Below are 68,220 nucleotides of genomic sequence, written 5' to 3'. Positions count from 1 at the left end.
CCCTCCCCCCCCCAAGATCCCTTGGGTGCCCCCCCCCTCAAAATGTTGGGGTCCCCTGGATGACACCTGGGTCCCCTGTGCCACCCCTGTGCCCCCCCAGGACTCCTGGGTGCCCCCCCCCAACTTCTGGGTGCCCCCCCTCACTCCTGGCCCCCCCCCCAGACACCCCGGGTGCCCTCCCACCCCACTCCTGGGTGTCCCCCCCCAGACACCTAGCCCCCCCCCCCCCCCAACTCCTGGGTGCCCCCCCACCCCTGGGTGCCCCCCCACCAGGTGGCTGTAGGCACGGAAGGAGCCCGCGCAGGGTCCCGTCGAAGGCATCCCACAGGTGCACAGGGTTGTCCCGGCTGCTGGCTGCCACCCCTGCCCAGTACAGACCAGTAAGGACCAGTAACCTCCCAGTAACATCCCAGTAACCTCCCAGCGCTCCCAGAACATCCCTCCCCTGCAGCTCCCCCCCCTCCCCCAGTGTCTCCCAATAACACCCAGTGACCACCCCAAGCCCTTCCCGGGATCCCCCTCTAAAACCCCAGGCTCTCCCAATTCCTGCCAGTAAGAACCAGTGATCTCCCAGTAATCCCCAAGCTGCCTCCCCAGTGTTTCCCAGTAACACTCAGTAACAACCACTGCCGGCCAGTACCCACCCCAGTCCCTCCCAGTATCCCCCAGCCCCCTCCCAGTACCCTCCAGCCCCCTCAGCCCCCTCCCAGTGCCCTCCAGTCCCTCCCAGCCCCCTAGCAATGCCCCCAGTCCCCCTCCCAGCACCTCCCAGTACCCTCTTAGTGCTCTCAGTCTCCCTCCCAGCCCCCTCCCAGTCCCCCCAGTCCCTCCCAGTGCCCTCACAGGCAGGTGGGGGGCTGACTCGAGTCCATCAGGGGGAACCAGGTGAAGTCGTAGATGGTGTCGCCCTCCGGCACCCGCAGCGCCGGCACCTGCACCCGTAGTCACCCCCACGCACCCCATGGGTGACCCATAGTGACCCCCGGCTGCCCCATAGCCACCCCCAGCCCCCCAAAACCCCCCAAGACCTCTGCACAGACCCCCTTGTGCCCCATAGCGACCCCACAGGCCCCCCCAAATACCCCTGAGACCCCCATAGCAACCCCCCCGCTGCCCCATGGGTGCCCCATAGCCACCCCCAAGGACCCTATGGGTGCCCCATAGCCACCCCCGGCCCCCCGAACCCCCCCAACACCTCCATAGAGACCCCCAAGACCCCCATCTGCCTCATGGGTGCCCCATAGGAGCCCCATAGTGACCCCCAGCTGCCCCACAGCCACCCCCAAGCACCCTACGGGTGCCCTATAGACACCCCTGTCCCCCCAAAACCCCCCAACACCTCCATAGAGACCCCCAAATGCCCCATAGTGACCCCCCAGGCCCCCCCAAATACCCCCAAGACCCCCATAGAGACCCCCAGGCACCCCATGGGTACCCCATAGCAACCCCTGGCTGCCCCATAGCCACCCCCAAGCACCCTATGAGTGCCCCATAGCCACCCCCGGCCCCCCAACCCCCCCAACCCCTCCATAGACACCCCCATGTGCCCCATAGCACCCCCCAGGCCCCCCCAAATACCCCCAAGACTCCCATAGCAACCCCCAGCTGCCCCATAGCCCCCCCACAGCCACCCAACACTCCCCCCCCACCCCATCACGCACCAGCTGAGGAAGGGGCAGCCCCGGGGGGGGTCCCGGGGGGGGCGGGAGGTCGAAGATCCGCAGGGTGTTGTCGTCGCTGCAGGTCAGGACGCAGGAGCCGTCGGGGGCCCTGAGGGGAGGGGGGGGAACACCCAGGCATCCGAGTCAGGGTGGGGGGGCATGGTCAGGCACGGGCCCCCCCCAAACCCCTCCCCAAGGGGACCCAGGTGTCTGGGACCCCCAACACCCCCCCCCAAAAAACCCCCAGAGGGACCCAGGTGTCTGGGGAGGGGGTGTGAGGGGGGGGGGGAAGGAAAAGGGGGGGTGAGGGGGAAAGGGGGGGAGGTGGGGGGCGGGAAGGGGGGGTCAGTGGGGGGGTGGGAAGCGGGGGAGGTCGTTCTGGGGGGGGTCTTCCTCTCACCACTTGCAGCCCCGCAGGAAGTTGTGGGGCCGGTGGGCGAACTCCTCCCGCGCCCCCCACACCGGCCGGGGGGGGCGGCCCAGCTCGTAGGGGGGGCAGCCTGGGGTGAGACGGGGAGGGGTGGGGGGGTCAGGGACCCCCAACGACACCCCCCCCCCCCCCCCCCAGGCGTCTGGTCACTCACTCCAAGGCCTCCAGCTCCTGCGGGGGGGGCTCCGCGTCGGGGGGGGGCTCGGAGGGGGGAGGGGCCCCCTGGGGGGCTGGGGGGGGAGGGGGGAGGTCAGCACTGGGGGGGGAGGGGAACGACCCCCCCCAATTCGTCCGCCCCCCCCCCATTCGCACCTTCCACCATGGGCGCCGCCATGACAGCGCTCGAGCTCCGCCCCTTCCCGGCCTGCACCGCGCGAGGAGAGGGGCGGAGAGGGAGGCGGGGGCACGGGTGACCCCGCCCACTTGTGGCGGGATCTCGGAGTTTCACTCGGGGGCGGGGCGTGGGCGGGGCATGCGGGGGTCCGGGCTCCGCCCCCAGAGTGGAGCCGGGCGTCCCGGGCTCCCCCCCCGCACCCCGGTAGCGTGGCCGAGCGGTCTAAGGCGCTGGATTTAGGCTCCAGTCCCCGCGCGGGACGTGGGTTCGAATCCCACCGCTGCCAGCGGGGCCCCCATTCCCCCCCCCCAAATTTTTTGGTATCCGCTGTCCTCCCCCGCACCCAGCACCCACGGGTGCCACGCGAGGCAGGTTTTTGGGGGTGTGGGGGGGGTTATCCGGTCGCCTATGGGGGGGAATGGGGGTTACTTGGGTCCGCTATGGGAGAACCCCAAATACCTGAGTTCCTTATAACAAGGGGGGGGAGCGGACGCCTGGGTGCCCCCAAGGAGGGGAAGGGTCCCCCCCCCGCCTCCCCTCCCCCAATCACAGACGGAGCCAGAACTGAAAATCAGTAAAATTTTTATTTCCCCCAAAAAACGAAATTCCAGCCAGTTCCCCTCCCGAAAGTACATGAAAACACCAAAATAAAGGCGGAGAGGAGGGGCAAAGGACCCCCCCCCCCCCCAAAACCGCCACCAGCAAGTAACCCATCTCCCCCCCCCCCCCCAAGTTTACCCCCCCTTGTCCCCCCCCATCCTCATTAACTAACACCACCCATAAATTACACCTTACCAAGAGCCACCGTCACCCTCAGGGCGGGTGACGTGTCCCCAACACCCCAAAACAGGGGGGAGTCCTCCCCTGCCTGCCCCTCCCCACCCCAACTTGGGGGTCACCCCCCAATTTAAGGGGTCACCTCCAAATCAGAGATTCCCACCCCACCCCCCAACTTGGGGGTCAACCCCAACTTAGGGGTTACCCCCAAACTTAAGGGTCAGCCCCCCAATTTGGGGGTCAGCCCCCCAATTTAGAGATCACCCCCCCACAACTGAAGGGTCACCCTCCAACTTAGGGGTCACCCCCTAACTTGAGGGTCACCCCCAGCTTAAGTCAACCCCCAACTTAGGGGTCACCCCCCCAACTTGTGGCCGATACCCCAATTTAAGGGTCAACCCCAACTTAGGGGTCACCCCCCAACTTAGCTGTCACCCCCCCGACTTTGGGGCTCACTCCCCAACTTGGGGGTCAGCCGCCCCCCCAATTTGAGGGGGGGGTAACGCCTAATTTGGGGGTCACCCCCACAGCCTGCAGGGGTTTTTGGGGGTGCCTCTCCCCGGCTCAGTTGTCCTCGTCGCTGTCGTCGGGGCTGATGGCCGGGCTGGTGAGGCTGTAGGTGGGTGACGTGGGGCTGTAGCCGGGCGATGTGGGGCTGTAGGTGGATCCCTTGGGGCTGGTGGGGCTGTAGGTGGGCGACGTGGGGCTGTATTTGGGGCTGGTGGGGCTGTAAGTCGGGGAGGTGGGGCTGTATTTGGGGCTGGTGGGGGTGTAGACGGGAGAGGTGGGGCTGTAGGTGGGGGAGGTGGGGCTGTACTTGGGGGTGGTGGGGCTGTAGGTGGGAGATGTGGGGCTGTATTTGGGGCTGGTGGGGCTGTACTTGGGGGAGGTGGGGCTGTACTTGGGGCTGGTGGGGGTGTACTCGGGGGAGCTGGGGCTGTAGCTGGGGCTGGTCGGGGTGTACTTGGGGGAGGTGGGGCTGTAGCTGGGGCTGCTGGGGCTGTAACTGGGGCTGCTGGGGGTGTAGGTGGGCGACTGGGGGGGTGTAGCGGGGGGCTGGAGGGCGAGTAACTGGGAGAGGTGGGGCTGTAACTGGGGGAGGTAGGGCTGTAACTGGGGGAGGTGGGGCTGTAGTTGGGGGAGGTCGGGGTGTAGTTGGGGCTGGTGGGGCTGTAACTGGGAGAAGTGGGGCTGTAACTGGGAGAAGTTGGGGTATAGTTGGGGCTGGTGGGGCTGTAGTTGGGGCTGGTGGGGCTGTAACTGGGAGAAGTTGGGCTGTAACTGGGAGAGGTTGGGCTGTAACTGGGGGAAGTCGGGCTGTAACTGGGAGATGTCGGGCTGTAACTGGGAGATGTCGGGCTGTAGCTGGGTGATGTCGGGCTGTAGCTGGGCGAGGTGGGGCTGTAACTGGGCGAGGTGGGGCTGTAACTGGGAGAGGTCGGACTGTAACTGGGGGGAAGTCGGGCTGTAGCTGGGTGATGTTGGGCTGTAACTGGGTGAGGTCGGGCTGTAGCTGGGTGAGGTCGGGCTGTAGCTGGGTGAGGTCGGGCTGTAGCTGGGTGACGTTGGGCTGTAGTTGGGTGACGTCGGGCTGTAGCTGGGTGACGTCGGGCTGTAGCTGGGTGACGTCGGGCTGTAACTGGGGCTCTGCGGGGTGTAGCCCCCAGGTGAGCGCGGCTCGTAGGCAGGTGATGTCGGGCTGTAGCTGGGTGACATGGCGCCGCCTGCAGAGAGGACACAGCGGGGGTGACGGGAGGCCCCCCACACAGGTGTTGTGGGGCGTTATGGGGTGTTGTAGGGGTATTGTGTGGCACTGTGGGCTGTTGTGGGGCGTTGTGGGGGGTATTGTAGGGTATTCGGGGTGTTGGGGGGGCTGTTGGAAGCATTGGGGGTGTTATACCAGGTGTTGTGGGGTTCTGTGCAGGCATTGTAGGGTGTTCGGAGTGTTGTTGGGGGTGTTTGGGGGGGCACTGGGCTGTTGTCCAGGGTTATAGTATCTTGTGGGGCATTGTAGGGTGTTGGGGGAGTGTTTTGGGGGCGCTGGGGTGTTGTGGGGTGGGTTGTGGGGGTGTTGTCAGGTGGTGTTGGGTTTTGTAGGGGATTGGGGGGTGTTGGGGGCATGTGGTGGTGGTGGTGGCGTGGGGATGTTGCAGCGTGTTGTTGGGGCGTTGGGGTGTTGTAGGGGTGTTGAGAGGGGATTGAAGGGCACTGTAGGGTGTTGTGGAGTCAGGGGGGTGTTGTGGGGCATGGGGTGTTGGGGTGTTGTGGAGGGGTTGCGCGGGCATTGTAGGGGTGTTGTGAGGTCTGGTAAAGCATCGTAGGGCATTTTGGGGTGGTTTTGGGGTGTTGTGGGGAGTCTTGTAGGGCATCGTAGGGTGTTGTGGGGGTGGTGTTGGGGCGTCAGGGTGTTGTAGTGTGTTGTTGGGGCGTTGTGGGGGGGTTGCAGGGCATTGTAGGGGTGTTGTGGGGGTCCTGTAGAGCGTTGCAGGGTGTTTTGGGGCACTGGGAAGTGTTTTGGGGTGTTGTACTCACCTGGGGAGGGGATGTAGGGGCTGGAGGGCCCCGGGGAGCCAGGGGAGCCGGGGGTGGGCGACCATGCCGGGGAGTAGCCGGGGCTGAAGCCGCTGGCATCGGAGGCGGCGCTGGGGGAGAAGCCGGCACCCCCCGGGGTCATGCCGCTACCTGGGGGGGAGGGGGGGGTGGTGTGTCAAAAATGGGGGGTCAGGACCCCCAAAACTGCCCTAGAGACAAGGACACCCCCCCCCCTTCCGTTGGCCTCCAGGACCCCAAATCCACCTCAGGTGCCCCCCAGTCTGCCCCAGGGACCCCAGTCTGCCCCCCCCACCTGCTCCTGGGACCCCAAAACTGCCCCTAGGACCCCAAAACTGCCCCAGGGACCACCAATTTTCCCTCCAGTCTACCCCAGGGACCCCGTTCTGTCCCAAAGCCCCCCCAGCAGTCTCCCAGTCCACCTCAGTCCCTCTTAACAGCCCCCCAAAACTCTCTAACCCACCTCAGAGCCCCCCCAAAACACCCCAGCCCCCCTCAACAGCCCCCCAGTCTACCCCAGGGACCCCAAATCTGCTTCAAGGACCCCCAGTTTGCCCCCCAGTCTACCCCAATGACCCCCCCAGTCTGCCCCATGCCACCCCAATCCCACCCCCAGCCATCCCATCGACCCCCATTGTACCCCAGAACTCCCCCCAACTCCCCTAACCCACCCCAACAGCCCCCCAAAACACCCCCAAGCCGCCCCAATCTGGCCCCCCAGTTCGTCCCAGTACCGCGCCCCCCCTTCCCCACTCACCTACGCTGGGGGACCAGGCCCCGTAGGCGGGGGTGGCACCCTGGTTCCACGGCGTCATGGCGGGGGACATCCCCCCCATGGGGCTGGGGGGCCGACCCGAAGAACATCCCTGTGGCTGTGGAGAAAGGAGGGGGACACGTTAGTGGGGACCGAGGTGTCTGGGGGGGGACCCAGGCGACCAGGGCTGGGTGGTGGCCATGAGCCCCACGATGTCTTCATGCCACCACCCTTGCGGTGTGTCCCCCTCGTCCCTCACGGGACTCAGGCACCCGGGTCCTCGAGGGACCCCGGTACCCCCCACCCCATCTCCTGCCCCCACGGTGGGGGACCCAGGACTTACGCCCCCCGACACCCAGCCCCGGGAGGGCGCTGGGGATCTCCATTCCGTGTTTGCATTTCTCGGCGTCGAGGAGGAGATCGAAGCAGCCGGTGCCGGCGGGCGCCAGTTGACCCAACATGATGTTCTCCGACACCCCCTTCATGGGGTCGCTCTCCCCGTGAGCCGCTGCCTCCATCAGAACGTCCACCTGCGTGACGGAGTGGGGGGGGACACCCCCAAATTCAGGTTGAGGGGTAGACCCTCCCAAACTTCTTCCTATTACCTCAAACCCCGACTTCCAGCCCCCCATCGAACCCCTTCGATACCCCCAAACTCCTCCAATACCCTCCAAAACCCCACTTCCATCCCGCAAACCCCTCCGACACCCCCTAAAACCTTTGTCCCAGCTCCCCAAACCCCATTTTCAGCCCCTCCAATACCCCAAAACCCCTCCAACACCCCCCAGAACTCATTCCCAGTCCCTCAAACCCCAACGCCCCAAAATCCCCCTCCCAGCCCCATTTCCAGCTCCCCAAAGCCCTCCAACACCCCCCTAAACTCTCCAGAACTCCCAAACCCCCCTCGCAGCCCCCCAACTACCCCCAAAACCTCCCTCCCAGCCCCCCAAACCTTTCCAACACCCTCAACCCCCTCTCCGAGCCCCACTTCCAGCCCCTCCAAGCCCTTCTAATGCCCCCCAACCCCCCTCTCCCAGCCCCCCCCCAAAACCCCCCTTGTCCACCCACCGTCTCCTCGAAGGAGCACTTCATGAGCGGCCCGGTGTCCTGGCGGTTGACGCCGTGACGGGTGATGGCCATCAGGTGCCCACGGGAGGTCATGGTGTCACAGAGCAGGGCCAGGTGACGGTAGTTGACGTAGGAACCGTCGAAGGAGATGACGTGGTAGAGCTCCCGCTCCAGCGCCTTCCGCACCGCCTCGATCCCCAGCACCTGCGGGACAGGCGGATGACGACGGCTGTTGGGGACCCAGGTGTCTGGGCACCCCAGGAGCCAGGCCATCTGGGAAGCCCACCACCCAAAGACCCAGGTGTCCAGGCACCCCACCACCCAGGTGTCTGGGAACCTTGGGGACCCAGATGTCCATCAAATCCCACCACCCCAGGAACCCAGGGCTCCCTAGGACCCAGGCATCTGGGAACCCCACCATCCAGGGACCCAGGTGTCCAGGAACCCCACTACCTTGGGAACCCAGAAACCCTGGAGACACCAGCATCTTGGAAGCCCACCACCCAGGGACCCAGGGGTCCGGGCACCCAACCCAACTCACGGTGAAGATCTCGACGATGTCATTGGAGGTGGTGCGGACGGGGTCCACGTCCTTCTCGCTCAGCACGCGCATGAGGCTGACGCCGTCGGTCTCCAGGATCCACTCCTGAAGAGCCTTGAACTCCCCGTCCTCCGTGATGATGATCTTCTTCTTGTTGTCCGTCTGTGGTAGGTGCATGTACACCTGGGGGGGGAAGGGAAGAGGGGGTTAGCGGCACCCGTGGGTGCTCCTCGGGTGGCTGGGGGGACGCCCCAGGCAGCCATGGACCTACAAAACCATCTACAACTATCACCATGGGCATCCTGGGCCTCGTAACATGCACATGGAGAATGCCACGTGCTTCTCAAGACCCACCAGGAACCTGGGCACCCACATGAGCACCCACGGGTGCTACCCAGCTGCCTGGGAGGGACACCCTGACCACTTGTAAGGACACTCTAGGCACCCAGACACCTTCACACGTGTCCACGAGTATCACCATGGGTATCCCGGACCACCTAAAGGTCACCACGGAGAACTTCCAGGATCCACCAGGAGCTCTGGCACACACATAAGCACCCGTGGGTGCTGCCTGGGCACCTGGGGAGACACTCCAGGCAGCCATGGACCCTCTTAGGCACCGACGGGTGTCATCGTGGGTGTCCCTGACCTCCTAAAGGTCTCCATGGAGACCTCCACATGCTCCTCAGGACCCACCAGGAACCCTGGCACCCCCATGAGCACCCACGGGTGCCCCCGTCCCCCCACCTTGCTGATCTGCTCGATGCCCTGGAGCGTCATGTCCGTCAGCATGTTGGACTCAATACAGCGCAAGAAGACGTCGTCATCCATTTTGTCCACCACCTCTTCCTCCTGGGGACACCGAGAGGGACAGGGGGGTGACACCCAGCCCGGATCGTGTCCCCACCACCACCCATGGGTGCCACCGGCCCCGTCCCCACCTCCTGCATCTTGTTCTCGTCGCTGTTCATGATGCGGATCCGCAGCACCAGCTTCTCCGCGTTGTCATCGTTGAAGATGCAGTTGAGGTCGTCCCCAAAGCCTGGGGGGGGGACATGGGATACGGGGGTGGCACCCCGGTCACCTCCCCACCCTGCCAGCCACCCAAAGGCCCTCCATGCTCACTCAGGACCCCCCAAAGCTCCCCAGGACACCCCAAAGGCCCTCATGCTCACCCAGGATCCCCTGAAGGTCAGCATGGAGCGTGGTGGGTTATCCAGGACCCCCAAGTCTTCCTTAGTGCCCTTCATGCTCACCAAGGACCCCCAAAAGCTCCCCAGATGCCCTCAAGGGTCACCCAGGACCCCCCAAAGACCCTCCATGCTCACCCACGTCCCCCAAAAGGTCCCCCAGATGCCCTCCATGCTCACCCAAGACCCCCCAAAGACCCCCCCAGCGTGCCCCCTGGACCCACCAGCATTGATCTTCTCAGCGATTTGCTCCATGGTGAGCTTGCGGTCAGTCATGTGCTTGCGGTCGAGCTCGATGCGGAGCAGCCAGGGCGAGATGCGGCTGACATCAAAGTCGGGCATCTCGTAGTAGACGTTGACCCACTCCTGGTCCTCGGCCACCACCGTGCCTTGAGGGTTGGGGTCGTAGTAGATGGCGGTGTTGGCCGTCACCTTCCGCAGCGTGGTGTGCTCCAGGCGGCACAGGATGTCCTGGGGGGGTGACACGGAGTCAACGCGGAGACGGCATGGGGATATGGGAGATGGCATGGGGATCCAGGGATGGAGGACACAGAGATGACGTGGAGGACATGAGAGATGACATGGGGATCCAGGGATGGAGAACATGGGGATGACATGGAGGACATGGGGTTGTGGGAGATGGTATGGGGACCACCACAGGGCCATGAAATCATGAAGTCATGGGGCCACCACAGCACTGTGGAGGGACAGAGTGGTGAGATGAAGCCATGGGGACGTAGAGGCATGGGGCCACCGTGGGAAGATGAAGCCATGGGGCCACCATGGGGCTGCGTGGACACGGCAGGGACACAATGAAGCCATGGGACCGCCCCAGGGCTGTGTGGACACCCTGGGGCTGTGGGGCCACCATGGGGCCACCCCAGGACAGGACCTCCACCCAACGCAGGACAAGGGAACCACAGGACCCAGGTTCCCGCTGCTCCCCCCCATCCATGATGTCCCAGGTCCCCATCCCCATCGTGTCCCCTGTCCCCACAGTGTCCCCCATCCCCGCAGTGTCCCAACCTTGGCCCGCTCGGCATCGCGGGCGCTCTGGCCCAGCAGGAAGACGGTGAGTGAGGGTGTCTTGGGCTTCTTGGAGATGTTGATGAGCTCCTTCAGGCGGGGGACGCCCAGGGTGACGTTCTTGGCCGAGACCCCGGCGTAGTGGAAGGTGTTGAGGGTCATCTGGGTGGCTGGTTCTCCCAGCGACTGGGCTGCCAGTGCCCCCACCATCTCCCCAGGGTGGGCCTGAGAGGGGGAAAAGGGGTGTCATGGGGGCCCGAAAAATGTCCCAAAGCTGGATCCAAAGCCCTCCTAGATGTGGCTCCAAAAACATCCCAGATCTGGACTCAAAATTGCCCTAAATCTGGACCAAAGAATTTCCCAAAACTAGTCCTAAACCCACAGATCTGACCCCACCATCTCCCCGGGGGCACATGGGGTCTCAGGGGGGCCCCAAAACCATCCCAGGTCTGGACCAAAACCCCTCCTAGATGTGGCTCCAAGAATATCATTAATCTAGACTGAAAATTGCCCCGTATCTGCCCCCAAACCCCCGTATCTGCCCCCTAAAACCCTCAGATGTCCCCCAAAATGCCTGGATCTGCCCCCAGACCCCTAAATTTGCCCCCCTCCCCACTCACAATGGCCTGATTGAACTTGGACTCAATCTCCCCCAGCAGCCGGTCAAAGGCACCCCAGGACCCCTCAGATCTGCCCCCTAAACCCCCTGATCTGACCTCCAGAGCACTCCAAAACCCCCAAAGCTGACCTTAAAGCTCCATATCTGCTCCCTAAACCCCAAGATGTGCCCCCTAAATCCCCTGATCTGACCCCCCGAGTCCCCCATCTGCTCCCTAAACCCCTAGATCTGACCCCAAACCATGAGATCTCCTCCCTAAACCTCCTCATTTTCACCCCCAGAGCCCTGGATCTGCCGCCGGCCCCACTCACGATCGCCTGGTTGAACTTGGACTCGATCTCCCCCAGCAGCCAGTCGAAGGCCTCCCCGCTGAGCCGGAACTCTTCCACCATGCGGCGGCTGCAGAGGGTGGAGCGGAGGTGGATGTTGAAGAGCAGCGTGGCGTTTTCCTGTGCCTGCCGGCTCAGCGGGTCGTCCCCGTTCACGATCACCAGCTTACGGCTCAGCTCCTTCACCCCTGATAAAAATGAGGGGGTTAAGGGGGGGCTGCGAGGGGGGTGGAAGGTTCCTGGAGGACCCCAAGTCCCACAGCATCTTCCTGGGGGTTCTCAAGTCCCCCCAGAACCTTCTTGGAAGTCCTGCACGTTCCCCCCAACACCTTCCAGGGGCACATCAAGTCCCACAACAACTTCCTGGGGGACATCGGAGTCCTCCAAGTCCCCTGATACTTTTCTGAGGGTCCTCAAGTCCCCTGGAACCTTCCCGGGGATCGTGGAAGTGCCATGAGTCTCCCAGCACCTTCCTAGGGATCACTGGGGTCCTTAAAGTCCCCTGGTGTCTTCCTGGGCATTGTTGGGGTCCTCCAGGTCCCCCAGTACCTTCCTGGGGGTCCTCAAGTCCCCCAGCACCTTCCTGGGGACCATGGAGGGTCCTGAAAGTCCCCCAAGACCTTCTTAAAGGGGTCACAAGGGTCCCCAGATCCTCTGACACCCTCCTGGTGATACCGGGGCTCCCCCCAGCTCCCCCAACACATCCTTCTGGGCTCCGGATCCTGCTCGATTTGAGCCCCCCCCAACTTACCCTCCACCACCTTGACAGGGTGCAGGTCAGAGGGGAGGCGCGAGTTGATGTGGAAAATTTTTTGGGCGTTCCAGATCATCCGCAGCAGGTTACAGGGGAGCACAACCTGGGTGGGCGGGGAGAAACAGGGGGTCAGCATCCCAAAATGGGGAGTCAGCACCCCAAAATCAGGGCTGTGGTGGGTGAACACGCTCAAAAAACGGGTATTTTGGGTGTTTCCCCAAATTTGGGCCACGGAGAGTGCCAAAACCCTAAAAAGGGCGGGCCCAGAAGCAGGGGCAGCACCCCAAAAACAGCACCTACAAGACAAGGGGCATTCAAGGCTTCCTGCTACACCCCAAAAAGGGGGTCAGCACCCCAAAATGGGGAGCTGTAAAGAAAAGAGGATTCACAGCTTCTTGCTACACCCCAAAAAGGGGGCCAGGAAGGGGGGCAGCACCCCAAAAAGGGCACTCGCAAAGAAAGGGGGGTTTACTGCTTCATACTACATCACAAAAAGGGGGGCCAGAGTGGGGACAACACCCCAAACCAGGGGTGATGACTGGTTGCACATCCAGCATCCCCAAGAAGGGGTGGTGGCACCACCAGGGACGTCCCCATGGGGGTTCAGAGCCCCCCCAGGGTGCCGGATCAGGGTATGGGTGCTCTTGGTGGGTTTGGGGGTGCCCCCCGGGGGGTTCACCTTGCTGTCACCAGTGGGGAAGATGACCCGCAGGACCTCACGGTCCTCCCGCATCTTCTCGAACTCCCGCTCGAGCTCGTTCTGGATGTGGGCGTTGGAGAGGATGTCCTTGACCAGCTCCTCCTGCAGCGTCCGCCGCAGCGCCCGCTCGTTGGTGTAATCGAACTTGAACCTGGGGGTGGGGACACACACGGTAGATGGCAGGGGGGGGACAGGGACACCGGGGATGAGGGGACGCCGGCGCGGGGGGCTCGGATGTGGAGAAGACGCTTGTGCGGGGAGGAGCAGGCTGGGGACAGAGCATGGGTACACCTTGGTGAGGAGCAGTTTGACGTCACCAAAACATGACCCACGTTGGGGAGAAGCAGCTTGGGGACACCAATATGAGTGCAGCTTTGGTGAGGAGCAGCTTGGGGACACCAGCATGGGTCCCACGTTGGTGAGCAGCTTAGGGACACCAGTATGGGTCCAGCTTTGGTGAGGAGCAGCTTGGGGACACCAACATGGGCTCCAACTTGTCGAGGAACAGCTTGGTGACACAAACATGGTCCCCAACTTTGGGGAGGAGCAGCTTGGGGACGTCAAAATGGCCTCTAACCTGGGGAGAATCGTCTTGGGGACACTAATATGCTCCCACCTCTGGGCAGCAGCTTAGGAACACCATCATGGGCCCCATTTTGCGAAGGAACAGCTTGGGAGACCCCAAAATGTGCCGAATTTGGGGAGGAGCACCTTGGGGACACAAAAATGGGTCCAGCTTTGGGAAGGAGTAGCTTGGGGACCCCAGGATGTGCTCTGCTCTAGGGAGGAGCAGCTTGGGGACACCAAAACAAAGCCCAGCCTGGGGAGAAGCAGCTTGGGGACACAAACATGGGCCCCAGTTTGGGGAGGAAAAGCTTGGAGACCCCAAAATAAGCCCCAGTTTGGAGAGGAGCAGTCTGGGGACATCAGTGTGGGTCCACCTTCAGAGAGAAGCAGCATGGGGACTCCAAAATGGTTCCCACTCTGGGGAGAAGCAGCTTGGGGACCCCAAGATGGGTCCAGCTCTTGGAAGGAACAGCTCAGGCACCCCCCAAGATGGGCTCAGCTCTAGAGCAGCAAGCCGCTGGCTCCCCCTCCAGGACTGCAACCCGCTCTGGGACATTCCCCCCACCCAAAAAAAAAAAAAAAAAAGCGTCCCGCCGCAGGCAGGTGGCCCCTCACTTCTTCTCGAAAGCCTTGTTGGAGGGCTTGAGGGTGGCCAGGTTCTGGAACTCGACGCTCTCGCCCGCCAGCCCGTCCTCCCCATAGCGCAGCTGCACCACCTGGTTGATGGAGTTACGGACTGTCGCGTCGTACTTCACCATCACCGACTCCATCGACTTGATCAGCCGCCGCTGGATGTACCCTACGAGGGGGATGGGGGAAGCATGTTGTCACCCCTGGGTGGGGGAACTGGGTGTCCTGGAGGACTTTGGGAGGTCCTCAGGAGGCATCTGAGGAGGGCTTGGGGGTCCCTGGGGAGCTCCAGAGAGGAAAGGTTGGGGCACAAGGATCCCTGGGGTAAGTCTGAGAGTCCCTGGGGGGCATAGATGGGGCCACAGGGGGCTCTGGGGAGGGGTTGGGGGTCTTGAAGGGCTTCAGAGGGCCCCAGCAGGCATCCGGGGAGGGTTTGGAGGTCCCTGCGTGGCTCCAGGGAAGAAACGTGGGGACACAGGGGGATCTGGGGAGGGTTTGGGGGTCCTGGAGCACTTTGGGAGGCATCTGGGAGCCCCTGAGTGACTCCAGGGAGGAAAGGTGGGGTCACATGGATCCCTGGGGTAAGTCTGAGAGTCCCTGGGGGGCATAGATGGGGCCCCCAGGAGGATCTGGGGAGGGGTTGGGGGTCCTGGAGGGCTTCAGGAGACCCCAGGAAGCATCTGGGGAGGGTTTAGGGGGGCCCCAAGAGGCTCCAGAGAGGAAAGGTGGGGACACAGGGATCCTTGGGGGGCATGTGGAGGGCATAAATGGGGCCACAGGGGGATCTGGGGAACCTGGAGAGCTTTGGGGGCATCTGGAAAGGGCTTAGGGGTCCCTGGGGAGGAAAGGTGGGGACACAGGGACCACCGGAGAAGGTCAGAGAGGCCCTGGGGGCTATAGATGGGGCCACAGGGGACTGGTGGTGAGCATTTGGGGGTTCCTGGAGGGCTTCAGGGTCATCTGGGGCCCCATGGGTGGCTCTGAGGAGGAAAGGTGGGGACACCAGAATCCCTGGGGGACGTAGATATGGCCACAGGGGGCTATGGTGAGGGTTTGGGGGTCCTGGAGAGCTTTGGGGAGCATCTGGGGAGGGTATGGGGGTCCCTGGAGCCTCCAGAGAGGAAAGGTGGGGGCACAGTGATCCCTGAGGAAGGTCTGAGAGTCTCTGATGGCATCTGGGGGGCATAGAAGGGGTCCCAAGGGCTCTGGGGAAGGGTTGGTGGTCCTGAAGAACTTTGGGGGACCCCAGGAGGCATCAGGGAAGGGTTTGGGGTCTGAGGGTCACAAGGGACCCCCATGACAAGGTAGGGGCGCACACGGGGAGCTCCAGGGAGGGTTTGCAGCACTTGGGGAGGACACTACCAGTCCCTGCGGCACTTGGTGGCCCCCATGAAGATGGGTCCACCACGGTGGGGGTACATGGAGAAGACAAGGGACCCTGGGGGTGGGATTTTGTGGGGCGGGGGGCTGACCGGTCTCAGCCGTCTTGACGGCGGTGTCGATGAGACCCTCACGGCCACCCATGGCGTGGAAGAAGAACTCGGTGGGGGTGAGGCCGGCCAGGTAGGAATTCTCCACGAAGCCCCGGCTCTCAGGGCCGTAATCATCCTTGATGAAGTGGGGCAGCGTGCGGTGCTTGAAGCCGAAGGGGATCCGCTTACCCTCCACGTTCTGCTGCCCCACCACTGCGATCACCTGCCGGGGGGGCAGTTGGAGGGGGGGACATTGTAGTTGGAGGCAGTAGGGGTACGGCAGGGGCACCCCCAGACCTCAGAAAGACCACCGATCCCCATAGCTGAGGGCCTGTAGGTATCCCCAAGGTACATCGGTGATGTTCATCTTGGAGGCCAACCTCACCATGGACCACCATGATGATCCAAGGGGACCACCGTGATGATCCATGGGGATGACCATCATGATGATCCATGGGGATGACCATCATGATGATCCATGGGGACCACCATCATCCTCCCTAGGCATCCCTGATGCCCATAGGAAACACCCCAAGGGCCTGTAGGGATCCCCAATGTACCTGGAAGACGTTCACCATGGTGACCAACGTCACCACGATGATCCATAGGGTCCCCATAGACCCCACAGGGACCCCTCAAGACCCCACAGTAATCAACTTGGTCTACCCAGACCCCATAGGAATCCCTGATCCCTGCAGGGAATGTCCCACAGGCTTGTAGGGATTCCCAACATAGCTGGGAGATGTTCATCTTGGAGGCCAACATCACCGTGGACCACCATGCTGACTTGCAGGGTCTCCCGGAACCCCTCAAGACCCCACAGTGATCAACTTGGTCCCCCCAGACTCCATAGGAATCCCTGATCCCCATAGGGAATGCCCCAAGGGCCTGTAGGGATCCAAAATGTAGCTGGGAGGTGTTCATCCTGAAGGCCAACACCACCATGGACCACCATGAGGACCCACAGGGGACCCCCAGATCCCATAGGGACCCTCCAGACCCCACAGTGATCAACTGTGGTCCCACCAGACCCCGTAAGAATCCTAGATCCCTGGAGGGAACATCCCAAGGGCCTGTAGGGATCCCTAATGTACCTGGGAGATGTTTATCTTGGAACCCTTGGTACCCATGGACCCCTGTGAGGATCCCACAGAGATCCCCTAAACCCCACAGAGACCTTCCCGAACCCCACAGAGACCCTCCTGGCACACTCCAAGCTCCATAGGGGCTCCCCAAGACCCCCCAGAGCCCCCAAATACCCGGAAGATGTTCATCTTGGAGCTCTTGGTGCCCAACACCACCACAGACCCCCCAGGAGGACCGCTAAACCCCACAGGGACCCTCCCAAACCCCAAAGAGATCCTTCTGGCAGCCACCAGGCCCCATAGCGGCCCTCCAAGACCCCACAGAGCCCCCAAATACCTGGCAAATGTTCTTTTTGGAGCTCAAGGTGCCCACCACCACCACAAACCCTCAAGAGGACCCCACAGAGGTCTACAAAACCCAACAGGAACCCTCCCAAACCCCACAGAGCTCCTCCTGGCACCCCTTGGAGCTCATAGGGCCCCCCCAAGACCTCATAGGGTCCCCCAGTACCTGGGAGATGTTGATCTTGGAGCCTTTGGCGCCCGACACCACCATGGACTTGAAGTTGTTGTACTCAGAGAGGGACTTCTGGGCAGACGAACCCGTCTTGTCACGGGCGTCGTTGAGGATGCGGTTCACCTGGTTCTCAAAGGTCTGCCGCAGCGTGTTCCCCGGGGTGGGCTCCAACTCGTTGTTGTGGGCCTTCTCAATGACCTGCCATCCCACCAGGGACCCCCGCCAGAGTGTCACTGGGGCACCCCAAAACCCTGAGAACACCCCAGAATGTCTCAAGGGGGGCTGGAAGTGATGAAAACCACCCGTGGAGGGTCCCAAAGTGTCCTAGGGGGACTGGGGGTGTGCTAAATGGGTGGGGAGTACCCTAAAACCCTCCTAGCATTGTTGGGGATGCTCCAAAGCCCCAAAGAGCACCCCAAAATGTCCTAGGGAAACTGTGGATGCTCCAAAAACCCAGAGAGCATCCCAAAATCTCCCAGGATCCCTGATGATGATCCAAAACCTCAGGAAGGACCCCCAAATCTCCTAGGGAAACTAGGGACACTCCAAAACCCCAGAGTGCACCCCAAAATCTCCTGAAGAAACTATGGATGCTCCAAAACCCAAGAGAACACCCCAAGTTGTCCCAGGATCTCTGGTGATGATCCAAAATCCCAGGGAGCACCCCAAAATCTCATAGGAGAGAACCAGGGATGCTCCAAAACCCCAGGGAGTACCCCAAAGTGTTCCTGATATCACTGGGGGTGCTCTAAAACTGCAGGGAGAACCTCAAAATGTCCCAGAATTGTTGAGGATACTCCAAAAACCTAGGGAGAACCTTATATCACGCTCCCTCCATCCCACAGCATCACTGAGGCACCCCAAAACCCTGTAGAAACACAAGGGGGCCCAAAACTTTGGGAAGCACCCCAAAATCCCCTTGGAAGTACCCCCCAGCTCGCTGGGACTCACTGGCATCACCAAGGGAGACCCCAAGCGCTGTGAAGCACCACAAATTCACCCTGTCAGCCCCCAGATCCCACAGCCCCCCGCCAAAGGAACCCCAAATCCCAACCAGGAGATCCCACAGCATCATTCAGGCCCCCCCAAAACCCCAGGGAACCCCCCAAAACCCACAACCCACCTCTATGACATCCTGCTTGGCCTTCTTGATGGTATTCTGGATGTCCTGGTAGGTCTTTGCATCAGCGATGGAGTCCCCAATGCCGATCGTGTGGCCTGGAAGTGCGAAACAGGGGGGGCTGAGGTGGGTGTCCCCCACTCTATATCACCCAGGGTGCCCCTCACCCCAAAAGCAACCCTCTGCAATGTTCTCCTGACCCCAGGGGAGATACCTGGCTCCATATACCAGAAAAGGGGGTCCAAGGGCCCCCCATGGACAACAAGGTCCTCATAGTGCCAAAAAAGGGGGTCCAAGACCCCCCCCCAGTACACCTGCATCCCCACTGTCCCCAAAAGAGGGGGTCCAAGGGCCCCCCCCAAGACACCTGGGTCCATGTTGTCCTGAAGAATGGAGTCCAAGAGCCCCCATGGACACCCAGGTCCCCTCTGCCCCACAAGAATGGGGTCTGAGAAGGTCCCTAGAAGACTAGACCCCCATTTTGTGCCGTCAAGCGGGGTCCATGCACCCCCCCAAGCCCCCCTCCCCTTCCCCAGACGCCTGGGTCCACACTGACCCTCAATGAGGAGCCAGTTATTGATGACGGTTTGGATATTGCTGTAGAAGAGGCGGGTAGTGTCGTGTCCCATTTCCAGGTAGGAAATATGGACCAAGGAACCTGCTGAGGTGCCCAACGACTTCTTGCAGAGGATGCCCATGATCAGTTCCCCGTTCTCCACGACCACCTACAAAGAAGGGGTGTCAGCCCCCCCCCAGTCTCCGGAGACACCCCCTCATGGTTCACCCAACCACCCTTGAGGACCCTCGTGTCCTCCAGCTAGCCCAAGGCACCCATCAACTGCCCCAGCGTGCCCCCAGACACCCCGAGGGTCCTCTGTACCCACTGCACCCAGCCCAAGGCTCCCCCCAGTGTGGGACCCCTCCTAGGCACCCCCACGTCCCACCAAGCCCCCCCCAGAGCACCCCCAAGCCCCCTCAAGTCCCACCAAGCCCCGCCAAGAGCACCCTCGTATCCCACCAAGCCACCCAACAGTACCTTCAAAGTCTCACCAAGCCCCCCAGAGCACCCTCAAGTCCCACCAAGCCCCCTCAGATCACCCTCAAGTGCCACCAAAGCCCCCCCAAACCACCCTTACGTCTTAACAAGCCCCCTCAGATCACCCTCAAGTCCCACCAAGCCATCTCAGAGCACCCATCATCCACCCAGGGGCCGCCCAAACACCCATAAAGTCCTCCGTACCCTCGTCTCCCGCCCACTTCACCCCTTACGACCACCCCAGGGACCCCCCCAGACATCCCCCGGCCCCCCACCTTTGTGTCCCCAGGGGAGATATGCTTGTAGGGCCCGCTGTCCTCGTCATCGGGGTGGGTGCTGTGGGTGCGGATGCAGTTGATGTGTCCAGGGATGATGAGGGAGAAGATCTGTTTGCCCGTCCAGAGGGGACGGGGTTTCAAGATGGCAGGTTGGGGCACCTTCCCGTCCCACGTCGAGAGGAACATCAGCAGGTTCATCACCTCCCCCTGCGAGTCAGGGACAGCCCGTCAGCACCCCAAAAACAGCCACAGCACAGAGATACCCCCCAAAATCTCCTCCAAGATCTGCAAGCCAGGGACACCCCAAATCCTCCCACCACAACTCAAAAATGCCCCCAAATACCCCAAAAAACTTCCTGCTGATCAAGACCACCCCATAAGGACATCCCAAATCCTTCCATCACAGCCCAAAGATGCTCCAAAAGCTCCCCCAAACCCTCCTGTAGCCCAAGGACACCCCAAAAGCAGCCCAAATCCCATGTCACAGCCCAAGAACATCCTCCCACCCCCTAAAACACCTCTGCAAGCCCAGGTACACCCCATCAGCACCCCTACAGTCTGGGGATGCTCCTGTAGCCCATGGACACCCCTTTTGTGGGTGACAGGCACCCTAGGAGCACCCCAAAACCCTCCTACGGTCCAAGAAAACTCCCCCAAACCCCACAAAAACCTGATATGGACCCCAAATCTTGGTCTGTGCCCGCCAGCCCCCCCCCCCAACTCACACGCTCGAGGAAGACATCACGCTTGGTGAACTTGCGGACGGCGGTGAGGGTGTCCTGGACGATGCCCATGACGGGACGGTTGGATTGGGGGGTGACGATCATTCGGGGGACCATGGCCAACTCCTGGATCTCGGCTCGCGTCTCCAGGGACTGCGGGAGGTGGAGGTTCATCTCGTCCCCATCAAAATCCGCGTTGTAGGGGGTGGTGACACTGCGGGGACAACGGTTATGGGTTATGGGGCACCCACACAGGTTTGGGGGCACCAGGGGTCTGCAGCAGGGCAGGTTTGGGGTGACGGGGGCAGTTTGGGGGTGCAGGGGGTACCTGAGATTGAGGCGGAAGGTGGACCAGGGCAGGATGCGGACACGGTGGCCCATCATAGACATCTTGTGTAGGGTGGGCTGGCGGTTGAAGATGACGATGTCCCCGTCACACATGTGTCTCTCCACCTGCAGATGCAGCTGGGGGTCAGTCTGGGCCTGGCCCTGCACCCCCAAAACTGGGGCAGTGACCCCAAAAGCAGGGCACACCCCAAAAATCAGGGGTTCACCCCAAAAAAACATCATCTCCACAGACCCTAAAACTCAGGTTTTGTCCCCAAATACCCACAGCTCTTTGTGAACCCCAAGGGGCTGACCCCAAAAAGCCGAAGCTCTTTGGGGACCTATCCTGGTTTCAGCTGGGATAGAGTTAATTGTCTTCCTACTACCTGGTACAGCGCTGTGTTTTTGAATTAGGTACGACAAAATATTGATAACACTGATGTTTTCAGTTGCTGCTAAGTAATGTTTAGTCTAAGTCAAGGATTTTTCAGCTCCTCATGCCCAGCCAGCGAGAAGGCTGGAGGGACACAAGAAGCTGGGAGGGGACACAGCCAGGACAGCTGACCCAAAGTAGTATTCCATACCATGTGATGTCATGCCCAGTACATAAACTGGGCGGAATGGGGGTTGGGGGATCGCCGCTCAGCGACTAACGGGGCATCCACTAGTAGGTGGTGAGCAATTGCATTGTGCATCATCGATATATTCCAACCCTTTTACTATTACTGTTACCATTTTATTAGCATTATCATTACTATGGGTGGTTTTTTTCTGTTCTATTAAACCATTCTTATCCCAACCCACAATTTTTACTTCTTTTCCAGATTTTCTCCCCCATCCCACTGGGTGGGGGGGAAGTGAGTGAGCAATGCTTAGTTGCTGGCTGGGGTTAAACCACAACAGGACCCCAAAACCAAGGGCTGAACGCCCAAAATGTCAGGGCTTTTCAGGGACCCCAAAACCAGGTACTGTACTCTGACACCCCAGAGTCTTCAGGAATCCTAAAACCCACTGTTTGTCCCCAATTACCCACAGCTCTTCATGAACCCCAAAATCAAGCACTGACCCCCAAATATTTGAAGCTCTTCAGGGACCCCAAAACCAGGGGCAGACCCCGAAAAACCAAGAGTCTTCAGGAACCCTAAACCCCATTTTTATTCCCCAAACACGCCTAGTTCTTTCTGAACCCCCAAACCAGGCAGTGACTCCTAAAATCTAGAGCTCTTTGTGAACCCCAAAAGCAGCAACTGGCCCCCAAATACTCAGAACTCTTCATGAACCCCAAAATCAGGCACTGACACCCCCCCAACTCCTCAGAGACCAAAAAACCAAGGACTGAGCCCCAAAACACCAGCACTCTTCAGGGACCCCAGCCATGCAGACCCTGGAAGAGCTGTTTTGGGATGCAACCCTCCCAATTTGGGGGATACCCCCCATTTTGGGGGTGAAGCCCACCTTGTAGCCAATCTGGAGGTGGAGGTCGCTGGGTTTGGGGTGGAAGCGCAGGTCGATGCGGTCCCCGTTGTCCCGGATGATGTACTTGGCCCCGGGGTATTGGCTGTTTCCTCGGCGCACCAGCTCCTGCAGCCTAGAGCGGGGGGGCATTTGGGGTTCAGGGGGGGTTCATGTCACCCTAGATCACCCCACTGTCCCCAAACCCACACCCCACACTCTCCCTGCGGGTGTCGGGTGCCCCCCGTGTCCTTCCCACGCTCCCCTTGGGGCTCAAGATGTGCCCCCCACCAATGCCACTTGTACCCCCTCCAGGCACCTGTACCCCCAACACCTCCCACACCCTCTCTGCATCCCCCCAATGTCCCCCACGCCCGTCTTTGTCCCTGTGTCCCCCCACGTGTCCCCATATGCCCCCCCAAGTCCCCCATTCCTCCTCCATGTGTCCCCAAAGTCCCCCACTCCCCTCAAGACTCCCCCACCCTCTCCACATCCCCCTTTAATGCCCCCCCAATGCCCCCCACTCCCCCTCCATGACCCTGGGTCCCCCCTATGTGTCCCCATGGGACCCCCAAGCCCCCCTCCACATCCCCACATACCATCTTCACGCCTCCCACACCCCCTCCACCTCCCCACATATCCCCTTAACATCCCCCCTGCGCCCTTCCAAAACACCCCACGCGTCCCCCCCCCCGACCTGTCGATGTTGAAGGGGGTGACGATTTCGGCGAAGGTCATGTTGGCGGCGATGGAGCGGGGGACGCCCACTTGATCGATGGCCAAGTTGGGGTCGGGGGTGATGACGGTGCGGGCAGAAAAATCCACCCGCTTCCCCATCAGGTTCCCCCGCACCCGACCCTCCTTCCCCTTCAACCGCTGCTTCAGGGACTTCAGGGGACGCCCCGACTTCTGCATCGCCTGGGGGGGGGGGGCAATAAAAACAAAGGGGGGGGGTCAGGAGAGGAGCATCAAACACTTGGGGGGGGACCCCAACTTCTGCATGGCCTGGGGGAGCAAAAAAGGGGGGTTGGGGGGGCTTGACCCCCCAAAACCACCCTAAGATTCAGCATCGGCCGGGGGGGGGGGGCAGAGGTGGGGTTTAGGGGGGCACCAGCTCCTGCCACAGCCGGGGAGGGGGTCAGGGGGCTCCCAGCATGCTTTGCTCCTGCCTGTACTTCCAGCACACCCTGCCCACGCTCCCCCCACGCCCTGCCTGCGCTCTGCCCCTGCCTGCGCTCTGCCCTTTCCCCTGCTCCCAGCACACCCTGCCTGCCCCCCCCAGCACACCCCCCCTGCCTGTGCTGCCTACGTGCCCTGCCTGCACTCTCACCGTGCCCTGCTCCTGCCTGCACCCCCTGCCCACGCTCCCATCGCGTCCTGCCCCTGCCTGCACTCCCAGCAAATCCTGCCCGCACCCCCTGCCCACGCTATCACCACATCTTGTCTCGGGCCCCAGCACCCCCCCTCCTCACTCCCATCCCATTCTGCCCCTGCCCGCGCTCCCCCCGTGCCCTGCCTGCACACCCCCCCCGCCTCACCCGCGGCAGGCCGGGCAGCTCGTTGTCCACCATGGTGGCCACGTGGAACTGGAGGAGTTTGACATCCTCGGCGATGACGTGGGCGGCCGCCCCGTTCTGCTCGTTACGGCGTAGCTGGTTGTTGATCTTAACGATGTCGGCCAGTTTGTGGGTCAGGTCATCCTGGGGGGGAACCCCAAAAATTAACATGGGGGTGGTCAGCGGGAGCCCTGCAGTGCAGGCAGCACCCCCAAAATGCATCAGGGAAGCTCCAAAATGAAGCATGGATGCCCATTATCTGGAAACACCAAGAGATACCCCAAAAAGCACTAGGTGATCCCCCAAAACTGAATCAGGGACCCCCCAACAACTGGGGACACCCCAAAAAGGCAAGGGAGACCCCCCAAAATACAGCAGGGACCCCAAAAACAGGGTATACTCCAGAAAGCACCAGAGAACACCTCAAAAGGCACTAGGATCCCCCAAAATGAACTGGGGACCCTGGTGTGGGGTGACCCCCCCCAGACATACTGGGGACCCCCCTAAAGTCCATCAGGGATCCCAGAGTCCAGGGACCACCCCAAATCACATCGTGGACAGCCCTCAAACCATATCAGAGGCCCTGGAGTCTCCCCAAAAACCCTCCCCCAAAACCCCCCAGACACCCCAATACCCCTCTCCAAGACCTTCATGACAGTGGGGTGCACAGGGGCAGGGGGATTCACTGGCAGCCCCCCGCCTCAGGGACCCTCAACATCACCCCAAAACTTCCACAGAGACCCCAATATCTCCCCAAGACCCCCCCAAAAGTGGACCCCAGCATCCAGGCCCTACCCTGTTGCAGGCAGAACCCTGGGTGCACCCCAGTATGATCACGTAGGAGGGATGGCACAGGCAGCCCCCCCAACCCAGGGACCCCAATATCTCCCTGGGGACCTCAATACCACCCCAGGAACAGCCCCCCCCCACCTTTTGTCCAGGACCCCCCAAAAAGCAGACCCCAGTATCCAGGCCCCACCTGATTACGAGCAGAACCCTGCATGACGACAGCGGGGCGCACGGAGAGTGGGGGTACAGGCAGAACGGTGCAGACCATCCACTCGGGGCGGGCAAATTTGGGATCCATGCCCAGAACGAAGCATTCCTCATCCGAGATGCGCTTGAAGATCTCGTGCACCCGCTCGGGACTGAGCAGGATCTTCTTTTCCTGCGAATCCTCGTTGACGTGCTTCCACTCGGCATAGAGCTCCAAACCCGAGCGACGGATGCGGGGCTGGTACCGCCCGCACCCTCCGTGGCCCTGGACAGGAGAGACAGGGGATTAATGGGGTCAGGAGGGCATTAATGGAGAGATGGGAGCATTAACAGGGGCATTAACGAGGAGTTGGACACAGGGCTGGTACCACCCACACCCTCCGTGGCCCCAGATGGGGGGGTTAATGGGGAGATGGGGGCATTAACGGGGTCACAGAGGCATTAATGGGGGTGTTAGTGGGGAGATGGGGGCATTAAGGGAGGAGATGTGGGCATTAACCAGGGTCACAGCAGCATTAATGGGGGTGTTAGTGGGGAGATAGGAGCATTAAAAGGGGAGATAGAGGCATTAACAGGGTCATGGAGACCTTAATGGAGAGGTATGAGCATTAAGGAGGTAAATAGGAGCATTAATAGGGGTGTTAATAGAAAAATAAAAGCATTAATAGGATCACAGGAGCATTAACATGGATGTTAATGAGGAGATGAACCGTTAAGGGCACCACAGCGGCATTAACAAAGGCATTAATAGGGAGACAGGAGCATTAAGGGGGGAGACGGGGCATTAACGGAGTCATGGGGGTGTTAGTGAGGAGACAGGGGCATTAAGGGGGAGATGAGGGTATTAACGGGATCACAGGAGCGTTAACAAGGTTGTTAATTGCAAGGTAAGAGTATTAAGGGGGGCGATGGGGCCTTAACAAGATCACAGGGGTGTTAATGAGGATGTTAATGGGTAGATAGTGGCATAAAGAGGGGACATGAAAGCATTAATGAACATGTTAATGAAGAAATACGAGCATTAATGGTGTCAAACAGCATTAATGTGGGTGTTAACGAGGAAATATAAGCATTAAGGGGGTAAAATGGAGCATTAACAAGGGTGTTAATGAGCAAATAGGAGCATTAAAGGGGACGTGGGTGCATTAACGAGGGCATTAACAGGGACCCAGGGGCATTAATGGGGCTGTTAATGAGGACACAGGAGCATTAACGGGGGGCTGGTACTGCCTGCACCCTCCATGGCCCTGCTGGGGCATTAACAGGGACCCAGGCACATTAACGGGGCGTTAATGAGAACATGGGGGCATTAATAGGGGACCTAAACTTATTAACAGGTATTAACAGGGGATACGGGGGCATTACGGGTACACAGAGGCATTAACGGGGGACACAAGGGTGCCACCACCCCCACAACCCAACTTGGGGGGGCCACAAGCCACTAACAGGGACAGATCCCACCCCAACATCCCCCCCCAGCCACCTCTGAGGGGACATTCAGGTCTGGCCCCCACAGGGGACACTCATAACCCGACAGGGGATTTTGGGGTGCAAGGGGGGTCCCCACCTTCTCCTTGGTGAGGTCCTCGTCACCCTCAGGCTGCTCCACCCCAAATTTGTGGTCCATCTCCTCGCCCCCCTCGCAGATGTTCTTCCCCTTGCAGAGGTCGTAGACATGCGTCAGACGCTTCTTGGGTTGCCCCTTCGATTTCCCCAAAATATCCTTGATTTTGGGGTTGTTCTGCTCAAAAAAAAAAAGAGACAATTTGGGGGTCACAAGGTTATTTTGGGGGTCACAAGGGGCTAGGTGCCATCCCAACATGGTCGCCCACCATCTCCAGGGACCACCCAGCAGGTGACAACCCTGTGTCCTCCTAACTTTGTCACCTCCTCTTGGTGTGTCCCCCAACTCTGTCACCTCCTCTTGGTGCTCCCCCCATCCCAGCAAGCCCCAAACTGGTCCCAGTGCCCAACTGGGAGATACAACTGGTAAAACACAACCCAACATGGTGACACGGGGACGATGTCACCACAGTTTCAGGGTGCCACCACAGGGCTTTTTCTGGGGTGCAAGCACGTGAGGGATGAATGCTGCCACCATCCCCAATTTGGGGGCACCATGGCGACCCCCCTCACAGTGGGGTTTTTTGGGGGGGGGTTGGCAGGGAGGTGTCTCACCGAGTCCACCAGCAGTTTGGAACAGAAGAAGCAGACGCAACGCAAGATCTTCATGGTCTTGCCCAAAAAGCCCACGTGGAAAACAGGCTTGGCCAGCTCGATGTGACCAAAGTGGCCTGGGCACTCTGTCATGTTACCTGGAGGGGGGGGACACCCCGTTATTTTGGGGGGTCCTGGGATTTGGGGACACCTTCCCCCAGGGTTTTGTGAGAGCAGGTGGGTTTTGGCAGTGGGTCCCACCAGAAGCGTGGCCAGGAGTTGGAGTTGAGGTGAGGCCGGAGTGGGTGTGGGGGGAAATGAGGTGCTGAAAGGAGATCACCCCCAAAAAGTGGATTCCCCCAAAAAAGAAGCCCCCCCAAAGAAAAGGGAGCCCCCAGAAAAGACAAGACCCCCCCAAAAGAGAAGGACCCCTGCACCTTGTCCCAGAGTCGGTCTAAATTGAGGGAAGGTGGTCCTGCAACTTGGGGCAGGTGGTGAAAGTGGGAGACTGTTGGGGATCACCCCCTTTTCCAGCCATAACATATAACCCAGAAGATCCCCCCCCCAAAATGGGGCTCCCCCCAAAAAGGAGGATCCTCCCCCAAAATGTCCCAGAGTGGACGTGTATGGAGATGGGGTGCTCCTGTGCAGGACTAAGAAAATTGGGGGGGAATGGGGTGCTCCAGGGTATCACCCCCTTTTTCCTCCCATAACACTGAGAAGCCCCCCCAAATGTTCCTCTACACACAAGCACCCCCAAATCCCACCCTCTTCCCCAAGAACACACCCCAGTTTCCCCATGAGGTTTTGGGGGGGGGCCCCGCTCACCGGCACAGGTCTGGCAGCGCCCCGTCCTCTCAATGACACCCTGACGGGGGTCCATGAGCCCCCCGAGTTTGGGGCGTCCCCCCTCCGTCGTTTCGGGGTACTTGATGCCCCCCTCAGTCACCGACATCCGTTTCTGGTGGGGGAAGAGAAGGGGTGTGAGGGGAAACTGAGGCACACGGGGAGCCCCCAGCGCCCCCCCAATTTCTCTCCTAAGCACCCCACGGGACACCCTCAGCACCCTAAGACTTCCAAATACATGGGGGCATGCCAAGTCATCCCCCTGCGGTGACCACAACCCACCTTCCAAGCACCCTGATACTCTTCCCCCCCCCAAAAGGATCCCCTGACACCCCCAGTCACCCCTGGGGACTCCAAGGCAGCTCCAGGGGACCCCAATACCCCTTTAGGGCACCCCATGGCACCTTCATGTCCTTCAGAGACTCCCTGGACACTCTCAGGGATCCTAGCACCCTTTGAAACCCCAACACCCCTCCAGAGGCCTCCTGGGGACTTCCAGGGACTCCAAGACCCCTTCAGGGTACCCCAGAAACTCCAATAAATCTCCAGGGTGTACCAACACCCCTTCATGGGCCCCCACTGCCCCAGCAGAGCACCCAGTGACCCCTACGCTCTTCTGGAGGCCCCCTCAGCACCCAATGCTCCTCCAGGACCCCCACTACCCTTCCAGAGGCCTCCTGGGCACCCCTAGGGACCCCAGTGTCCCTCAAGGACACCCTCAGCCACTCCTAGGGACCCCAATTCCTTTTTAAGGCACACCTGGTCATCCCAATACCCCTCCAATGCACTTTAATGCTCTTCCAGAAGCTCCCTGGACAGCCCCAGGACCTCAGTGTTCCTCCAGGGCACCCCTGGGCATCCCCAGAGACACCAAGGCCCCTCCAAAGGCTTCCCAGGTACCCCCGAGAACCCCCACAGTCCTGCAGTGGCCCCTGGGTCCCTCCAGAGACCTAGTAGACACCGCCAGTGCCATTCCAGGGCACTCTCAGGACTCCCAAGACCCCTCCAAAGGCACCCTGACCATCCCCAGGGACCCCAAGGCCCCTCCAGGGCAACCCAGGCATGCCCAGGAACCCCAGTTTTCCTCCTGGGCACCCCTGGGCATCCCCAAGGACCCCAAGGGCCCTCCAGGGCACCCCAGGCATGCCCAGGGACCCCACTTTTCCTCCAGGGCATCCCTAGCCAACCCCAGGGACACCAAGGCCCCTCCAGAGGCCTCCCGGGTACCCTCAAGAACCCCAACAGTTCTCCAGAAGCCCCTGAGTCCCTCCAGAGACCTAGCGGACATCGCCAGTGCCATTCCAAGGCACTCTCAGGGACTCCGAGACCTCTCCAAAGCCCCCAATACTCCTCCAAGACACCCTAGGAAACTCAACTCCCCTCCAAAGTACCCTGACCGTCCCAGGGACCCCCAAGGCCCCTCCAGGGCATACCTGGGCATGCCCAGGGTCCCCAGTGTTCCTCCAGAGGCCTCCTGGGCACCCCCAGGAACCCCAACAGACCTCCGGAGACCCAGCGGACGCCCCCAGTGCCATTCCAGGGCACCCTCAGGGATTCCAAAACCCCTCCAGAGCCCCCACTACCCCTCCAAAACACATTAGGAAACTCAACTCCCCTCCAAAGGCACCCTGACCATTCGCCGGGACCCCAAGACACCCCAACGTTCCCTCCTCCCTCTCCCTCACAGCGCCGCCCCCAGCCTCCGGGGGGCGCTACACTCCGTCACACACCGCCCGCCCCCGGGGCCTCTCTATCCCCCCCTCTCGGTGCCCCGGCGCCATTTCCCCGCTGCCGTTCTTCGACCCCCCGTTCCCCCCCTTCCCTTCCCGTCCCTCTGCCACCGTTCCCCCCTTTCCCCCGGTACCATCTCATCGGGGCTGAGGATGCCGAACTGGACTCGTTTGATGGTGCGTAACGGGCAAGCGCTGTCGCCCGAAGGCGGCCCACCGTGCATGGCGCCGGTCGAACCGCGGCCTCACGCCGCCTTCGCTACTTAAAACAAAACAAAACAAACAAACAAAAAAACCACAACAACCCCCCCCACCTCAGGGGCCCTCGCGGAAACCCCCCACGGGGGGGGCGAAAGCCGGCCACCCCCCCCGCCCCGCCGCCTCTCTCCTTTTCACTCCTTTCGCTCCGCGCTCCCCGGCGCGACTGAGCGTTCAGGGCCCCCCGCGTCTCCTTATATAGACTCGCCCCCTGCACGGGGCGGACCGCGGAGAGCGGCAGGGGCGGGAGGGGGGGCGTGGCCGGAGCGTACCAAGCGGCGGAGGGGTAAAGGGGGGGTGGTGGGGACGCGCGGAGCGGGGAGGGTGTGATGGTGGGATAGACGGGGTGAGGAGGGGAGGGGGAAGCAGACCCCGTTAGCGTTCCGTGGGCACGCGGCGGAGGGAGGGCGCGGTTGCTCTGTGGAACACCGAAGGGACGAACCTCCGGCGGTCTCCCCCCCCTACCGCGGTGGGATCGGTTCATGAATAATTTATGAGGCGGTGCGGCGGAAAGCCCCGCCCCCAACGCCCGAGCCCTCCGAGTCCCGCCTCCGAGCGCCGAGCGCTGCCGGAAGCGGCCGGAAATTGCCGAAGCCACCGGAGATTTCCGAAGCGTCGCCGGAAGCAACCGGAGATTGCCGAACCGGCCGGAGATTGCCGAAGCGCTCCTCCAGACCGCGGCCCGCGCCGCCGCGGTCTTACCCGCTCGCCCCGCCCGCGCCGCCTGCTCCCCGGCCCCGGCCACCGCCGCTGGGAAAGGCCGCGGCTTGGGCCTACTCCCGGGCGGCGGAGGAGGTGCGAGCCCGGGGTAGTGACAGCGGCCTCAGGGACGGCGGGAAAGGGTCTGGGGGAGGCGGGGAGGGGTCGTGGATGGTGGGAGAGGCTGCGAGGGGGGGGGGGGCGTTGGGATGGGGGGAGCAGGAGGGTTCGGGGGCCATTAGAGACAGGGAAGGGGGATTGGGGGGAGCAGGAGGGTTTGGGGCGGGAAGAGGCAAGAAAAGGGAGTTTTGGGGGGAGCAGGAGGGTTTTGGGGGGCAGTTCGGGGCAGGGAAGGCATATTTAGGGGAGCAGGAGGTTTTTGGGGGTAGGGAGGCTTGTTTTGGGGGAGCAGGAGGGTTTGGGGGGCAGCTGGAGGCAAGGAGGGGGGATTTGGGGGGAGCAGGACGTTTTGGGGGACAAGGAGGGGGTGTTGGAGGGTTTGGGGGGCAGGAAGGTTATTTTGGGGGAGCAGGAGGATTTGGGGCAAGAAAAGGGTGTTTGGGGGAGCAGGAGGGTTTGGGAGAGAGGGAGGGGGTATTTGGGGGCAGTTGAGGGCAGGAAGGGGGTATTTGGGGGGCAGTTAGGGGTGGGGGGTGTTTTGGGGGGCAGTTAGGTAGAGAGGGGGTATGGGGGGGGCAGGGGGTTTGGGGGAGCAATTGGGGGCAGGGAGGGGGTATTTTGGGGAGAGCAGGAGGGTTTTGGGGGGCAGGGAAGGGGTATTTTGGGGGGCAGTTGAAGGCAGGGGGGTATTTTGGGGGGCAGTTAGGTAGAGAGGGGGTATGGGGGGGCAGAGGGGGGTATTTTGGGGGAGCAGGAGGGTTTGGGGGGTCAGGGAGGGGGTATTTCAGCCCCCCGTCACTAGCAGGGTCTCCCGTGTCACCAGTGGGGTCCACGTCACTCCATCCCCCGTCACTGGGGGGGTGTCCCCCCAGCATCGGTGGCGTCTCCGACCTGGTGGGGTCTTGTCACCGTCACCAGTGGGGTCCCCGTGTCCTGGGGTCCACAACCTGGGAAATTGTGGGGTACAACGAGACCTGGGGGCGGGTACAACGGCACCCTACAGCTGGCGACACGACTGGGGACATTGGGGGACACAAGAGCTCGTCACAGAGGTGTGACGGGGGGGGCCCCACCTGGGACGATGGTACAGCAGCGCACAGGCAGTGAGGTTACACAGTGAGGGGCACGCTCGTCCCTGGGGCGTACAGGCACACGGTGCCGCTTGTGCGGCACAGCCTGATGTACAACAACACCGTGTGCAACACAACGTGACACCGTGGAACAACGTGACGCACAACACAACCGGCAATGCCATGCAATGTAGCTCAACGTGCGACACAACCTGCAACAGCTTGCAGCACGCCCTGACACACAACACAACCCACAACGCCACACAATACAGCCCGACGTGCAGCACAACCCACAACTCCACGCAGCGCAGTCTGATGCACAACGTGACGCACAACCCGCGACACCGCGTAACACAACCTGCAATGCTGCAATGCGCAGCCTGAATGCACTGTGACATGCAACACAACCCGTGACGCTGTGCAACACAGCCTGATGTGCAACACAACCTGCAACACTGTGATGCACAGCCTGACGTACAACACAGCCCAACGTGCCGTGCAGCACAGCCCAATGCACGCACAGCTGACAACGGTGTGCAGCACAGCCTGACACGCAACACAACTTGCCGCACAGCGTGACCTGCAACACCATGCACCATAGCGGGACACACGACACAAGCCACAACCCCGTAAAGCACAACCTGCTGTACGGTACAGCCTGCAACCCTGTGCGGCGCAGTCTAACATACAACAACACGCAACACCAAGCAGCAGCGCAGCCTGACACACAACACAACCCACAACACCCTGCAGCACAGCCTGATGCACAACACAACCCCCAACGCTGTGCAACGCAGCCTAACGTGCGGCACAACACAGCGTGCAACACTGTGTGGCACAGCCTGACATACAACATGACCTGCAACACCGTGCAGTGCAACCTGACACACAACACAACCCATGGCACTGAGCACCACAGCCCGACAACACAACCCCATGCAGCACAGCCTGATGCACAACACAACTTGCAACGCTGTGCAACACAGCTTGACGTGGAACACAACCCGCAAGACCGTACAGCACAGCCTGACACACTGCACAACCCATGACACTGTGCGCTACAGCCTGACACACCACACAACCCTCGACGCTGTGCAGCACAGCCTGGCATACAACACAGCCTGCAACAGCGAGCAGAACAGCCTGATGTACAATATAGCCCACAACACCGTGCAGCACAGCCTGACGCGCACCACAACCCGCCACACAACGCGACCCACAACACTGCGCAGCACAACATGATGTACATCACGACCCGCAACACCATCCAGCGCAGCTTGACGTACAGCACAACCTGCTGCATGACACAACCTGCGACCATGTTCCACAACCGACCACACAACACAACCTGCACGTGCAGTACAACCCGCTGCACGACACAACCCGCGACACCGTGTGGCACAGCCTGACGCGCACCACAGCCTACAACAGCAAGCAGACCAGACTGACGTACGATACAGTCCACAACACCGTGCAGCACAGTGTAGCTGGCAATACGGTGACAACGCGACACAACATGACGCAACTCGCGACACGGTGTGATGCCGGGAACGTGGCGCTACAACTGAGGCCCCAACACACACACGCGCGTGCACACACACACTGAGCTGTGGTCTGTGGTACGCCCAGCCATGTACGTTGTGTCAGTGGTTGTGTTCCCCGTGTGGGCTGTTGTGTCCCCGGTTGTGTCCACACTTGCGTCCTGTCATACCTCAGCTGTGTCCCCCGTTGTGCGCTGTTGTACCCCGGTTGTGTCCGTGGTTGTGTGCCACTGTACCCCCAGCTGTGCCCCCCGGTTGTGTCCCCGGTTGTGTGCTGCCGTACCCCTGGTTGTGTCCCATGGTTGCACCCCAAGTTGTGTGTTGCCGTACCCAGAGTCGTGTCCCCCGGTTGTGCCCCGAGTTGTGTTCTGCTGTACCCCCACTCGGGCTGTGTCCGCCGGCTGCGTGTGTGCTGCCACTCCCTGGTGGTGTCCCCAGTTGTGCCGCTGTACCCCCGGTTGTGTCCCCCAGTTGTGCCCCCGGTTGTGTCCCACCAACACCCCCATCTGTGTCCCTGGTTGTGCCCCTGGTGGTGTGCTGCTGTACCCCCAACTGTGTGCCCCCGTTGTGTCCCCAGTTGTGTCCCACCATACCCCCGCTTGTGTCCCACGGTACCCCCACCCTGGCTGTGTCCCCCGGTTGTGTCCCCCATCTGTGTCCCCGCTTCTATCCCCCACTTGCGCCCCACTGTGTCCCCGGTTGTGCCCCCCCGTCTCCCCACCTGTGTCCCCTAGTTGTGTGCTGCCGTACCCCCCGCTCCGACTGTGCCCCCCGGTTGTGTCCCACCATCCCTCCGACCGTCTCCCCCGGTTGTGCCCCCCAGTTGTGTCCCACCAACCCCCCGGCTGTGTCCCCTGGTTGTGTCCCACCGTCCCCCCCCCTTGTGCCGCCTGACTGTACCCCCGGTTGTGCCCCCGGTTGTGTCCCCCCCGCCGTCCCCCCATCCACGTCCCCTTGTCTCCCCGTTCCTCCGCCGTTACCCCCAACGGGGGGACGCACACCCGGTTTCCCCGTCGTCCCCCCCCGTGTCCCCCCCGTGTCCCCCGTGGCGTGGGGCGGGGGGGGGCTCCCTCCCACCCGGGGCCCAACGGCGCCGCCTCCATCTTGTGCCGCCGCCGCCGCCGCCGCCGTCGCGACATCAACCGGCCCCGGGACAGGCCCCGGTAACGACCCCCCCGGCACCGGGACCCCTGGGGGGAACCGGGACACTCCCCTCGATCGGGACCCCCCCCCGACACCCACCCCTGGGGGACACTGGGACCCCCCACTCCGTATCGGGCCTGTCACGGGATCGGGACACTCCCCCCCCCCCCCCCCCCCGGTACCGACCCCCCCAGGTGAACAGGGGGGTCCTTACCGGGCTGATGACCTCCTCAGCCCCCCCCATTGCCCTGGGTACCCGCCCACCCCCAAAATGCCCCCGCCGGGACCCCCAAAGTGCCCCGGGATCCCCCAAAGTGCCCCGCCCCCCTGCAACACCCTCCCATGACCCCCCCCCGCACCCCCAAAATGTCCCTACCCCCACCCCGGGCCCCCACCCTGGACCCCCCCAAATGGCACTCACCCCCAAGACCCCCCCTGCACACCCCCCCAAGTGCTGCTGGGATGGGGGGAGTCGGAACCCGGGGGTTTCGGGGGGGTTTCGGGGGGCAGCCGGGTACGGTTGTGCGTGTGCGACTGTTGGGGGGCTGGGGGGGGTGCGGCTGCGTGTTTGTGCGGGCGGTTGCGTGTCGGTGCACGGGCGGGTGTGGGGTGTGCGTCCGTGTGTCGGTGTGCGGGGCGTGTGTCCGTGTGCGGTTGTGTGCGTCAAGTGTCCGTGTGCGGTTGTGCAGCCGTGTGCGATTGTGCATCCGCGTGTGGTTGCGGGGGGGGGTTGTTTGTCCGTGTGCGGTTGTGCATCCGTGGGTGGTTGTGTGTGTCAAGTGTCCGTGCGCAGTTGTGCATCCGTGTGCCGTCGTGAGTGCGTCATGTCCGTGCGCGGTTGTGCATCTGTGTGTGATTGTGTCAAGCGTCCGTGTGTGGTTGTGTGTGTCAAGTGTCCGTGTGCGGTTGTGCATCTGCGTGGCATCATGTGTGGGTCGTGTGTCCACGTGTGGTTGTGTGTTGTGTCCGTGTGTTGTATCCGTGTGTGGTTGTGCGTCCGCATGTCGTTGTGTGTGTCAAGTGTCCATATGCGGTTGTACATCCGTGTGTGATTGTGAGCGTTAAGTGTCCACGTGCGGTTGTGCACCCACGTGTGTTGTGTGTCGTGTCTGTGTGCGGTTGTGCATCTGTGCGTGCTTGTGTGTCGTGTCCGTGTGTGGTTGTGCATCCATGCGCGGTTGTGCGTCCACATGCGATTGTGAGTGTCACGTGCCCACGTGCGGTTGTTTGTCCATGTGTGTTGTGTGTTGTGTCACGTTGTGCACGCGTGTGAGGGGTGTCAGGGTGAGGGTGTGAGTGCCGGTTGTACCATTGCGTGTGTGTCAGTCTACTGGCACAGGCATGAGACACGCGTGTGCGATGGTTGTGCGCTGCGTGTGCGTGCAGGGTGCATTCACGTGCTTGTCGGTGTGCAGGTGCTGTGCGCCTGTAGCGTGTGTGCGCACGTGTGTGTGCAGGGTGTGAGCACGGTCTGTGTGTGTGTGTGTGGTGGTCGTGCGTGTGTGCACACGTGTGCAGACATGACGCATGTTTGCTCTGCGCAGGGTGTTTGTGTGTGCTGCGGGTGTTGTGTGCGTTGTGTACGTGCGTGGACTGTGCTGGGGGTGTGCGCACACCGTGGGTGTTGTGTACGTGCTGTTGTGTGCAGTGTGGGTGTTGCGTGCGTTGTATACGTGTGTGCTCTGTGCGTGTGTGCTGTGGGTGTTGCGTGTGTTGTGTACGTGCATGCACTGTGTGTGTGCGCAGTGTGGGTGTTGTGCACGTTGTATATGTCCGTGCACTATGGCTGTTGTGTGTAGCACAGGGGTTGTGCATGTGCACGCACAGAGCGTGCGCGCAGCGCGGGTGTTGCGTACGTGCACAGACTGTGCGCTCCGGGTGTTTGTGCACAGCGCGGGTGTTGTGTGCGTTGTGTATATGCATGCACTATGTATGCGTGTGCGTGTGTTGCGTGTGTGCATGCCGTAGGTGTTGCGTGTGTCGTGTACGTGCATGGACTGTGCATGCTGCGGTTGTTGTGTGTGTTGTGTATGTGCTGGTGTGTCCAGCGCAGGTGTTGCGTGTGTCACACATGTGCACATACTCTGTGCATGTGTGCGCTGTGGGTGTTGCGTGCACTCTGTGTGTGCGCAACACAGGTGTTGCGTGTGTTGTGTATGCGCGTGCGCAGTGTGTGTGCGCGGTGCAGGTGTTGTATACGCCCACGCGCTGTGGCTGTTGCGTGTTCAGTGCAGGTGTTGCGTGTGTTGTGTATGTGCACGCGCTGTGGCTGTTGCGTGTTCAGTGCAGGTGTTGCGTGTGTGCTGTGGGTGTTGCATATGTGCACAGACTGTGTGCTGGGGGTGTTTGTGCGCAGCGTGGGTGTTGCATGCACTCTGTGTGTGTGCGCGCTGGGGGTGTTGTGCGCGTTGTGTATGTCCACGGGCTGCGTGCTGGGGGTGTTCGTGCATTCTGTATGTGCACACGCTCTGTATGTGTGCGTGTAGTGCAGGTGTTGCACGTGTTGCATGTGTGCACCGCCTGGGCACAGCGTGCACACACCGGAGATGTTGTGTGTGTTGTGTACGCGCGTGGACTGTGCACGCGGCGGTTGTTGTGTGCGTCGCGTACGTGCTGGTGTGCGCAGCGTGGGTGTCACCCGTGCTGCGTACGTGCACGTACTCCGTGTGTGTGCGCACGCAGCACGGGCGTTGCGCACACTGCAGGTGTGCACGGACCGTGCACGGCGTGCGCACGCTGTGGGTGTTGCCTGTACGTTGTGTACACGCCGTTGCGTGCGGTGCGAGTGTTGTGTGCGTTGTCTACGTGCGTGCACGGGGTGGGTGTGCGCAGCGTGGGCGTTGTGCACATTGTACACGCGCGCGCGCCGTGCGCGCGCGCTGCGGGTGTTGTGTACGTTGTACCCGCGTGTGTTCTACGGCTGGTGTGTGCGGTGCAGGGGTGCGCGTGCGCGAGCCAGGGCTGCCGCGCGCGTTGCGGACGCGTGCGCGCCGGGCGTGCGTGTGCGCAGCGCGGGTGTTGCACGCGTCGCGCGCGCGGCCTGTGCGCGGTGCGCCTGTGCGCGGTGCGCCTGTGCGTGGTGCGCCTGTGCGTGCCCCCGCCGCGTCGCACACGTTACACGCGTGCCCCTGCCGTGCCGCGCACCGCCTGTCCCCCCACCGGGTGGGTGGGTGGGTGGGTGGGTGGGTGTCCGTCGGTCCGTCCGTCCCCCCACCGCCTGTTGCACCCCTCCTTTTCCGCCTGTACACGTGTGCGACTGTAGCCTGCGTCACCCCCCACCTGCGGGCCGAGGGGTGTCCCCAGCCCCTCGCGCACACTCGGGGAGCGCGGTGACACGTCCGTCACCCGTGTCCGCCTGTGTGCGTCACCCACCTGACCCCACCCTCGCACCCCCCCCCCCCCCCCCAGCCTCCTCCGCTGCTGCCTGTTCCTTTAACAACACCCGACGCAAGGGCTTGTGGTAGGAAGGGGGCCTCGTGACATCACTCCCAGCCCAGCCAATGAGCATCCAGGTGAGCCCTGACGTCTGCATTCCCCGCTATCCCATTGGCCCACGGGGGGTGTGACATGGGGCGGGGTCCCCCTTTTTCTCTGCTCCCTCATTGGCTGCAGGTGAAAGGTCTTTCCCCTGGCAGGACCTTGGGGGGGGAGGGGGGGGTTGTTGGGTGGGGGGAGGGGTGTTGGGGGGGTTGTTTCCATGGCAACAGTTGGGTGACATCTTCCCCCCCCCCCCATCACCACGGTGTCCTCCATCACCGGGGATGCCACCGCCTGTTGCCTCTCGGTGACGGTGACGTCCCCGTCATCGCCGGATGGAGGTTGTCAGGCGTCTCCGGTGGTACTTTGGCGGGGGGGGGGGGTGGTGGCGGGGGGTAAGAAAAGGCGGGGAGGTGTTGGTCCCCCGCTGGCGACACTTGGGGTCCCCTCCCCGGTGACCCCCGGGGTGGGTGGGGAAGGGGGACGAGGGGTGTCCGGGTGTCTCCTCGCGGGGTTGTTCCGGTTGACGGAGGGTTTCCGGGGTGGGGGGTGGAGGGGGTGTGGATGGGGGAGGGGGTGTGCATGGGGAAGGGGGGGGTGGGTGGGGGTGTGGAGGGGGTGTGTGCATGGGGGGGGGTCCCCTCCACCTGTGCCCCCCCCCCCCCATCCCTGTAGGCCTCCAGCTGTAGCCGCTGCGTCAGGTTGTTCCCCTCCCCCTTGACCCCACCCCCGCTGTCACCGGTTGTACCCAGGGTGTCCCCTCCCCTGCCCCGTGTCACCTCCTGTCCGACTGTACCCCCACCCCCGCTGCGGCCCCTCCCCACGACCCACTTGGCACAACCCCCCGCCCACCCCCCCCCACGTCAGGCGGTGCCTCCCCCAGCCCCACAACTGTACATCCCCCCCCCCCAGCTGCGTCTGCCTGTGCGGGACACATACACCTTCGTGACATCACTCTGATGACATCGCACCATAGCTGACATGCACCCCCCCCGATGACATCACGTCCACACATCCCAGGAGAGTTTTACCCGGCTGTACCCATCACCGTGGGGCACAGTCAGCTTCCCCCCTCCCAGTGACATCACGCCTGTCTCCCTTGCGGTGACGATGACATCATACTGTACGTCATGTCCCCGGTCCCAACCTCCACGACATTCCCATGACATCACGTGTCCCATGTCTCGTGATACCCAGAGACGCACACCCCTGCTGCCATTTTGTCACCCGCTACCATTTTGTCGTCACCCGCTGCTGCCACTTTGTCACCCGCCACCATTTTGTCACCCGCTACCATTTTGCCACCTGCTTCCATTTTGTCACCCGCTTCCATTTTGTCACCCGCTGCCACTTCGTCACCTGCCACCATTTTGTTACCCATTGCCATTTTGTCACCCGCTACCATTTTGTCACCCACCACCATTTTGTCTCCCTGTATTTTGCCACCCACTGACACTTTGTCATCCTCTTCCATTTTGTTGCTCGCTACCATTTTGTCACCAGCCGACATTTTGTCACCCGCATGCACACACGTTGTACCACCAGACTGTGACCCCCTTGTTGCCTCCAACTGTAGCTTCCCCCTCCACGATGACCGACTGTTGCTGGCACTGCCGGAGACAGGAGCCAGGACTGAAGTGCCCCTGCCTGCCCCTGCCTCACTACAGCCACGGGTGGCTGGTGCGGTGATTGTGCGCTGTAGTCGTGTCACACCTTGCACACCTGTGGTTGTGGTGTGATGTGGTTGGGACACCTCTGGGAACCACGGGCAGCCTGCTGGGTGTACCAGGAGACACTTCTCTGCCTGTACCGGCCTTGCTTTATCACCCCTCCGACTGTAGCCAGGCTACACCGCTCTGCCCGTGCCGGCCTTGCTTTATCACCCCTCTGACTGTAGCCAGGCTACACCGCTCTGCCCGTACCGGCCTTGCTTTATCACCCCTCCGACTGTAGCCAGGCTACACCGCTCTGCCCGTACCGGCCTTGCTTTATCACCCCTCCGACTGTAGCCAGGCTACACCGCTCTGCCCGTACCGGCCTTGCTTTATCACCCCTCCGACTGTAGCCAGGCTACACCGCTCTGCCCGTACCGGCCTTGCTTTATCACCCCTCCGACTGTAGCCAGGCTACACCGCTCTGCCTGTACCGGCCTTGCTTTATCACCCCTCCGACTGTAGCCAGGCTACACCTCCTTCCCGTCTGTGCCTGGCAGGGATCCTGACTCTGTCGTCTGCCTGTTGCTGCCTGACAACAGTCATACGGCCGGGTGTTTCCCAAGCACCCCATCTCCCCTACCCATCCTCCATCCCGGGGACCCCCCCGTCTGGGTGTTCCTGCCTGCGCCGCCCCCTCCTCGGCACCCTGGGTACCCCCGTGTCTGGGTGTACTGACCCCGCTCCGTTCCCCCCCCCTCCCAGGAGGCCCTGCCGGCTGTGACCCCCCACCGAGGACCCCCGGAGCAGCAACACCTAGTCCATGAGGCCTCCGCTCACAGGTAGGTGCTGTTGCCGTGGCAGCCGGCCTGGTCTAGAACCCCTCCCATCGCCACGACAACCCGTGGGATCTAGAACCCCCCGCCGCCGCGGCAACGGGTTGGATCCTGCCCCACGGGGCTGTGCGGCGATGCTGGGGGTGGCAGATCCTGCCCCGCGGTGATGTGGAGTGATGCTGTGGGGCTGGATCCTGCCCCACGGCGCCGTGGGGTGATGCTGGGGGGCCACATCCTGCCCCGTGGTGCTGTGGGGTGGTGCTGGGGGTAGCAGATCCCGCCCCACGATGCAGTGAGGAGATGCTGGGGGGCCAGATCCTGCCCCACGGTGCTGTGGGGAGATGCTGTGGGGCCGGATCCTTCCCCACGGCGCCATGGGGTGATGCTGGGGGGCCAGATCCTGCCCCACGGTGCTGTGGGGAGATGCTGTGGGGCCGGATCCTTCCCCACGGCGCCATGGGGAGATGCTGGGGGGCCAGATCCTGCCCCGCAGTGCCGTGGGGTGATGCTGGGGGACCAGATCCTGCCCCACGGTGCTGTGGGACGATGCTGGGGGGCCAGATCCTGCCCCAGGGTGCCATGGGGTGCTGCTGTGGGGCCATGGGGTGCGGGGACCGGATCCCAGGGTGCTATGGGGCACGGGGGCCAAATCCTGCAGGGAATCGGGGCGACGGGGGGACGGATCCGGCGTCGCCGTGGGGCGCGGGGGGCCGGATCCTGGCCCGGGCGGCGACGCTGGCCCCGGTCCCGGGTGGGCGATCGGCCAAGGCGGCTTCGGCTCCTCCGACGAGCTGGGGCCTGGAGGGGGGGGCGGGGGGGGGGGGAAGGATCCGGCCGCTGCGCACATCCGGGATCTCCCGGGATCCGGGGGGGGCCGCACCCTGCACCAGGTAGAGCCAGGCCCCCCCCAACCCCCTTCCCCCCCCCCACTGGATCCCTGGGGATCCCAAGGGCCGGGGGTGGATCCTGGAGGGAGGGGGCAGCTGGGCTGAGAGGGATCCCATGGGATGGGGGGGGGGGGGAGGATCCCTGCCTGGATGGGATCTGGGATCTGCCAGGATCTGTGGGGCTGGAGCTGAGCTGGGCTGGAGCTGGGATCTCCTGGGATCTGTGGGGCTGGATCCCAACTGGGATGGGTCTGAGATGTGCCAGGATCCATGGTGCTGGATCCCAGCTGGGATGGAGCTGGGGTGTGCTGGGAATCCGTGGGGCTGGAGCTGAGCTGGGATGGAGCTGGGATCTGCCAGGATCTGTGGGGCTGGATCCCAGCTGGGATGGAGCTGGGCTGTCCCAGGGTCTGGGGGGCTGGATATAGGCGAGAATGGGGGTCTGGGATCTGCCGGGATCTGGGGGGCTGGATCCCAGGTGGGATTAAGCTGGGGTGTCCTGGGATCTGTGGGGCTGGAGCTGAGCTGGGATGGAGCCGGGATCTCTCAGGACCTGGAGGATTGGATAGAGATGGGGATGGGTCTGGGATCTCCTGGGATCTAGGGGGTGGGATGTTGGCAGAGATGGAGCTGGGATCTGCCAGAATCTGTGGGGCTGGAGCTGAACTGGAATGGAGCTGGGATCTTCCAGGATCTGTGGGGCTGGATCCCAGCTGGGATGGATCTGGGATCTCCCAGGATCTGTGGGACTGGATGCTGGTGGAGGTGGAGGTGGGATCTCCTGGGATCCGTGGGCCTGGAGCTAAGCTGGGATGGGTCTGGAGTCTCCTGGGATCTGGAGGGCTGGATCCCAGCTGGGATGGAGCTGGGATCCTCCGGGATCCGGGGGGCTGGAGCTGAGCTGGGATGGAGCTGGGATCTCCCACAATCCGTGGGGATGGATATAAGTGGGGCTGGAGCTGGGATCTCCTGGGATCTGGGAGGCCGGATGGTCCCGGGGGTGGATTTGGGATCCCCGGGGCGCCGGGGGTCTGGTTGTTGCCTTCAAAGGAGCTGGGATCTGCCGGGATCCATGGGGCTGGATCTCGGCCGTGGCAGAGTTGGGATCTCGGGGGGGGGAATCTTGATCTTGGGGGGATCCCATGACCCCTGGGGGATCCCTGGGGGGATCCCATGAACTTGGGGGGATCCCATGATTGGGAGGGGATCCCTTGACCCTTGGGGGGGGGGGTCCCATGATCTTGGGGGGATCCCTTGACCCCAGGAGCCATCCCAGACCCCCAGAGGTGCCGTGGGGCAGAGCAGGGAATGCTGGGAAAGGTGGGGGGTGGTCTGGGGAGGGTCGTTAAGAGGGATCCAGTAATGAGCTGGGGGGGGGGAATCCTGGGGGTGGGGGGCAGGAGAGGGGTCCTAGGGGGTACGGGGGGCAGGTTGGGGGGCAGCATGGGGGGCTAGTGGGGTTGGGGGGGGCAGACTCTGGGCTGGCTGTGGGTCACGCTGTGGGGCAGCCCCACTGCCATAGGTCGTGCTGTGGGTCACGCTATGGGGCAGCCCCAGGGATGGAGGTGCCATGGGTCGGGCCACGGTTCAAGCTATGGGGCAGGCCGTGGGTCACACTGTGGGTCAGCTGTCGTGCCGTTCGTCATGCCGTGGGTCACGCCACGGGTGACACCGTGGGTCGGGCTGTGGGTGACACCGTGGGTCACACTACGGGGCAGCCCCCGCCTTGCGGGTGGCACTGTGGGTCATGCTGTGGGTCAGGGGGTGACGCCGTGGGTCACGCCACGGGCGACGCCGTGGGTCGCGCCGTGGGTCAGGCCACGGCTGACCCCGTGGGTCGCGCCGTGGGTCAGGCTGCGGGCGTCACCGTGGGGCGCGCCGTGGGGCAGCCTCAGGCTCGCGGGCGATGCCGGGGGGGTGATGCCGCGTGCGGCGCCGTGGGTCGCGCCGTGGGTCGCAGCCGCGGCGGCTCCCGCAGCCATTTTAGCCGCCGGCCGAGGAGGCCCCGACGCAAAATGGCTCCTTGGTGCCGCGGGGGGGGGCGGGGGCCGGGGCGCGCCGTGGGGCTGGGACGCTGTGGGGCAGGGACCCTCAGCCCCACGGCTCAGGGGGGACCCTGCCCTGCCCCGTGGCGTGGGGATGCCCTGCCCCACGGCACAGGGACACCCCACCCCCCCCCCCCACAGCCCCATGGCATGGGGACACCCTGACCCACGGCGTGGGGGGCACCAGGTAGTCGGGGGGGGGTGGGTGTCAGTGGATGTGTGGGGCTGGGGGAGCCCAATCCATGGGGCTGGGGGACCCTACTCTGTGGGGCTGGGGGGGGCATATGTGGGGCTGAGGGAGCGTGATATGTGGGGCTGGGGGACCCACGAGCTGTGGGGCTGGGGGGTCCCCATGCTGTGGGGCTGGGGACCCGGATATGTGGGGCTGAGGGAGCCCTAAATTTTGGGGCTGGGGGACCCCAATCCATGGGGCTAGGGGCCCCCGTTGTGTGGGGCTGATGGAGCCCTAAACTGTGGGGCTGGAGGACCCTGATCTGTGGGGCTGGGGAACTCCTAAAGTGGGGGGCTGGGGACCCTGATCCGTGGGGCTGATCTGTGGGGCTGGGGGACCCTGATATGTGGGGCTGGGTGTGAGGATGCTGTGGGGCCGGGGACCCCCATGCAGTGGGGCTGGCTGGGCCACGGGGGCCCCCAAGGACCCACAGAAGGCACCCCACGGAGGGAACTCAGGTGTCCAAGTGTCCCCAAATAGGGGACCCAGGTGTCCAGTCAGCCCCATAGAATGGACCCAGGTGTCCAGTCAGCCCCATAGGAGGGACCCCGGCAGCCGAGAGACCCCATGGAGAGGACCCAGGCGTTCAGGTGACCCCCAAAACAGAGGACCCAGGCATCTGGGCCCCCCCAGATAGTGGACCCAGGCGTCTGGGCGACCCCAAATAGGGGTCCCAGGGGTCTGGCCAGCCCCACAGAAAGGACCCAGGCATCCGGGCACCCCATAGAAGGGACCTCGGTGCCCAAGTGACCCCATGGAGAGGACCCAGGCATCCGGGCCCCCCCCGAAATAGGGGACCCAGGCGTCCGGGTGACCCCATAGAGAGGACCCAGCTGTCCAAATGTCCCCAAATAGGGGGCTCCGGCATCCGGGCCCCCCATCCCCACTGACTCCCCGTATCCCACAGGTGGGCGCCGCGGGGATGGCTCCGGTCGTGGAGGTGTCGGACGCCGGGCATTGCCGTTCGTTATTGGTGGAGTTAAACGAGCAACGGTTGAGGGGCCAATTCTGTGACGTCACCATCATCGCCGAGGACACCAAATTCCGAGCCCATAAAAACGTCTTGGCCGCATCCAGCCCCTTCTTCAAACAAGCTTTGGCCGAAGAACCCACCTGCCCAACCCCTGCCCAAGTTTTGGAGCTTCCCGGTGTCCAAGCCGGCGTCTTCTCCGACGTCCTCAACTTCATCTACAACTCCCGCTTGGCCGTCCCGTCGCAGGCAGCTGCCCGCGAGTTGGGCGCCGTTGGCCGACGGTTGGGTATCTCTTGCCTCCAAGGGTTGGAAGTGGGGACCCCCAAGGAGATGAACGGATCTTGGACCCCCCCCGTGACGGGGGATCCCCGCTCACCCGCCGCCCCGGTTGATTTAACCTGCCCGCCGCGGTCAAGCGATACGCCGGCGGTTGCCGAACCGGTGACGGCGTCGCCGTCATCGGCGTCATCGTCATCGCTGCGTTGCGGGTTGTGCGGTCGAGGGTTCAGCACGGCGGCGGCGTTGGGATTACACGCCAAACTTCACCGTGGGCGCCGGGGTTTGGCGTGCCGGCATTGCGGCAAGAGCTTCATCCACGTCAAGAGGTTGCAAACCCACGAGGTCCTCTGCAAGGACGGCCATCGCGACGGTGACGCCGTCACCACCAACACCGCCACGCCGACACCGAAACAAGGCAAGAAGGCATTGCTGTTGCGTCACCGGGCGTTGGAGTTGATCCCCGAGCAGGAACCGGTGGTGAAGGTGGTGGACGGGCACGTGGTCTACCTGTGCGGGGTTTGCCAACGCTCCTACATGACGCTCTCCAGCCTGAAGCGTCACGCTAACGTCCACTCTTGGCGACGCAAGTACCCTTGCCGTTATTGCGACAAGGTCTTCGCTTTGGCCGAATATCGCACCAAACACGAGGTCTGGCACACCGGCGAACGCCGCTACCAGTGTATCTTCTGTTGGGAGACCTTCGTCACCTACTACAACCTCAAGACCCACCAGAAAGCCTTTCACGGCATCAACCCGGGGCTCATCTCCTCCGAGAAGACGCCCAACGGCGGCTACAAGCCCAAACTCAACGCCCTCAAGCTCTACCGGCTCTTGCCCATGCGGGCGCACAAGCGACCCTACAAGACCTACAGTCAAGGCTTGGTGGCTGATGGGATCCTCTTGCCGACGGCCAATCCGGTAGAGCCATCGGCGACCGTCGGCGCTTTCCCATCGCCAAGACCCGAACCGGCGTCGGTCATCGCCTACGGGCGACCGTCAGCATCGGTCATCGTTCATAGCGGGGCGGCGGCCGCTTCCGTTATCGCCTATAATGGGAGGGCGGGGGAGGCAGCAGCGGTGCCGGCGGTGCCGGCGGCGCCGGCGGCGGCGCCAGCGGCCCGGCCGATGAAGAAACAGGTGCTGCGGGATTACATTGAGGCGCAGCGAGCGGCTGGGGAGGCGCCGGTGGGTGATAGTGGGACGGCGCCGACAACCCAACCGTCACCCGCCGCCGCCGGCACCGGTTCCACCACCACCGCCAGCCGTACCATGACCTACGTGGCCAAACCGGCTTACGTGGGGACGGCGGGGGAGAGCCGGGCGGCGCCGCTTTGCCAAATCACCGTCCGTATTGGCGAGGAAGCCATCGTCAAGCGGCGCATCTCCGAGACCGACCTCCGGTTGGAGACCACCGGCACCGGCACCGGCACCACCGCCTCTCCGACTGCTCACCGTCGCACCGCCGCCACTGCCGCCTGTTCCCGCCGGAGTGGTGACGATGACAGCGATGCCGAGGACCGTCTTTGGCGCCCATATTACACCTACAAACCCAAACGGAAGACAACCGGCGGCGGTACAACCGGCGGCGGTACAACCGGCAGCACAACCGGCGCCGTCAAGGCGAAGAAATCCCGTTGGCGCCGCAAGTTGCGCTCGTTACGGTGGTCGACGGGTGACGGTGACGAAGGTGACGGTGACGCACAGTCGGGGGACGGGCACCGGCGGCGGGATTGGCAACACCCGTGCCGGGTGTGCGGGAAAACTTTCACGGCTTTGAGGAAATTACGGAAACACCAACGGGGACACGAGGGGACGTCCGGCGGGGGAGGGGGGGTGGGTACAACCGGTCCCCCCACCCCCCGCGTGGGACGGCGGCCATCTTTGCGCTTCGCCTGTAGCCGCTGCGCCAAGGTCTGTAAGACGGCGGCGGCGCTCAGCCGGCACGCCAAACGGCATCAGGCGGAGTCGCCGCCGCCGTCGCCCGTGTCGCCGCCGCCGCCGACTGTCATCGCCTACACCCCGCCGGCGGTGGCGGGGGTGAAGGAGGAAGGGGGAGGGGAAAAAGGGGGTGTCACCCCTCCCCCGCCGCCGGGTGACGATATCGCCGTCCCCCCCCCGATTCCCGGTGACGGGGTTGACGCGGTGACGGGTGACAAGGGGGTGTCACCGTCGCCGGGTCCCAGCGGGGGTTACCCGGTTCAGGAACAACCTTTGGCTCTACTGAGGCGGGGGGGGGACCCCGAAATCGGGGGAGGGGGAGGAGGGGGAGGGGGGCAAAGGGGGGGACCCCCCCGGCCCCCCCCCTCCTCCCCCCAGTTTCCCCCTCCCCTACGGCCCCCGGCTGGTGGCCGCGTACCCCTACCCCTTCCCCCTCCCCCTGGCCCTCAACGTGGTGCTCCCCGAAAACGAGGGGTTTTTGGGGGGGGGAGGGGGGGGTGTCCCCCCACCCCTCCCCCCCTCTGTACCCCCCACTTTTGGGTTCCCCGGAGGGGGAGGGGAGCGACCCCGGAAAGCGGGGGGGGGGGACTTGAGGAGGGGGGTGGGGGGGGTGGGGGGGGGTCCTGCCCCATAGAGGGGGGTGGGGGGCCCCAGAGGTGGGGGGGCCCCATAGCATGGGGGGGGGCCCTATAGGAGGTTTAGGGCCCCATAGGAAATGGGGGGCCCCTGCCCCATAGGAAGTGGGGGTGGGCATAGCATGGGGGGGGCCCCATAGGAGGTGGGGGGCCCCAATAGGAGATGGGGGGGCCCATAGCATGTGGGGGGGCCCCATAGGAGGTTGAGGGCCACATAGGAAATGGGGGGGGCCCATAGGAGGTTGCGGGGGGCCCATAGCATGGGGGGGCCCTATAGGAGATGGGGGACCCTGCCCCATAGGGGGAGATGGGGGGGGTCCCATAGCATGGAGGGAGGGGCATAAGAGGTTGGGGGGGGGCCCATAGGAGATGGGGGGGGGTCCCCAGGTGAGTAGGGGGGCTCCAGCCCTATAGGGGAAGTGGGGGGCCCCATAGGAAATAGTGGGGGCCCCCCCCTGCCCCATAGAGGAAATTGGGGGGGGGGGTCTTCTGCCCCATAGGAGACGGGGGGGCCCCATGGGGGAGGTTGGGGATCTCTCTCCCATAGGGGACACCGGTGGGGACCCCCCCCCTTGGGACTTGGGGGGGCAGAGGGACCACCCCCCCATAACGCTATGGGGTGGGGGGCAGGATCTGGGGGTGCCACAGGGACCAGTATGGGAATGGGGGGGGGGCACTGGGTATACTGGGGAGGCTCCCAGTCACCTCAAACTGGGGGGAATGGGACAGGGTCTGGGCCCCCCCCAGTATAGGGACCCCCCCCAGTATAGGGAAAACCCCCAGTATAGGGCCCCCCCCCAGTATAGCGGACGCCCCCCAGTATAGGGGACCCCCCCAGTATAGAGGACCCCCCCGGTATAGGGGAACCCCCATTATAGGCCCCCCCCCAGTATAGCGGACCCCCAATATACTTGGACCCCCCCCAGTATAGAGAAACCCCCCAGTATAGGGACCCCCCAGTATATTGGGGCCCCCCAGTATAGTGGAGCCCCCCCAAAATAGTGGGGGACCCCCCCAGTATAGGGGGCCCCCCATTTCCCCCCCGCAGAATTTTGCACCCCCAAACCCCCAAACGGGCCCCCCCCACTATAAGGGGCCCCCCCAATAAATCAGGGCCCCTCCCCCAATAAACCGGGGTCCCCCCCACTATCCCGGGGCCCCCCCAAAACCCAATACCCCCCCCACCCCCCCCGCCCTTGGCACCTTACGGCATCGCAGTGACATTCCAGCGTGTCCCCCCCCAAATCCCACCCCCGGCGTGCGAGGGGCGTGCGAGGCCCCGCGTCTTCCTGGGGGGTGGGGGGGGGAGCATCCTCGTGCGAGGCCCGGGCGTGCGAGGAACGTCCTCGTGCAACGCACAAGCGCGCGCGGTGGATCCTCGTGCAAGGCACGCCCGAGCGCGGCCTAGCCTCGTGCGGCACGTGGGCGCGCGAGGACCACGCTCGTGCGATGCACAGCGGTGCAAGGTGTGTCCTCGTGCAACGCACGGGCAGGCAAGGTAGATCCCCGTGCGATGCGTCGTTGGGCAAAGACCATCCTCGTGCAACGCACGGCTTGTGGGAGGAGCGCCCTTGTGCGGTGCACGGGCAGGCAAGGTCGATCCTCGTGCGACACCCATCCTCGTGCAAAGAGCATCCTTGTGCGCTGCACGACTGCGCAAGGCGGATCCTTGTGCGTCGCACGGCCAGGCGCCGCCCGCCGTCTTCTCTGTCGCACGGCCCCCGCCGCCCCTCCCGCACGCCCCCCATGCGAGCCCCGCCCTCGTGCCTCACACGAGTGTGCACGGCTGGCACCGCCCTCCTCGTGCCACGCCCGTGCCACGCCCCATCCCCGTGCAAGGCCCCGCCCCTGCCCCGTGCAAGGCCCGTCTTTATGCAATGCGCCCTGTGCAAGGTCCAGCCTCGTGCAACGCACGCCCGCGCCAGGCCCCTCTCACGCCCCCCCCCTCCTCGTGCAAGGCCGCCCCCACGCTACGCCCCGGCCGTGCGAGGCCATCGCCCCCCCCCCCGCTGCGTGTGCGAGGGATGGCCTCGTGCGAGGCTCCTCCTTGCACGGGGGTTGTTCTTGTGCAACACCCCTCCTTGTGCAAGGGTGGGCCTCGTGCGAAGCACATCCTTGTGCAAGGCCTGTCCTCGTGGAAGGACCATCCTCAGGTGAGGACCATCCTTGCACGGGGCCCCGTCCTCGCACAAGGCCCATCCTTGTGCAACACTCGTCCTTGCACAAGGCCGGTCCTCGCGTGAGGCCCGTCCTCACGCAAAGCCCACGCTCGAGCGAGCATTGTCCTCGTGCAAGACCCAGCCTCGTGCGAGGGCGGTCCTTGCGCAAAGCCCACCCTCGTGCAAGACACACCCTTGCACGAGACCCAGCCTTGTGCAAGGACCATCCTCGTGCGAGGACCCTTCTCGCACGAGGCCGACCCTCGTGCGAGCCCGGTCCTCGTGCGAGGCTCCCCCCTCCCCTTCCCCGTGCAAGCCCCCTCGTGCACACACACCCCCCCCCGGCCGCGGCCCCCTCCTCCCGTTTGCACTTTCGTGGCCGCGTTTGCTACTGACTGTCCCCCTCCCCCACCCCTGCCCCTCCCCCACTTGTCTCCCCCTCCCCCACGCGTGTCCCCCCTCCCCCCCCCGTGTCCCCGTCCCCGACCGCACTTTAGGGGGGACCCGCCCGAAAAAAAAAAAAGGCAAAACCAAGCAAAAAAGGGGAAGAGTGAAAAAAAGTGGAGATAAAAATAAGGGGGGGGGGGAAGGGAGGGGAGTGGGGGGACCCTGGGGACAGTGGGGACACCGGGAGGGGGGGGGGGCATGAAGGGGGGGGCTCCATGGGGGACGTCCCCATGGGGTGTCACCAGTGGGGTGGCTTCAAGGAGGTGGCCCCAATGAGGTGACCTCCCTGGGGGACGTCCCCATGGGGTGGCCTCAATGAGGTGGCTTCCGTGGGGGACGTCCCCATGGGGTGTCACCAACGGGGTGGCCTCAAGGAGGTGGCCCCAACGAGGTGGCCCTCCGTGGGGGACGTCCCCATGGGGTGTCACCAACGGGGTGGCCTCAAGGAGGTGGCCCCAACGAGGTGGCCTCCGTGGGGGACGTCCCCATGGGGTGTCACCAACGGGGTGGCCTCAAGGAGGTGGCCCCCAACGAGGTGGCCTCCGTGGGGGACGTCCCCATGGGGTGTCACCAACGGGGTGGCCTCAAGGAGGTGGCCCCAACGAGGTGGCCTCCGTGGGGGACGTCCCCATGGGGTGTCACCAACGGGGTGGCCTCCGTGGGGGACGTCCCCATGGGGTGGCCTCAGCGAGGCTTGTCCCCATTGGGATGTCCCCGGTGGAGGACGTCCCCGTGGGGTGTCCTTCAGCGGGGTGGCATCTAATGGGGGATGTCCCCGATGGGGTGACCTCAAGAGGGGATGTCCCCAGTGGGGTGTCCCCAACGGAGCGCCTCAAAGGGGAGGGGTCCCTCAGGGGTGTCCCCAATGGGTTGTCCCCAAGGGGGTGGCCCCACTGGGGAGGGGTCCCCTTGAGTGTCCCCGTTGGGGATGTCCCCCTCTGAGGTGGCCCCATTGGGGAGGGGGGGGTCCCCAGGGCGGTGTCCCCAGTGGGGAGGGGTCCCCGGGGGTGTGGCGGGGCGCCCCACAGCGGGGTGTCCCCGCGGTGTCCCCCGCGGCGGCGGTCGGTGGCGGCGGTGACAAATGTCCACTATTTATCTGCATCAGTGAGTGTTAGAGACGCCAATAAACACCGTAGAGCTGAGCTGGCCTGAGCGGGGACACGGGGGGGGGGACGTGGGGGGGACGTGGGGGACACTGGAGACACGGGGGGACATTGGAGACACGGGGGACATGGGGACATTGGTGACATGGAGGGACATGGGGTGACATGGGGACATTGGTGACGTGGGGGACATTGGGGACACGGGGGACATGGGGGGACACGGGGGACATGGGGACACGGGGGGACATGGGGGACATTGGAGACATGGGGGGACATGGGGTGACATGGGGGGACATGGGGACATTGGGGACACTGGACATGTGGGGGGACACGGGGGACATTGGAGAGATGGGGTGACATGGGGACATTGGTGACATGGGGGACATTGGGGACATGGGGGGACATTGGGACACGGGGGACATGGGGACATTGGGGACATGGGGGACATTGGGGACATGGGGAGACACGGGGGACACGGGGGGACATGGGGACATTGGGGACATGGGGGACATTGGGGACATGGGGAGACACGGGGGACACGGGGGGACATGGGGACATTGGGGGACATGGGGTGACATGGGGGACATGGGGACATGGGGGGACATTGGGACACGGGGGGACATGGGGACATTGGAGACATGGGGTGACATGGGGACTTGGGGACATGGGGACATTGGGGACACTGGACACGTGGGGGGGACACGGGGGACGTTGGAGAGGGGGGACGTGGAGATAATTGGAGACGTGGGGGGACACAGGGTGACGTGGGGGACATCGGCAACGTGGGGACGTGGGGACATTGGAGATGGGGAGAAGGGGACACGGGGTGACACGGGGGACGTTGGAGACACGGGGGGGACGTGGGGGAGATGGGGACATGGGGGGGACACGGGAGGTATGGGGACGTGGGGGACATGGGGGACCGTGATGGGGATGTGGGGGACACATGGGGACAAGGGGATGAGACATGGGGGGGCACTGGGGACATGTGGGGTGACATGGGGAACGTGGGTGGGCACGTGGGGGACACAGGGCAGTGTTGGGGACATGGGGGGGGTGTGCGGGGTCACGGGGGGACATGGAGGGGGGCACAGGGTGGCCTTGGGGACACCGGGGGATGGTGGCACCACGGAGATGGGGGGACAACACACTGGGGGGGGACACGGGGGGGTGTCCCCAAACCAAACTCCCCACACGGAGCAGCAACAACCACAATTTATTGTACACCGGGGGGGGGGGATGGGGACACCTGGGTCCCCATAGAATGGAGGGGGGGGCCCCTTTTTTGGGGGGCGGGCAAAGGGTCTCCCTGAGTAGTGGGGGGGGGGGCCATGAGGTGAGTTTTGGGGGACCCCACCCCAGGCAAGGGTCTTTGGGGGGGGGACTGGTGTGTCCCCCTCCTAAGGGTGGCACCGAGCTGAGGGGGGGGCCCTGAGGTCTGAGGGGGGGGGGAGTCCTTCAATTGGGGGGGGGAGACCTCGTGTTTTGGGGTGTCCCCAGAGCCCCCCCCAACTTTTGGGGTGTCTCCCCTTCCCGGGGGAGGGGGATTTGGGGGAGGTCATGGGGTTTTGGGGTGTTCCTGAGGGGTGGCCTCAATTTTGGGGGGTTCGGTACAGGGCTACCCCCAGGGGGGCCCAGTTTGGGGGTCCCCTATTTGGGGGTGCAGCCTAGGGATTCCCCAGGGGGTACCCCACTTTTTGCCCCCCCATTCCAGGTACCCAGGGGGGACACCCCCACTTTTGGGCCCCCCCTATACCCCAGGGGGGACACGACCCCCATACCTAATGCCCCAGAGGGGACCCCCATTTTGGACTGCCTCATTTTGGGGGTCCCCCCCTTCCAGATACCCCAAAGGGGACCCCCATTCCATATACCCTGGACCCCCCAATTCTAGAGTCCCCCATACCCCATGGGAGGGACACCCCCCCCTACATTTGAGCCCCTCTTCTGGATACCCCAAGGTGGGGGGAACCCCACTGTTGGGCTGCCCCATTTGGGGGACCAAAACAGGGGTCCCCCCCAGTCCAGATACCCCAGAGAGGGGACCCCCAATTTTAGCCCCCCATACCCCAAAGTGGGGCACTCCCACTTTTGGGGCCCCCCATTCCAGATAACCCAAGGGAGGGACCCCCCCACTTTTGAGTCCCCTCCTGTACCCCAAGGTGGGGAACCCCCCCACTTTTGACCCCCCCCCCATTCCATATACTCTACGGGGGGTCCCCACTTTTGAGCCCCCCCCATACCCCAGGGTGAGGAACCCACAACTTTTGAGGACCCCCCCCCATACCCCAAGGTAGTGTACCCCCACTTTTACCCCCCCCCCCAAATTTGGGGTGCCCCCCATCACAGCAAACAGCAAGTACCGGACCGTACCCCCCCCCCAGGCGCACTAGCCGGATCCAAATCGGGGGGTAAGGTCCCGGGGGGTCCCCAAATATTCAATTCCTCGAAGACCCCCGTCTCGATCAGCTCCTCCTGCCAGGGGATGGGGACGGTCCCCGAGGCGAAGGTGTCACACAACGCCGCGTCCCCCTCGTCCAGCTCCACCCCCCGCACCGAGGAGAAGGCCCCCACGTCCCCCAGATCCTTGGCGTACACCCGACGGGGGTCCGGGACGAAAGGGGGGGGCACCAGACCTGGGAGGGAGGGGGTGTGCAATGAAGTGGGGGAAGCCCCCTCCCCGGTATCGCTTGATGGCCATCCCATAGTTCCTGGTACCCCTCAATAATTAATTCCTGGTACCCCCCCAATAATTAATTCTTGGTACCCCCCGGTATCCCCCCAGTAGCCCCCCATCACCTCAGGTTCCCCCCATAATCCCAGGGACCCACTTCTGGAGCACCCAAAGGTCACCGGAGACCCCGTTGTTGGACACCCAACACCCATTGGGACCCAATTCCGTGAGCACCCAACGCCCGTTGGAGACTCCGTCGTTGGACACCCAACGTCCACGGGGCACCCCAATTCTGGGGCACCCAACGCTCAACGGAGACCCATTTCCGTGAGCACCCAACACCCGTTGGGACCTATTTCTTGGGCACCCAACGCCCACTGGAGACCCATTGCTGGGACATCCAATGCCCACTGTATTCCCCATTTCTTGAGCACCCAACACCCATTGGGACCCTCTTCCAGGAGCACCCGATGTCCGCTGGAGACCTATTTTTGAAGCCCCCAACGCCCGTCGTAGACCCCGTTTCTAGACACCCAACGACCATTGGGACCCGTTTCTAGGACTCCCAACACCCATCGTAGACCCCATTGCTGGAGCACCCAACACCCATTGGGACCCTCTTCCATGAGCGCCCAACGCCCATTGAAGACTCATTTTTGAAGCCCCCAACGCCCATCGTAGACCCCATTTCTAGACACCCAACGACCATCGGGACTCATTTCTTGACCACCCGACGCCCGCCAGCACCCCGTTCCCACACCCCCCCCCCCACCGACCCCCCCGTTTTGTCCCCGTGGGGGTTACCTGCCTCGAGGCGCCCCCAGTTGATGGCGGCGAAGAGGGGGTGCGCCTTGAGTTGGGCGCAGTCGTTCTCCCGGAAGCCGAGGCGGGCGCTGGAGTCCTTGGCCAGCAGACCCTCGCAGGCGGCCCGCGCCGCCGGGCTGAACCGGTCCGAGTAGCTGACGGGGTCGTGTAGGATGCGCCGTGTCACCTCCTTGTTCTCCACCTGTGGGGACGGGGGGGGTCCTGGGTGGTCCTGGGGGTTCTTGGGGGTTCCTGGTAGCCCTGGGATGTTACTTGGGGAGTTCCTGGTGTTCCTTGAGGGGTTCTGGGGGCTACTGGGAGCCCTGGGATGTTACTTGGGGAGTTTGGGGGAGTTCCTGGTGGTTTCTGGGAGGTTCCTGGGGGGTCCTGGAGGTTCCTGGAAGCTCTGGGATGTTACCTGGGGAGTTTCTGATGGTCCTTGAGGGGTTCTGGTGGTCCTTGAGAAGTTTGGGGGGCTACTGGTAGCCCTGGGATGTTACTTGTGGGGTTCCTGGTGGTCTTTGAGGATTTCTGGTGGTTCCTGAGGGGTTCTGGGGGCTACTGGTAGCCCTGGGATGTTACTTAGGGAGTTTCGGGGGGTTCCTGGGGGTCCTGGGGGGTCCTGAAAGCTCTGGGATGTTACCTGGGGAATTCTGGGGGGTTCTGGTGGTTCCTGAGGGGTTCTGGGAGTTACTGGAAGCACTGGGGTGTTACATGGGGAGTTCCTGGGGATTCCTGGGATTATTGGGAGTTACTGGGCACCTTCTCCCCCCGCCTGCGGAAGGGTCCCTTGGCCTCCAGCATCTCGTAGAGGGTCACCCCCAGCGTGAAGTAGTCGACGGCCCAGTCGTACTCCTCATCCCGCAGCACCTCCGGTGCCATGAACCCTGCGGGACCCAGGCGTCCAGGGGACCCAGGTGTCCGGGGGGGTCCCAGGCGACCGGGGGGACCCAGGAGACCGGGGGGACCCAGGCGACCCAGGCATCCAGGAGAGGAGCAGGGATGAGGGACCCACACCCTCCTGCCACCCAATGCCCCCCCCCCCCCCATGCGTCCGTCCCCCTCCCCATAGGTGGGGTCCCCATGTCTCTGTGCCACCTCCTGTGTCCCTCCGGGTCTCCAAGATCCATGTCCCCCCCATACCCAGGGTCCCCCCCCCATGTCCCCATGTCTCTTGACTCTCCCATGTCCCCCCGTGTCCCCTACCTGGGGTCCCAGCGTATCCGCGGGTTTTGGTCTGTCCCTCCTTGAGCTCCACGGCCAAACCCATGTCGGACAGACGGACATGGCCTGCCCACACCAGTAACCACCAGTAACCACCAGTAACACCTCCCCAGGAACCCATGCCAGTCCCCCTGCCTGCACCAGTATCACCAGTAACACCCCAGGAACCCCCCCAGGAACCCTCCTAGTCCCCAAATGTCCCCATGTCCACCAACATCCCCGATGTCCCCCATGTTCCCCCAGTGTCCCCACGTCCCCCGATGTCCCTGATGTCCCCTCAACCCCAATGTCCCTGACATGTCCCCCACCTCCCCATGCCCCCCATCCCCTAATGTCCCCATATCCCCCAATGTCCCCATGTCCCCATATCACCCAATATCCCCAGCGTCCCGTGTCCCCCCCGTCTCAACGTCACCGGCGTCATCGAGGAGGACGTTCTCGGGCTTGAGGTCACGGTAGACGATGCGGTGCTGGTGCAGGTGCTCCAGCCCCAGCAGGATCTGGGCGGTGTAAAACACGGCCCGCGGCTCGGGGAACCCGGGGTTGTCCTCGTCCACGTTGTACACGTGGTACCTGACATGCCAAGAACACGCTAAGCACACGCCAGCACTTGGGGACATGCTGGGGACGCGGCTTGGGGAACCAGGGTTGATCTCATCCACATTGCATGTGTGGTACCTCCACATGCTGAGGACATGCTAAGGACACACCAGCACCGGGGGACATGGTATGGAGAACCCAGGGTTGGCCTTGTCCTCACTGCATGCATATGGCACATGCTAAGGACATGCCAGACATGGTAGGCGTCTCCAGCAGCAACACGCGTGGCACATGCCAAGCACACGCTTACCGCAGGTCGCCGCCGTTCATGAGTGTCATGACGAGGCAGAGGTCGGTCTTGGTCTGGAAGGCGCAGGCCAGCGAGACGATGAAGCGACTGTGCACCCGCGCCAGGATCCGCTTCTCCACCAGCGCCGCCTGCACATGCCAAGCACACGCCAAGGGCACGCAGCTCGCGACGGTCCAGCCCACGGCCAAAGACACACCGAGGACATGCAGGTGGCACACACCAAGGGAAACACGGGTGGCACATGCCAAGGACATGCAGGTGGCACTTGCCAAGGATACGTGGGTGGTGCACACCAAGCACACGCCAAGGAGACGTGCCACATGCCAAACGCATATGGGTGGCACACGCCAAGCACACACAGACTGTGCACTCCACGCTACGCACACGCATGTCTCTTGGCTGCGGGAGCCCGCCTGAAACGGGGTGGCCTAAAGCATGTTGTTCACCTGCACATGCCAAGCGCATGCCAAGCACACATGAAGGTACGTGCCAAGCACACGCGCGTCCCCATGGGCTGTGGATCTCTCAGCATCCTTGGATGGTCTAAAGCACCTTCCCCACCTGCGTGCCCCGTGCACACATCAAGCACATGCCAAGCACATGCCAAAATACAGACAGGCAGAGATAATCGGGAAGATGCCAAAGGAGGCGGGAAGGAACAGAGAGGCCAAAAAGGGGGGAAAAAAAGAAGGAAAAGAGGGATGAGGGGAGGTGGAGGGGACAGAGGGGTGGACAGAGGAACAGGTGAGGGGACAGAGGGACGGCCGAGGGGACGGGCGGCCATCACCCCCCACCCTATGTCCCACGGGGCTCCCCACCTCGTAGCCCTGGCGCTTCTTGAGACGCTTCTTGTTGAGGCGCTTGTTGGCGTACATCTTGCCAGGTGGCGCGGCGCTGGCAGGCGCAGACCTCACCGAAGCCACCCTTACCCAGCACCCTGAAGTCGACAAAGGCTTCGGCGCTCACCGCCTGCTCCTCCAGCCACTTGAACTGCACGAAGCGCCCAAACTCCGGTGACGCTCGGTACGGGGTCCAGGCCACCGCCTCCAGGTGGGCCAGCAACTCCCGTCGCGCTTGCCCAAAGTCCTCGGCGGAGGTGGTGGCGCCTGTAGGGAGAGAAGGTGGCATGGCCGCTCTTGGGGGGATGTTGTAGCGCCCATCAGGAGGCAGTATGGCTGCTATTGGGGGTGTCATGGCCGCCACCACTATCATGGCCACCATTGGGAGTGTCACGGCCACCGACAGGGGCATCGTGGCCACCATCGGGGGTGTCATGGCTACCAACAGGGTCATCATGGCTGCTAAGAGTGGTGTTGAGACCACCATTGGGGTATCATGGGCAACTTTGGGGGTGTCATGGCCGCCAATGGAGGTGTCATGGTGGTCATCACTGTCACGGCCACCAACAGGGGCATCGTGGCCACTATTTGGGGTGTCATGGCCACCAATAGGGGTGTCAAGACAGCTGTTGGGGGTATCACGGCCAACTTTCGGGGTGTCATGGCCGCCAATGGAGGTGTCATGGTGGTCATCACTGTCACGGCCACCAACAGGGGCATCGTGGCCACCAATAGGGGTGTTAAGACCACCATTGGGGGTATCACGAACTTCGTTGGCAGTATCACGGCCTCCACTGGGGTATCATGACCTCCATCGGAAGTGTCATGGCCACTACTGGAAGTATCATGGCCACCATCGGGGCTGCCATGGCCACCCTCACTATCTTGGCCAGCGTTGGAGGTATCATGGCTTCCATTGTCAGTATCATGGCCTCCAGTGGAGGTGTCACGGCTGCCGTCACTACCATGGCCACCGCTGGAGGTGTCATGGCCGCCATTAGAGGTGTCATGGCCGCTTTTGGAGGTGTCATGGCTGCCATCATTATCATGGCCACCATCGGAGGTCTCGTGGCCACCATTGGAGGCCTCATGGCCACCATCACTATCATGGCCGCCACTGGAGGTGTCATGGCCGCCATCCCTGTCACGGCCTCCACCGGAAGCGCCACGGCCGCCATTGGAGGCCTCGCGTCCGCCATCGCTGTCATGGCTGCCGCTGTGGGCGGAGCCTCACCTGTGGGCGTGGCCGTGGCGGCGGCGCTGAGGAAGCGGCAGTGCTCGGCCCCGCCCTCGGTGAAGAACCGCCTCCTCAGGGCGGCGGCCGCCCCGCTTCGCTCCGCCTCCTCGCACCGCTCGTAGGCCTCCAGCTCCGCCCACAGCGCCCCCGCCGCGGCCAATCCCGGCGCCCCTTCCAGGAACCGCTGGAACAGCAGCTTCCCGATTGGCTGCTCCACGCACTGCCACCGGAAGGAAGCGTCCTCCCCGGCGCGGGCCGCCCCCCGCCCGCCGGCGCCGTCCCGTCCCCCTCCGCCGCCGTCTTGTCCCCCGCGGGCGCCATCTTGTCCCCCTCCGCCGCCGCCAGCCGCCGCCGCCTTGAGCGCCGTGGGTGCCGCCGGGCGGGTGCCCCCCACCCAAGCGGGCGCGCAGGGCCTCGCACTGGGTGATGTGGGGCAGGCGGAGGCGGGCGCGCTGCCGGCGGTCCCGGCCCGACGCTCCCGGACCGCCGCGGGCCGACACGTAGGCCGAGTTGGCCACCACCGTCTCCAGGCCGCCGATGTCCATGGCTGCGGGGAGCGGGGGGGGGTGAGGCCTCGTGCGACGCACGGGAGGGGGGGGGGGGGGGAGAGCTGAGCCCTCGTGCGAAGCACGAGGATGGGGATCTGCCCCCCCCCCCCCCCCCGGGATTAACCCCGCCCCGGGCAAGGTCACAGCTCTTAAAGGGCCGGCGCGCTATAATTAGCGGGTAAGCGGCTCAGCGGGGCTCGTGCCTAAGCCGCTTTCACGGCCCGTGGCACAAGAGCCCCCCCCCCATATCCCAAGTGCACTGGGGCCGTAGGGCATGATGGGAAGGGTGGTCCATCTCCCCCAGGCCGAGAACGGTGCTGCTGCAAAGGATTCTGGGAGACACCCCCCCCCAATGTGGCGGCTCCCACTGTCCTCTGCAGCAAAGGATGCTGGGAAGGAGGGGGTGGGAGGGGGAGGAGCATGGGAGGAGAGGGACCCAGGAGACCCCCCCCCCAGGGGACCCAGGTGGTGGGAGCCCCCCCCAGGGGACCCAGGCATCAGGGACCGCCCCCCAAGGGGACCCAGGTGTTGGGACCCCCCACCCCAGGGGACCCAGGCGTTGGGACCCCCCCCCCGGGACCCAGGTGTCAGGACCCCCCCCAGGGGACCCAGGCATCAGGGACCCCCCCACACAAGGGTACCCAAGCATCAGGGACCCCCCCACCCCAGGGGACCCAGTCATTGGGACCCCCCCAGGGGACCCAGGCATCAGGGACCCCCCCACAGGGGACCCAGGTGTCAGGACCCCCCCCAGGGGACCCAAGCATCAGGGACCCCCACCCAGGGGACCCAGGTGTTGGGACCCCCCCCCCCACTCCCAGGGCACCCAGATGTCCAGGAGACCCTCACCCCTTGACCCCCCCCCCAGAGGACCCAGGCATCGGGACCCCCCACCCCCAGTGGCACCCAGGCCCCCAGGATCCCCCCACCCCAGGACCCCCCACCCTGGGACCCCCACCCGGGACCCCCCCACCGTCCAGCCTCACCTGCGCAGCTCCCCTTGCCCGCGGCGGTTCCCGGTGGCCCCGGGGTGGGATTAGCCCCGCCCGGGGATTAACCAAATCCCCCGGGGGCGGTCGGGACCGGAGGGGGGGGGGACACGACCCCCCCCTCACCCCCCCCCTCACCATTGACCCCAAGGCACCCGGGACCCCCCCCCAATTTACCATGGGGGGGGAGACACCCCCCACCATTGACCCCAAGGGACCCAGGCACCCGGGACTCGTGTCCCCCCCCAATTTACTATGGGGGGGGGGACACCCAGGCATCCGGCCCCCCCCATCTGTCCCCAGGGGACCCGGGGGGGGGCCCGGGGGGGGCTGTTGGCTGCCGCTGCCCGGCGGGGACGAGCCGTTACCGGGGAGCTGGGAGCGCTCGGCCGGGCACGCCTGGGTCCGTGTCCCCCCCCGGACGCCTGGGTGCCCCCCCCGGACGCCCCCCCCTTGGTCGCCTGGGTCCCCCGGGCGCCTGGGTGTGTGTCCCCCCCCTTGGTGGGGGGGGTGGGTGTCTCAGGAGGGACCCAGGCATCCGGTTATCCTCCCCCCCCCTCAACTCCTGGGGGGGGGCAGTGATATTTCCCAGTCTGGCTGGACCAGTCTGACCAGTTTGGGACTGGGGGAACTGGGAGCGGGGCAGGGGCGGCCGCATTCCTCGGGGGGGGGCCCATAGCGCTCGGACGCCCGGGAGGGGGGGTCTTCTCCCCACATCCTTGACCCCGGGTGACCTTCCCCTCTAGGCCACGCCCCCTCTTTGGCCACGCCCCTTCATGAATAAGCAGGCAAGGAGAGAAACCCGGGTGGTCGGAGAGCACCCAGTTCCCATCCCCAGTGCTCCCAGTAATCTCCCAGTAACCACCCCCCAGTGCTCCCAGTAGCCCCCCCCCGTGCTGCCAGTTACCCTTCAGGGCTCCCACTTATCCCCCAGTAACCCCCTAGTGCTCCCAGTAACACCCCCCCACAGGGCTCCCAGTAACGCCCCCCAGCAATATCCCAGCACTCCTAGTTACACCCCCACCGAATTCCCAGTTATCCCCAAGGCTCCCAGTAACCCCCCTCGAGGGCTCCCAGTTACCCCGCAAGTCTCCACATTCCTCCCCCAGTGCTCCCAGTTACCCCCCCCAATATTCCCAGTATCCCCAGTACCCTTCCAGCTCCCCCCTGCCCACGTTGCTCTGTGCCCCCCTCCCTGCGTGGGTCCTTTAAGAGCCCCCCCCCTCAAACCCCCTGTCCCCAAATCTCTCTCAATGGGGGACGGTGGGAATAGCCGCGGGACGCTCCGCCCCCCTCATTAGCATAGCGGCGGGGCGAGGGGGAATTCAGACTGTTCTGTTCGCCTAGGGGGCGTGGCAAGGCGCGGGGGGCGTGGCGCGGCGGCTTTAGAAGGCGCTATTAGCATAAGGGGCGTGGCGCGGCGGCTTTAGAAAGCTCTATTAGCATAAGGGGGCGTGGCGCGGCGGGCTTTTAGGGGGCGTGGCGAGGCGCCGGGGGGGCGGAGCTCCGAGTCTATATTAGGCGATGAGGCGGCGGCAGCGGGGAGTCGCGGGTTCGAGTCCCGGCGCGGGCGGAGCGGAGCGATACCGGGAGCGACACCGGGGTGAGTAGCGGGGGCCGGGGGGGGGATCGCGGCGGAGCCCCCCACATGGCTCGGGACAAGGAAAAGCGAAGCTGCGGGCAGAGGTTGGCCGAGTGGCGGGCCTTCGTGTGGGACCCACGGAGCCGCCAGTTCCTGGGCAGAACAGGCACCAGTTGGGGTAAGTCTGGGGGCAGAGGGGGGGTTGCTGGGAACACCCCCCCCCACCCCCAGTTTGGGGGGGTTAAAATGGGGGGAACCATCCCTGGGGTGCAGTGGGAGGTTGCAGGGGTAACCTTCTATAGGGGTGCACTTGGGGGGACCCCGCAATAGCATGTAACTGAGGGTGCCCCCCATATGGGTGCAACTGGGGGGTATTCGGACCCCCCCCCCATAGAGGTGCAAAGGGAAGGGTTGCATGGGGACGCCCTGTATGGGTTCAATGGAGATGGGGGGGGATGCATAGGGGACCCCCCCCATATGGGTGCAATAGCAGGGTGAGTTGCATAGGGACCCCCCCCCATACAGATGCAATTGGGGGGGGGACTTACATAGGGGGCCCCCAATATGGATGCGATATGATGGGGTTGCATAGGGACCCCCCCCCCCCCATAGATGCAGTTGGGGGGGGTCCATAAGGACGCCCCGTTTGGGTGGAGTGGGGGGGTCGCATAGGTAACCCCCAGTACGGGTGCAGCGGGAGGGGACTGTATATGTGCCCCCCCCCCCGGGGTTGCAACAGGAGGGAGTTGTATAGGGACCCCCCCCATATGGGTGCAATGGGAGGGGGTTATATTGGGCCCCCACATATGGGTTGCAATGCGGGGGGATTACATGGGGATCCCCCCCATATGGATGCAATTGGGGGGGGCTGCCTAGAGACACCCCCCCAGAAAGGACATTTGCTTAGACCTCCCCGTATGTGTGCAACTTGGGGGGGGGTGTTGCATAGGGACCCCCCCCATTGGGTTGCAATTGGGGGGATCCCCACTTTTAAGGCTGGGTTTTTTGGGGGGGGAGATATTTACAGATGGACCCCATACGGGTGCAATGGGAGGGGGCTGCATAGAGAGCCCCCCCTTTTGGGGGTGCAAGGGGAGATGGGCCTACAGGCCCCCCAAAACGAGGCTGTAATTTGGTGGGGGGGGCAGATTGGGGTCCCAAGGGGGGCAGTTTGGGGGGGGGGGCAGGGGGTGGGTTGTGCCTCCCCCCCCACATCTGTCGCGCTGTGGCTACAAAAGTAGGTCATGGTCGGAGTTGGGGGATGGGAGTGACGGGGACCCCCCCGGGGGGGGAGATGACCAGATGGACACCCCCCCCCATGCCCAGGGACCCCCCCCCCCCAATTTGCAGACAGACAGATGGGGAACCCCGTGGCCCAGGGACCCCCCCGCCTTTGCAGGGACAGATGGCTCTGATGGGGATTTAGGGGTTGGGGGGGGCTTAGGGGTCTTGGGGGGAATTTGGGGGGCTCCGCGGGCATTTGGAGTGCAGTGGGGGCACTTGAGGGGTGCAGAAGGGATGTTGGGGGGGATTTGGGGGTGTCCAAAAGGTTGGGGGGGGGCAGGAGTGAGTTTGATATTGGGGGGAATGAAGGGGATTTGGGGACTGGTGCAGGGGGTGGGTTTGGGGGATCCAGGGGACGGTTTGGGGGGGCTCAGGGTTGGTTTGGAGGGTATTTTGGGGAGGGTGTCAGTGCAGTTTTGGGGGGACGTGGAGGCGTTTTGGGGGTGTTTGTGCTTCTGGGGGTGGTTTTGGGGGGTTATTTGATGTTATTGGGGCAATTTCATGGGTGTTTGGGGGCTCTGAGAGCAGATTGGGAGGTCAGGGGAGTCTGGGGGGTATTTGATGTCATCAGAGCACTTTTGGGGGGGGTCTCTAGGGGCTCGGGGCAGTTTAGGGGGGTATTTGAAGTGTACAGGGCAATTTTTCAGGGTATTTGGTGTCATTGGGGCAATTTCTTGGGTATTTGGGGGGCTCCGAGGCAGTTTTCAGGGGTATTTAGAGGGTTCAGGGCAGTTCAGGGGGGGTATTTGATGTCATCGGAGCACTTTTGGGGGTATTTGAGGTGTTAAGGGAGCTTTGGGGGGTTATTTGATGTCATCAGGGCAGTATTTGGGGATCCTTAGGGCTCAGGGGCAGTTTTGGGGGGTATTTGGTGGGGTTCAGGGCAGTTTCGGGGGGGTATTTGGTGATATTGGAGCAGTTTGGGGAGGTATTTGGGGCTCTGGGGCAGCTTGGGGGGCATTTAGAGGCTTGAGGGCAGTTTTGGGGGCTATTTGATGTCATTGGCATAGGTTTGGGGGGATTTGGGGTTCGACGGGCATTTTGGGGGGGGCTGTTTGATGTTATCGGGGCAGTTTGGGTGAGTGTTTCTTGTTCTGGGGGCAGTTTGGGGTTATTTGATGTTATTGGTGAAATTTGGGGGGGTCATTGGGGCTCTGGGGGCACTTTGGGGGGTATTTGATGTTATTGAGGCACCACTTTTGGGGGGCTCTGGGGGCAGTTTTTGGGGCGGCATTTAAAGGCTTCAGGCAGTTTTAGGGGGTATTTGATGTCATCGGGGCAGTTTGGGGGGGGGGGGGGTATTTGTGTTGAGGGGGCACATAGGGGGATAATTACCCCCCCGCCTGATCCTGCTCTTCAAAGGTGTTTATTTTGGGGGTGATGGACAATTTTGGGGTGTGTTTAAACCCCAAGGAGGGGGCATTTGGGGGAGGGGTATCTGACTCCAGGGGGGGTATTTGCCCCGGGGGGGCAATTGGGGGGGTATTTACCCCCTATTTTACCCCCCCCAGGCCTGATCCTGCTCTTCTACCTGGTCTTCTATGGGTTCCTGGCCGGGCTCTTTGCTCTCACCATGTGGGTGATGCTGCAGAGCGTCGACCCCCACGTCCCCAAGTACCAGGACCGGCTCGCCACCCCCGGTGCGCACGAGGGGGGGGCCCTCGCACGAGGGTTTGCACGAGGGCACGTGCGAGGGATCCCTCGCACGAGGGACCTCGGGTGGGGACGGTAATGGGGGGTGATGAAAGGGGGAGGGGGTGTGATGGCCGACCTCATCATCCCCAGTGTGCACTGGCCCCTTGCACGAGGGGCCCCTACACGAGGGTTTGCACGAGGGACGCTTTGCACGAGGGACCTCAAATGGGGCCTCGTGGTGGAGAGTGTCGGAGGGGGGCGGTTGTGCAATGGGCGGCCTCACCGCCCCCAGTATGGCCCTCGCACGAGGGTTCACGAGGGCTTGCACAAGGGTCCTTACGTGGAACCTTGCACTGGGGGGCATTGCACAGGGGAGGGTGTGTAATGGGTGGCTTCCCCCGCCCCTAACACCCCCTTCGCACGGGGGCTTGCACGAGGGCCCCCTGTTGTGTGTTGCACAGCTGTTGTGCTTTGCACGGCTGTCACATGTGAAGTGTGCAAGCCCAGCGTAATCCTCGTGCAAGGGGGGGCTGTGCGATGCGCGGTCCTCGTGCACGGCCCCTCCGTCCTTGTGTGCTCCTCATGCCAGGTGTGCGCGAGACTCGTGCGAGCCCGTTGCATTCCCAGGGTGCTCCTTTTGCACGCTGCCTGCTCGTGGCGATAGGTGTGCGAGCAGCATGCGAAGCATGGGGGGGGTGGGAGTGGCGTGCACGACGCGTGCAAGCCCTCGTGCGAGGCACGCGGCCCCCGTGCAAGCGGCATGCACGGGGTTTGCAAGGTGCATCCTCGTGCGAGGCGTGTCGTCGTGCAGGGATGATGATCCGCCCCGCGCACGGAGGGGCTGGACGTCACCTTCAACGTCACCCAGAGCCAGACCTGGCGTCACTACGTCCGCGCCCTGCACCAGTTCCTCGAGCGTGAGTGTACTGGGAGGGGACTGGGGCAAACTGGGAGGGACCTGGGAGGGGACCAGAAGGTGCTGGGACAGACTGAGGTGGCACTGGAATGGACTGCGTTGTACTGGGAGGGCCCTTGTCTATAGTGGGAGGCACTGGATGATCATGGTCCATACTAGGAAGGTCCTAGTCCTTACTGGGACGTACTGGGGCCAGCACTGGGGTCACCCTAGTCCACACTGGGAGAGACGGGGGGGGCCTGAGTCCATACTGGGAGGCCCTTGGCAGCACTGGGAAGGCCCTAGTCCATACTGGGAGAGCCCTAGTCCATACTGGGAGGCACTGGGCAGCACTGGGAGGGCCCATGTCTACACTGGAAGGGCCCAAATCCATACTGGGAGGACCCTAGTCCATACTGGGAGGGCCCAAATCCATACTGGGAGGACTGTAGTCCATACTGGGTGACACTGGGAGGGCCCTAATGCATACTGGGAAGCCCCTGGCTGACATCGGGAGGCGTTGGGCAGGCTCTAGTCCGTACTGGGCGGGCACTGGGGGGCACTGGTGCCGGTGCCGGTGCGAGCGGGTGCTGGGCGCAGCGTACAACGACAGCGTGCAGGCCGCCCGCAACGCCGCCTGCGTCCCCGGCCGCTACAAACGAGCAGACGGACGACAGCGTCCCCAACTACCCCAAACGCGCCTGTCGCTTCAAACCGCTCCCTGCTGGGACCCTGCGCCGGGCTGGCGCCCGCTGACGACTACGGCTACGGCGTCGGCCAGCCCTGCGTCCTCCTCAAGGTCAACCGGGTGAGCTGGGGGCACTGGGAGGCACTGGGAGCACTGGGGACGGTGCCTGCGGCATTGCATTGCATAGCGCTGGAGTGCATCGCGTGGGACTGGGAGGCGCTGGCAGCGCTGGGACGTTGCCTGCGGCATTTCATTGCATAGCGCTGGAGTACATTGCATTGGACTGGGAGGCACTGGGAATCGCTGGGAGGCACTGGGAGCACTGGGGACAGTGCCTGCGGCATTGCATTGCATAGCGCTGGAGTGCATTGCATTGGACTGGGAGGCACTGGGAATCGCTGGGAGGCACTGGGAGCACTGGGGGACAGTGCCTGCGGCATTGCATTGGACTGGGAGGCACTGGGAATCGCTGGGAGGCACTGGGAGCACTGGGGACAGTGCCTGCAGCATTGCATTGCATAGTGCTGCAGTGCATTGCATGGGACTGGGAGGCGCTGGGATGGTGCCTGTGGCATTGCATTGCATAGCACTGGAGTGCATCGCATGGGACTGGGAGCACTGGGACAGTGCCTGCAGCATTGCATTGTGGTGATTGGCAATGCATTGAATGGCACTGGAGCACTGGGACAGTGTCTGTGGCATTGCATTGCATAGCACTGGAGTGCATTGCGTTGGACTGGGAGCACTGGGGTAGTGCCTGGTGCAATGCCTGGTGGTGCTTGGCAATGCACTGAATGGCACTGGGAGGCACTGGGAGCACTGGGACAGTGCCTGCGGCATTGTACTGCATAGCACTGGAGTGCATTGCATTGGACTGGGAGGCACTGGGAGCACTGGGAGGCCCCCGGTGTGTTGCTTACTGCAGTGCCTTGCTTTGGTGCTGGGCTGTACTAGGCTGTACTGGGCTGTACTGGGAGCACTGGGAGGCCCCGTTAACCCTTTGCCTCCCGCAGGTCATCAACTTCTTCCCGGGGAGGAACAAGAGCATCAACGTGATCTGTGCCGCAAAGGTGACACCAGTGTCACCCCCCCGTGTCACCCCCCCGTGTCACCCCCATGTCCCCTGTCACCTCCAGTGTCTCCCCAGTGTGCCCTCATGTCACCTCCAGTGTCCCCAGTGTCACCTGTATTGTCCCTGTCCCCCTGTACTGCCCCGTGTGTCCCCTGTGTCACCTCCCGTGTCTCCCATGTGTCCCCAGGTCCCCCCCATGTCACCTCCAGTGTCCCCCCCATGTCCCCGTCACCTCCAGTGTCTCATCCCATCTCACCCCAGTGTCCCTGTCACCCCGTATGTCTCCAGTGTCCCCCACGTGTCCCCCAGTCCTTCCAGTGTCCCACATGTCCCCTGTGTCACCCCTAGTGTTCCTGTCCCCCCCCATATCTCCATGTCACCTCCAGTATGTCCCCAGTGTCCCCCTTCGTCACCTCCAGTGTCCCCCATCTGTTCCTGTGTCACCTATAGTGTCCCCATCTGTGTCCCCCCGTGTCATCTGTGTCCCCATGTCACCTTGGGTGTGTCCCCCCAATGCCCCCCCCCTCACATCAGTGTCCCCAAATGTCCCCAATGTCCCCCCCTCACTCTCTCTTGTCTTTCCCCAGCGGCCCCGAGTGAAGGGCGACCTGGTAAGGGGGGGTGTCCCCCTGTAGCATCCCCCAAACCTGCTAGTTTTACCCCAAAATCTTGCTGGGTGCCCCAAAATAGGCTAGATTCACTCCAAAATGCTGCTGGGTGCCCCAAAATAGGCTAGTTTCACCCAAAATCCTGCTGGGTGGCCCAAGTATGTGCTAATTTCACCCCAAATTTTGCTTGCTTTATGCCAAAATAGGCTAGATTCACCCCCAAATGCTGCTGGGTGTCCCAAAATCTGCGAGTTTCACCCCCAAATCCTGCTGGATGTCCCAAAATAGATTCACCCCCAAAATCCTGCTAGATGCCCCAAAATCTGCTGGATTCACCCCAAAATCCCACTGGGTGCCAGAAAACACCCCAAATCCTGCTGGATACCCAAAAATGTGCTGGTTTCACCCCAAAATCTTGCTGCATGTCCCAGATTAGGTTAAAATCACCCCCAAATGCTGCTGGGTGCCCCAAAATCTGCTAGTTTCACCCCAAATCCTGCTGGGTGCTCCAAAAAAGGCTAGTTTCACCCCCAAAACCTGCTGGGTTTATCCCCAAATGTGCTAGATTCACCC

General features: G+C 63.3%; 5 protein-coding genes and 1 non-coding gene across 10 annotated transcripts in view; 3 read left to right on the top strand and 3 right to left on the bottom strand.

Moving 5' to 3' along the window:
- WRAP53 (WD repeat containing antisense to TP53) overlaps positions 1 to 2,171 on the bottom strand; it is a gene marked incomplete at its 5' end in the record, with an annotated part of 4,696 nt that extends 2,525 nt beyond the window's left edge. Inside the window, 5 exon segments of the mRNA XM_052806577.1 lie at positions 271 to 297; positions 299 to 362; positions 844 to 932; positions 1,662 to 1,770; positions 2,062 to 2,171. Of these exon segments, the coding sequence (XP_052662537.1) occupies positions 271 to 297; positions 299 to 362; positions 844 to 932; positions 1,662 to 1,770; positions 2,062 to 2,171 (399 nt within the window).
- A 457-nt stretch (positions 2,172 to 2,628) lies between these two features.
- TRNAL-UAG (transfer RNA leucine (anticodon UAG)) lies at positions 2,629 to 2,711 on the top strand. The gene has a single exon. It is a non-coding gene; the product is annotated as a tRNA-Leu (tRNA).
- A 464-nt stretch (positions 2,712 to 3,175) lies between these two features.
- Positions 3,176 to 29,625, bottom strand: LOC128150058 (DNA-directed RNA polymerase II subunit RPB1-like). Its single transcript, XM_052805878.1, is given in 32 exon segments — positions 3,176 to 4,255; positions 4,258 to 4,656; positions 4,658 to 4,926; positions 5,735 to 5,884; positions 6,510 to 6,597; positions 6,599 to 6,624; positions 6,850 to 7,036; positions 7,575 to 7,778; positions 8,116 to 8,298; positions 8,863 to 8,967; positions 9,057 to 9,157; positions 9,530 to 9,776; positions 10,332 to 10,556; positions 11,262 to 11,467; positions 12,031 to 12,136; positions 12,713 to 12,884; positions 13,916 to 14,099; positions 15,403 to 15,625; positions 16,999 to 17,202; positions 18,128 to 18,222; positions 18,681 to 18,849; positions 19,436 to 19,645; positions 20,164 to 20,374; positions 20,489 to 20,613; positions 21,943 to 22,075; positions 22,637 to 22,857; positions 23,478 to 23,639; positions 24,475 to 24,756; positions 26,059 to 26,232; positions 26,670 to 26,806; positions 27,477 to 27,609; positions 29,359 to 29,625. Coding segments are annotated over 32 exon segments (5,910 nt in total). The 5' UTR covers positions 29,449 to 29,625; the 3' UTR covers positions 3,176 to 3,766.
- A 4,331-nt stretch (positions 29,626 to 33,956) lies between these two features.
- Positions 33,957 to 50,757, top strand: LOC128150187 (zinc finger and BTB domain-containing protein 4-like). Of its 5 annotated transcripts, XM_052806167.1 has the most exons (6): positions 33,957 to 34,075; positions 37,464 to 37,567; positions 39,950 to 40,026; positions 44,092 to 47,250; positions 47,290 to 49,892; positions 49,936 to 50,757. In XM_052806167.1, exon 4 carries the CDS (start codon positions 44,107 to 44,109, stop codon positions 47,065 to 47,067), a length of 2,961 nt encoding a protein of 986 aa, XP_052662127.1. In that variant the 5' UTR covers positions 33,957 to 34,075; positions 37,464 to 37,567; positions 39,950 to 40,026; positions 44,092 to 44,106; the 3' UTR covers positions 47,068 to 47,250; positions 47,290 to 49,892; positions 49,936 to 50,757. The 5 variants fall into 5 exon arrangements, with proteins under 5 accessions (XP_052662127.1, XP_052662125.1, XP_052662128.1 ...); XM_052806165.1 differs by having other exon boundaries at positions 47,290 to 50,757; XM_052806168.1 differs by lacking the exons at positions 33,957 to 34,075; positions 37,464 to 37,567 and adding an exon at positions 37,747 to 37,873 and having other exon boundaries at positions 47,290 to 50,757.
- Positions 50,758 to 53,040: 2,283 nt separating this feature from the next.
- On the bottom strand, positions 53,041 to 60,004 carry LOC128150521 (rhodopsin kinase GRK1-like). Its single transcript, XM_052806766.1, is given in 11 exon segments — positions 53,041 to 53,354; positions 54,197 to 54,398; positions 54,959 to 55,083; positions 55,403 to 55,486; positions 55,836 to 55,993; positions 56,271 to 56,398; positions 57,089 to 57,151; positions 57,153 to 57,376; positions 58,344 to 58,696; positions 58,698 to 58,893; positions 59,881 to 60,004. Coding segments are annotated over 10 exon segments (1,824 nt in total). The 5' UTR covers positions 58,892 to 58,893; positions 59,881 to 60,004; the 3' UTR covers positions 53,041 to 53,061.
- Positions 60,005 to 61,414: 1,410 nt separating this feature from the next.
- ATP1B2 (ATPase Na+/K+ transporting subunit beta 2) lies at positions 61,415 to 68,214 on the top strand. Its single transcript, XM_052806645.1, is given in 9 exon segments — positions 61,415 to 61,643; positions 64,261 to 64,389; positions 65,196 to 65,209; positions 65,211 to 65,301; positions 65,880 to 65,935; positions 65,937 to 65,990; positions 65,992 to 66,087; positions 66,981 to 67,037; positions 67,627 to 68,214. Coding segments are annotated over 9 exon segments (657 nt in total). The 5' UTR covers positions 61,415 to 61,531; the 3' UTR covers positions 67,675 to 68,214.
- Positions 68,215 to 68,220: the final 6 nt, after the last annotated feature.

This window comes from Harpia harpyja, chromosome 13, assembly GCF_026419915.1.
Source record: "Harpia harpyja isolate bHarHar1 chromosome 13, bHarHar1 primary haplotype, whole genome shotgun sequence".
In the NCBI taxonomy this organism is placed as follows: domain Eukaryota; kingdom Metazoa; phylum Chordata; class Aves; order Accipitriformes; family Accipitridae; genus Harpia; species Harpia harpyja.
The sequence above is the reverse complement of the archived record's forward strand: the minus strand, read 5'-3'. Positions and strand labels throughout refer to the sequence as shown.

Bases quoted from the DNA above. Each gene is read 5' to 3' on its own strand.
- LOC128150187 (XM_052806167.1), top strand. From the start codon at position 44,107: ATGGCTCCGGTCGTGGAGGTGTCGGACGCCGGGCATTGCCGTTCGTTA.